General features: G+C 46.0%; 3 protein-coding genes across 18 annotated transcripts; all 3 read left to right on the top strand.

The window, feature by feature from the left end:
- The first annotated feature begins 10,333 nt into the window (after nucleotides 1–10,333).
- On the top strand, nucleotides 10,334–19,277 carry NEXMIF (neurite extension and migration factor). The gene is made up of 4 exons (XM_041484769.1): nucleotides 10,334–10,409; nucleotides 14,069–18,347; nucleotides 19,075–19,202; nucleotides 19,234–19,277. The coding sequence occupies exons 1-4, from the start codon at nucleotides 10,334–10,336 to the stop codon at nucleotides 19,275–19,277; spliced, it is 4,527 nt and encodes a 1,508-aa protein (XP_041340703.1).
- Nucleotides 19,278–33,395: 14,118 nt separating this feature from the next.
- Nucleotides 33,396–40,060, top strand: LOC121362777 (uracil phosphoribosyltransferase homolog). Of its 3 annotated transcripts, none has more exons than XM_041484576.1 (4): nucleotides 33,396–33,489; nucleotides 34,732–34,777; nucleotides 36,191–36,352; nucleotides 39,746–40,060. In XM_041484576.1, exons 1-4 carry the CDS (start codon nucleotides 33,463–33,465, stop codon nucleotides 39,841–39,843), a joined length of 333 nt encoding a protein of 110 aa, XP_041340510.1. In that variant the 5' UTR covers nucleotides 33,396–33,462; the 3' UTR covers nucleotides 39,844–40,060. The 3 variants fall into 3 exon arrangements, with proteins under 3 accessions (XP_041340510.1, XP_041340511.1, XP_041340512.1); XM_041484577.1 differs by lacking the exon at nucleotides 39,746–40,060 and adding an exon at nucleotides 36,458–36,672 and having other exon boundaries at nucleotides 33,398–33,489; XM_041484578.1 differs by having other exon boundaries at nucleotides 33,404–33,499; nucleotides 39,746–40,055.
- Nucleotides 40,061–40,062: 2 nt separating this feature from the next.
- On the top strand, nucleotides 40,063–54,270 carry RLIM (ring finger protein, LIM domain interacting). 14 transcript variants are annotated; one of them, XM_041484565.1, is made up of 5 exons: nucleotides 40,063–40,662; nucleotides 49,821–49,919; nucleotides 50,297–50,386; nucleotides 51,186–51,269; nucleotides 52,098–54,270. In XM_041484565.1, exons 1-5 carry the CDS (start codon nucleotides 40,374–40,376, stop codon nucleotides 53,624–53,626), a joined length of 2,091 nt encoding a protein of 696 aa, XP_041340499.1. In that variant the 5' UTR covers nucleotides 40,063–40,373; the 3' UTR covers nucleotides 53,627–54,270. The 14 variants fall into 14 exon arrangements, with proteins under 14 accessions (XP_041340499.1, XP_041340500.1, XP_041340508.1 ...); XM_041484563.1 differs by lacking the exon at nucleotides 40,063–40,662 and adding an exon at nucleotides 40,767–41,164; XM_041484561.1 differs by lacking the exon at nucleotides 40,063–40,662 and adding an exon at nucleotides 40,767–41,200.
- The last annotated feature ends 15,313 nt before the right edge of the window (nucleotides 54,271–69,583 follow it).

Here is a 69,583-nt window from a genome sequence, read left to right as displayed (position 1 = left end):
ATTATAGATGAAAGAAAGCTGATGAAGAGACCCTGCAGTGGCACAGAAAGGAATTAGCCATTGTCTAAAGCCGGGGCAGTACCGGAGCATTTGGATTTCACATCTGAGATTCACGGGTGAATAATTCAGCACTTGAAAAAACGCTTCAGCCTCAGTGTGACATCTCCACATCTTCTTTCAGTGATATCCAAGACTTTAACTAAACATTGCCTCCCAGGGAGCTGGGGCAGCTGTCCAGATATTTTTCCTCTTAAGTATCAGCATTCCAGATTGTTACCTGGATACAGATGGAGATTTGGACTGATATCTTAGGAGATGCAAGCTCTTCTAATGCGGGATTTTGCCTTCAGAAATCGCCTCCGACCTTCGGCGGAACCCAAAATCTTCCCAAGTAAAATTAAGAGACGTGGCTTTAGATTTAATTGCTGTTTCCATCTAATTGTGTGATCTGCTAAGGCCTGTGGAGTGGGGATGGGGTTGTTTGGTGTGGGGAATTTTGAATAAATGAAACAGTTCTCAAAGGGAAAATGTTGGTGGATTTCTTAAATGTGAATAGGAAAGTGGAGGAAAAGTAGGTTGTGTATAAAACAGCCTTGGAAAATGGCTTGATGTTTTCTACAGGGGCCCTGTAACCCTCAAACTAAATCCAGTGCTTTTAAATTGCTGCATTTGAGTGGAAAGGAAGAACCACCCAGGAATGTAAGTGTTAAAGTGTTCCTACAACCTCAGCTCCGCTTCCTCCAGCGTATACATTAGTATAAGTCTTTAAATAAATGATCACATATTATTCCTCAAATAATTCATCCATTTTCTGAATTATTAGCTAAAAATGGATGGTATCTTATAATTGTCATCAATTCCAACTCCTTATCGGGCCTAATAAGTTCTTTTCTCGGTGTGATAAGTGTTTTGATCATTTCCTTTTCCTACCTCCCCTGATTCCCTTTATAGTCAGAAGCATTGGCTCCTCGGGATGCACATCACAGAATGAGACTGGGAAGCTGTTTTACCTGGAAAATCTGTGGTCCAGCTGTGTCAGCTGCAGGAAACTACTCAGGAAAATAAACCCAAGTCAGTAGGTGCTGCATGTTTTCCCTAAGTGTGGCTCACTTTTAGGCTCACCTTGCCAGGCAGAGCTGCCGCACCAAGGTGGTCTCAGGGCAAAATGATGGTAATGGTGATGTGTTTAAGAGCTGTTACCTGCTTGTGCAATTAGAAGTTTTAAACCCAAATGAGGAGAAGTAACCCCAGCTTTGTGCTCTGGAGCTGAAAGCACAGGCACTCCTTTCCAAGCACAAGGAATATGCAGGAATTGCATGAAGTTGGAAGTTTAAAAAGGAAATCGGATGGAAGGGCCCATCTGCTATCAGTGCAATCATTTCTGTGTACATAGAAAGGAAAAATCCTTATGAAACTTGGGAGTTGTTCAGGAATATTCAAAGGATCTGGCTAGAAAGCTGGCTATAATGTCTAAGTGGATTTTGTCTTCCACATCCCTGTGGAACATCACCCTTTTTTGGGGGGATCTCTCACCGTTGCCTCTTTTGTGGCAATCTTTAGTTTATTGAAGGTGATGGCCTGGGATTTAGCACATGGCATGGCCCTGCTCATGGGAACAAGATGAGCTTTGAAGTCCCTTCCAACCCAAATAATTCTGGGATTCTGGGATTCCGTGTCCTGCAGTAAGGGAACAGCAGCTCCCTGAACCAGTTCTTTGTGTAAACCATGGGAGGAATGAGCCCTTCCTCCCTTGCTCCATCTTAATTCCTTCCTGTGCCAAGCACTCCACTGCTTGGTTTCCTATCTGTGCTTTTATGAAAATTATGTGTACTTTAGAAATTAACACTTTTTATCCGGAGTCCACGCTGGCTAATTGCTAATAAGAGACAAAAGAGATTCGTTAAAATTTCTTTTTCTCCTATAAAATTTCTAATTTGAAGATATTAGAAAAGAGAAATGTTTACCCCACTAGGGTTACTGCAAATATCCTGATGAGCTTTCACATCCTCCTCCGGCACCAGCCTAATTACCCTCCTTAGTCCAAACTTTAATATATTACAAATTCGTACAGAAAAAAAAAATTCCTCCTTTCCTCCTTCTTTTTTTAAACCTGGTGTTCTTTTTTTAACAGGGAAAATATGATAATATTTCTCATAGGGAAAGAGGCAATGGCAAAATTTAGGACTGAGACTTTTCTTCAGCGTATCCCTGTGAAATCCAACTCTGTGCTGTTGTGACTCTGCATTAATCCATATCTCTAAACAACATTTTACACACCCTTCTTCAGCTGAGTTATTTCATAAAAGCCAGTGTGTGAGGGACTCTGAAACATCCCCTTTCTTCATCAGCTTCTGTAATCTTAATGCACTTGACCTTGGCCTCTCCTGTTTCCTGATGAGGTTCACAGGAAGAGTTTGTTAAGCTTTTCAGACACTGCTTTGTCAATGGGTCCATAAATACAGCAGCAGAAAGGGAATCTGGGTAATAAGTGCATTTAAATGAAGCAATTCTGCCCATCAAGAAATCTCCATCCCAAACTATTCTTTATTGGTTTTTGTTATTTTAGAGCAGACTGATGTATAATTAGCTTTGGAGAGTCCTCGTGTTTTTGTGAGGTTAATACCCCACGATCCTGCTGAATTTTCAACCTTTGCAGATTTATGAGAGTTGGAAGTTCCAATCATTCCACTCTAATTTTCTCAGAAATCCAGGCCCTTAACATTTCTGATTTTATTTAACTTCATATCCAGAGATGGAGTGAAAACTACATGTTTGGAATACAGTTGCTTTTAAGGAGGAAAGGCAAAAAGCAACATCATGGGCTGTCTTTGGGCATCTTTGCTGCTTAAAGGGAGCTTTGAAAAAAGATGGAAACAGGCTTTCCAGGCAGGCAGACAGGACAAGGAGAGAGTAAACTGCCAGAGGGGAGATTTAGATTAGGAACTAAGAGGAAAAACTCCCCTGTGAGGGTGGGCAGCCCTGGCACAGGGTGCCCAGAGCAGCTGTGGCTGCCCTGGATCCCTGGCAGTGCCAGGGGCTTTGGACATTGGGGCTTGGAGCAGCCTGGGGCAGTGGAAGGTGTCCCTGCCCATGACAGGTGGTGGGATGGGCTTTAAGGTCCTTTCCAATCCAAGCCATTCTGTGATTCTATTAATTAGAAATGTTTTTACTTCTGGCCATCACAGCTAAACCAAAGTTTGTGTTCTTACTCATTTTCAGGAGATGAAAATCTCCCCCTCATTTGCCAGTGCTTTTCAAAACTATGCAGCTGCTGACACTAATTATTGCTTCATTTCCTTCCACTTCTATAAAATATGAGAGGATGACCAAAAAAAAAAAAAAAAAACCCAGCAACTCTTCTTAATCATCCTCTCTTGCTCTGGGTAGGCAGGAATTCTCTTTATGCTTCTTGTCCTCAAAATGGGGTGCACTCATTGAAACCCTCCTGGGGTCCACCTGGGCTCCTGCATTTCCTCACCCTCATTATTCCCAGCAGAATATTTACCCGGCCCCATGTGCAAATTCATCCCTCATTTGGTAAAAAGGGCTGTTTAATTCTTCCTTCCTTGAATCATCCTCAGGTTCTTGATCACTGTCTGTGGGACGTGGAGCTGTGCTCATCTGAGGCCACAACCTTTGTGGCCCTGGGCCATCCTTTTCCCTTCCATTTCCTCAGCTTCTCTGTTCTCCATTTCCCCATGAGCTTCCCCTGCTCTCCAGTGATTCTTCCCTGACTCTTCCCTTTCTTGCTTTGCATTTTGGAGCTCTCCTCTCTGGGGTTTGGCAGCTCTGCCTTCCCTAACCCAGGACAGTATTATGCTGAAGCCCTCCACGTTTCAGACGTTCCCTCATGCGTTTCAGCTGCTCCAGGATTTTAATTGCCACCTTTTTCCCTTTGTGATACGCTGCTGCTCTTGATGTCTGAGAATACATTTACAGAGAAAGCTCCTCTGGTATTTAACGTGTGCTTTGTCAGGAAGGCTGTAATTTTGTTCACTTCCTTCCTTTTGCCTTTAAGTTGTTTGTGACAGGTCTTGAAACACTCACACCTTATGTCCTCTCAGAGTAAGGTCAGAAACTGTCATTTATTTGAGAGCTGGCTTTAAATAGCCTGTTCTTAATATCATATCTGGGGGTCTGCTGGAGTTGGGGCTTGGGCTCTGCAGTAATTGTTGCATCTGCTTTCAGCTGGGGAAAAGTGGAGGCTTGCTATGAATATTAACAACTCATCCATCCTTTGCACCTTCTGGGAGCACACCAGTTCTGAAATTGTTTCCCCTTTTAATGGTTTTTGTGTTCTCCATTTTCTCTGCAACGTCCTTTTTCTTTAATCAACTTTATCTCCCTGCCCCCAGATTTATTCCTAATTGGAAGCTTTTATCTGTGTTTATACCTGAACCTATTCTCAGCTAATGTTGGCCCTGTCAGGCCTTACCTTCTTGCAGGGTTTTAGATGTCTCACTGCTGGGATTGACCCACAAACCCTTCTTTGTTTCCTGTTTCTTCTTCACGTGGGCTTTTCTCTGGTGTACTCACCATCAGTGATAGGAAAAGCCCAGGGAACTGCTGGGAGATGCAATTTCAATGTGAGATTTTTCTGGGAAAATAGCTTTGAAACCAGAACCCTCAAGTCCAACATCCCTTTGGTGCTGGAGCAGCACTTGGTGGTGGGCAGAGAGGGAGGATGGTTCCACACTGTGCCTTTCCTTAGGAATTTCACCTCTCTGGCCCTGTCAGATCTGGAAACCTCAGGACTCTGCATTTTTTCTTATTTCAGCAAAGATCAGAGACCCTTGGCCTAGGTAGAAATGTAAATTCATGGAAACAGAGCTTTATTCAGAGAGGTGCTGTTAGCATTAAAATGCACCCTCATTTCCTGGCAAGACAAATTTTGAGCACTTCATCCCCCAGTTGTGAAATTATAGTGAAAAAACAAGGACCAAATGGCATCCCTGGAATAAAAAGGATCAGGGGATTTCTGGTGGGAAAACAGCATCCTTCAGGGCAGGGAATGACCAGCCTGGCATTGCTGTGGCTTCTGGTGCTGCCTCACCACAATTTCTCCACGGGAAGTTCTGTCCTGTGTCCTGCTGTGGGACTAAAGAGGGGGGAAAAAACGGGGAAAAGAACCCAAGAAAAAACCAGCCAAGCAGAAAACCACCTGGCTTTTATCCTCTCCAGAGGTGCAGCTGCCCCTGTCAGCACGGGAGGCAGGGTGTGTGATGTCCTTGCTGCTCAGGGATGGGGCTGCAGGGGAGGGACAGACAGGTGCTCAGCATTTTGGGGAGAGCCTGGGTTCTGCTCCCAGCCAGTTCCTGGCCCTGGACTCTGCTCTGAGCTTCTGCAGCAGTTGCTGAGGTCCTGCAGGGGCAGGAGACGTGGTTAGGAGGAGCATGGTGTGTTCAGCATCCCCCATCCAGGGGAGAGCTGAATCCTCTCCTACTATTACTCCTCTGACTGTAAATATCTCGGAGACATTTACATGGTATTTCTTTTTAAGTATATAATGTTTTCATTCAAAAGTATCACAATTCTTAAAAGACCTGTCAGAGGCTCTGACATGTAATTAATTTCTCTAAAGCTCTTTTTTTGAAAGATACAACTGCATATATAGAACACCTGCACTTATTCACAATTCTGCAGGAAAAAAAGGTACAGATTCTTCTTCTTCTTCTTTGCTTTCTTCCCCCATTTCTCCATAAAAAGATTCTCCTTCACTTTGGATACTCCCTCTCCATTCCCCTCATGAGCTACAACACTCAGGATGTGGAAGCTGTGTGTAAATAGGAGCTGGCATGTTGGGTTTTGTCTGGGTGTGAGTGACTTTTTGTCTATTCAGCTTGAGGAGGAAACACTCTTGCAACTTTAATTCCAGAGCAGCCACCAGCAGCTCAGAACCATGTCCACCTCACAGAATTCCCACGAGTGCAGCTGGGCTTTCAGTCATGGGTTCATGAGCTGCTTCTTATTTTTACCTGGTGGATTTTTTTCCCTCCTCTGTCTGGGCAGAGCATTGAGCTCTCTGGTGTAAGGGTGATACCCAGGAAATATGAATGAGGTGGTGTTCAAGCATCAGTGGATAAATATTTGTATTTATAGATTCTATTGAGATGTAGATCTGTAGATTTAAGTGGCCAAGCACTGGATTCTGTGGCAATCATGACCAACTCGTTTGTTTTACCCCTCTGAGTGCATCCAGGGCATCACTGTGACCATCCCTGGTTCTGTTGGGAAATGCCATCAGCCAAATCACTGCTGCTTCCCAAGGAAGCGTCTGCAGGGAGTCCTGGGGGGAGGAAACCTCTCCAGCAGGTCCCTTGGCACAATTCCTCCTTGGGTTGGCATCTGTGGAGCTGGAGAGGCCGAAGGGGATGTCATCTCCCCAGGCACCTCTGACAGAGTGAAGTGGTGGACCTGTGTGCTTTGCAAACATCCATTCAGAAAAGCTGCAGCAGAAAATGGCATTTTCTGGCTGACAAAGAAGCAAAGCTACTTGTTGCTCTCTTTGTAGAGGGCAGCCATGGAGCAGATGCATTTTTTTGGTTGTATAAAAGGATGGCATTTCCCCTTTTGTCTTTGTTAACCGGAACATGCTTAAATCCTAAAGTTTGCGTGGGCTAAAGTGAGCAGCAGGTCCATCATTTATGTGACTGGAGGTGAGAGAGGGAACATGTCTTTTAGCTCTGCAATTTGGGTGTTTCCTTCCAGCCCTGATCATTCTGGGATTCTGCAATTCTAGGAACTTCTAGAACAAGAAATAATCCAGTTTTACTCCAAGGAACTGGGGAGGCGACATTCCCCCAGCACCTTGCTCTGTGTTGGGAGCAGAGGGAGCTGGTGGAGCCTCAGCTGGGACATCATTTTCCAACCACGTTTGCCTCCACTCCAGCAGCACCAACACCCATGAAACCTCCTCAGTGTCTCAGGAGGTTTTTTAAAAGAGGACAAAAGCATCTCTCGGGTTTCTTGGCCCCCTGGGCTGAAGGACCTGCTCGAAGGCAGGAGGAGATTTGTGGCAGAGGGTCCATGGTGCTGTGTTTTTGTGCACATGGGCTGGTCACTAACAGGTTTTGTATGGCCCTACTAGCACTAGAAATAGGAAAATTGACAGGAATTGTGAGGAATGGGGAATTTCCTCAGCTGTAATGCTGAGGGTTTTTAGAGGCATTTGCAGACTTTCACCTGACCTGAGCCATAGGGCTGAAAGGGGTTTCTCCAAGTCAATGAGCCCTGTGTATTGCTACCACAGCTCTGCATCCTGGCCTTCTGTCCATTAATTTGTCCATCTTGTGCTTAAAACGAGTTGGATTATTGTTCAGCTCCACTGCTTGCTTCCTATTGCTCCTTCCCCTCCATCTCCTTGCTAGCCAGTGACTCTCTGTGGTGCCAGCTGTGATCTTAGCAGGCCGATGCCCTGAAGTCCATGGTGCAATCAGCAAAAGTGCTTCTGAATCCTTCCCTGTGACTGAGCGTGCTGTGCCTGTCCTTGAAGCACAGCCAGCCCCCTGTGCTCCTGCCCTCCTCCCCCAGAGGCTGCAGTTCATCTGACCCCACGTCTTTGCCCCTCCCTTCCGCCCGCCATCCTCTTCCTCCATCCACTCTGCCTCCAGTCAAGTTCATCAGCTTGGAGCTGCTGCCTGATTTTCTTCCTGCCAGCTCTTCATAATATCGTGACCCCAGCAGTGCCTCTCTTCAGTGGCCTGACACCATCTAAAATCTATATTCTCTCCCTTTTATACCTCAGTCTGCAGATGACTCTTGTGTTCTGTGCTCTCCTGCTACCCAGTGTATTCCCTGCGCACTGCCCTTATCCCCTGGACCTCTCCTGCTTTCGTTTTTCTGCCTGGGACCAGCTGTTCTCTCTTTGTTATCCCCAGCCTTCTGTTCCTTCCTGCTCTGCATCACGTCCAGCCCCTTTGTCAGCTTTTCTTTCCCAGTTTCTGTTTCTCCCTGTCTCTTTTGGGGTCTCACCTTTCCTGGTCACACTGGTCACAAGGTCTCAGCAAACTTGGGTTGTCTGTCCCATCTGTACTTCATCTCTGTGTGACCCTGTGGGAAGTTGGCCCATCTGGACCCTTCTCAGTTCTTCCCAGGTGGTTTCTGGAGCTCAGCTCTGCTCTCTGGGGCACTCTGGGCAGTTGAGGAAAAGGCTTGTCCCCAAGCACATCCCCTTTGGTGCTGCGTTTCATTGCCTTCATTGTCTTCTCCAGCCTTTGGATCTCATCCACCAGGAATGGTGTGCACACATTCCTGGTGTGCTTCCCTCCCCCTTGTGCACAAACATCCCAAAAAATCATAATATTGTGAGATTAAGGGTCTGTAAACTCTCCCTTTGTGCCTGTTTGCTTGGCTGCCTGCGTGCTCATTGCTCGTCCCCGTCTGTTCCTGCTCTGTCCATGAAGGCTGGCCCTTGAGTACCCATCAGAATCAAGGAAAGATGGACCCCTTCCTCATGGATGGGGCTTGGAGCAGCCTGGGGTAGTGGCAGGTGTCCCTGCCCGTGGCAGGGGGTGGCACTGGATGGGCTTTAATGTCCCTTCCCACCCAAACCATTCTGTGACACCTCAGCCCCATCCCCAGCAGCCCCACTGGCCCACGTGTGGAGCCCTTGGTCTCCTGAGACCCCTCTGCTTCTCCCGAGGCTGAGGATATTTTATTAAAATTGTCATTAATAGATATTCTAAAAACTTCATTTATTAATACTTCTATTAATTAAGGCACATTTAACAGGCAGGAGATATTATCAAGGAGACACGAAGCTGTAGCCTGTCAATGGCAGATGCAGAGCACCTTCCATGCTCAGACATTAATCTCCTTCATGGAAAAATAACTCTGATCTCTGCTCTGGCTTTTGGAGCCCCTCCTGCTGCAGCATGTCAGCAATGAAAGGGCACAGAGGGAGCTCAGGCTGTGGGGAGGGTGCTGGCAGGAGAGGGGTCTTACCACAGCAAACAGGCTGGTGTTGGAGAGCTTTGAGATGGGGATTTGCATCAAAGGAAAACTCTCGGGGTTAGTTAAATATTCCTCTAAATATGCAAAGGAATGGAGTTACTGATGCTTGTTATTCTTATCTTCCTCTCGGTGTCACAACATCTTTAAGTTGGGTGAAGGTTTCACTTACTAAGGCGGTTGTAAAGATTTCACGTTAATTAAGAGGACTCCACTGCAAATCTGAATATGAATGAAGTTTGGCTGCTGAACCCCAGGGCAATGAGTGCTGTGGGAACAGCAGACACTGACAAATGTTGATGTGAAAAGTAAAAAGCCAAACAAAAAAAACCCCAAACCCAGAAAAACACCTAAACCAATGCTGCAATCTAGTACCTGTTCTGTGAGAGAGAAAAAAATGAACTTGAGTTGCCAGAAGGGCATAAAATAGATTTTGACTTGGATTTGCAGTCAAAGAGGTGAAATTCTGTCAATCAGGAGCACTGATGAGGGTTCTCCAGTGCCAGCCATGCCCCGGTTCCAGCCACATCACTCTGTTGCTCTGCAGGCAGGTGGTGGCTTTGAAGGGTGGGGGGCCCTCAGTGGAGGATTGAGAAGATCTGGGCTGGATCCTCAGCTCAGCTTCTTTGCTCTGGTGAAGCCCCACCAAGCCCAGCCAGCCTGGACTGCTCATCCCTCCCTGGAGCTGGAGCTTCACCCAGTGGGGGCAGTGGGGGGCAGTCTTAGGGGTCTGGGGGATGAGGCTTCCAAGGATGGGGCTCCTGTGGTGAGCAGTGAGACTGGATATTCTTTTCCACAACAAACTGCTTTTTGGGGAAGTTTTTCATACCTGCCAGTGCTTGGAAGGGCAGTGGTTGATGGTGTGGGAGAGCAGCTGTCACTCCACATCTGTGGTTTTTTCCAGCTCCATCACAGAGTTGCTGTTGATGAACTGGGATGAATCCTCTCCTTCATCTCTCCACTGATCCATCTGGAGACGGGTGGCCTTTCCTGGCTGGACATGACTAATGTGCCTTGGCACAGCAATTTTAGGTGACGTGGAGGGTCCTGCAGAGGTGCTGAGAGCACCTCTCCACCTCCCAGAGCAGGACTTTGGGGAAGGAAATGCTGATACACAACATTTTCACCTTGCTGAAAATACAGGGGACTTGGCTTTTGGACTGGAAAAGTGACAAGCTGAGAGCCTATATAAATTGGATTTGTCCTCTTAAGGAGGATGCAGGCAGCGTGTGAGGCTGTGTGGGGGTGTTTTATTGTTGTTATTTTTTATTCACGGTTCCTTGAGCTGATCCTGGGGATTGCACTGACTGTGGTTGTGTTTCTGGAAATGTGCAGGTTGGCCAGATGCAGTGGGGCATGGAGTGAACAGAAAGAGGTTAAATTGATGGATGACCAACAAGAGCAGGATTGTGCCTCAGAAGACCAAGAAACTATCCTGATTAATGGGGTGAAAGAAAATGGTAAGGAACTTAATTATGGTACATGAGGGAGCAGCGACAGCTTGGAAGCCAACTTATTTTCCTAATTCCTTTTGTGCATTTAATATTAGCAGCTTGTGGGTATCTCTGCAATGTGGAGCAGGGGAGTAAACGGGTGTTTTCTGCACAGGAATCATTCCAGCCATAAATCTACACCTTTTTAGGCCTCAACAAGAACTGCTTTTACCTGTGCATGGGTATGGCTGGAAATGTTTATGTGCACGGGCAGTTGGAATTAAAGATTTTAGTTTGGTTTCTTGGGGGAAAAAAGTCATCCAGGACTTCGTAGCCCCTCTTTCTGTTGGGAATCTTTCCCTCTCGTGGCATTACAATCCCATTAGCCAATATTAGCAAGATTTAGCTGAAGGCTACTTAGTCCCTACAAACTGGGGGAAAATTAGAGATCAGGTGGGAGAAAGGAACCAGGATTAGTGGGAAGGGAAGGTTGGATTTCTGAGCTCGTTCTTGCCTGTGTCCCATCACCCAGCACGTGGGATTCCCTATCCTGTAATCCCTTTTCTGCACAGACAGGTAGTGTTCCTGGGAGCCACCAACAGGGGTGGGGAAGGATCTGCCCCTTTCAGCAGCCTCCCAGAACACCCAACTTTGTATCTATTTCATTGATTCTATATTTGCTCTCAGAATAACTAATTAGGAGTACCAGTGCTCAGCTGTCTGAAACCCTGATTGCAATAAATAAACCTCCAAGCATTTTCTGAGGTCATTTGGACTGTAATCTCCGGCCACAGTAAATGCAGAGGGGAGGCAGAGCCTGATGCTTTCATCCTTCAATGTGTTTTATGTTTAATTTCATGGCTTTTTACATTTTGTATTGGCCCATAAATCTTGAGATAGATAGATAGATAGATAGATAGATAGATAGATATATTTTATTTATATATAAATTTGATCCTGTTAGATGTCAAGAACTTGGTCCTCTGACATGTTCAGATCTTTCTGTCAGCTCTAAACAAGGTGGTAGAGATAAATGTTCTTTGCCAAAACTTCGGAGCAGCTCCAGCCACGGGGGTGCCCATGAGGGCCCACAGCTCGTGCTGGTGGCAGGTGAGGCACATGCTCACACTTGCCCCTGGGATGTAATTTGGGAGCTGTCCCTGTCAGCCCATCCCCTTCCTGACTGTACAGGGTGAAGCTGCAGCTTCTGGAGCTGCAAAGGGATTTTGTAGCCATGGTTCCTTTGTCTGATCCAGTGGACAACAAAGTCAGTGCTGCCCTGATCAGTAAGGTTAGAACCTCACACCAATTCCATGGAATTCAATTAAACAGGGCTTAAAAAGTACTTTAATTAGACATAACACTGCTTTCGGTTAGAACAGACCTTAAAGCCCATCCAGTGCCACCCTCTGCCATGGGCAAGGATACTTTCCACTATTCCAGGTTGCTCCAAGCTCCATCCAACCTTGGGCACTGCCAGGGATCCAGGGGCAGCCACAGCTGCTCTGGGCACCCTGTGCCAGGGCCTGCCCGCCCTCAGAACTAAGAATTCCTTCCCCACATCCCATCCCAGCCTCCCCTCTGTCAGTTTAAACTTTCAGTTTGAGCACTGCTGTGTAGGAGTTGCTGCTGAATCCAAGGCCAGGAACCAGCACAGAGCTCTGGAGCTGCCACCTCCCCTTGCCCATGTGCTGTTGGGTGGATGCTGAGGGAAACTGGGAAAAGTGGTTTTGCTTCTCCAGCATTTTCTGTGTGAACTGTATTCCCTTGGAGCATCACTTGAACACGGGCCTGATTTTAGGCTGATATGGAGTCCCAGAAAATCAGGTTTTGGCATTTGTATTTCACAAGAGTTCAGTTCACTCACACAAGTATAAACCTAAAGAAATGCCCAGAGAGGGTTTATTTTATATAATAGCAGCTTTGCCTATTGAACGCAGCTTTTGAGATTGAATTTCAGCTTTCTGCCTCCCCCTTCTTTGAGTCTTACAGCATTCACAGACATTCTTCTTTTATCCTCAAATTTTCCATGCTTCCTGTTAGCTCCAAGCTGGTTTTTATTTTATTTTACTTCTGAAGTGGAACTGCACTGGTTAATTTGTTTTGGTGCTTAAGGAAAAAGATACCACCTCTGCATTTCTGATCTGAAGACTGGTGGGAGGGACTCAAAAATCAGCTTTTTTATTTATTTCCTTTTTTTAACCATTTTCAAGCAAGCCAGTCTGGCCTTTCCCAAGTCGTTCATGTTGAAGATGATGACAGGCATTGCATTGCACTTCTGGTTGGAGTTAAGGAGTCTTTGGGAAAAGGTTTAAAGTCCTGGGAGTGCTGCGAGGCTCTAGCTGCAGTTTGTGCTTTGTTCAAACTTCACTGATGGCTCCATCCCTAAGGCCCCTGTAGCACAAAACTTACAGGACTGAAATTAAGGGGGTTTTGACCTCCTGCTTGGCACAGGCAGGCACCCCACTCCTTCCATGGCATCCTGTTCCTTTCCATCCTCCCCACCTGGGGTTTTCCACTGTGCTGGTGGTACCTGCACCAGCACCAACCTCCCCTCCCCAGGCTGCCAAGGATGCAGGAGATTTACTTTCCTCTCAGTTTGGAATAAGAGCACTTGTGGAAGGTCACAGCAGCCAAATAAATCCCTTTGCATGCCCCATTTAATGCCACATCCTGGTGCTCCAGTTGTGTTTTAAAGCACTTGTCCCTCCTTGGAAAGCTTTGGCTCTCGCCCCTCTGCCTTCAGCGGAGCCACCAAAAAGGAAAGAGCTGAGCTGTGACAAAAGCACCAGGCTCCGAGTCGGCAGAGCTCTCTGGCTGGGATGAATGCACTCATTGGAATATTTTTTTTTTTAAAAACAGAGATATCAGAGTGTGTTCATGGATGAAAAGACATCGTATTTAAATTTCAAGGGTCATACCGTCCGTTGAGCCAGGAGTCAGATAAAAGTATATTCATAACTTTATTCTGCCATAAAAGAAGCGCAACGAGGTAAAACTAAAAAAATCCTTAGGTTAAAAAATCCTTACATTACTAAAAAGGCATTTTTAGTGATTAGGGAAGAATGGCAAACCCCCACAATAATTCTAACAATAATTACTTTAAACTCTGTGTTATCTTCTGCCTTCCCTTGGCATGGACAGTGACAAAAAGACTGCTGGGTTTTTAAAATCAGCCATCACTCCCTGACTCCCGAGCAGTGAAACAGCTCAGGTGTGTGCAAGCTCAGACCCCGCAGGGGGGGTGCTTTGTTTCTTTAAGAATCTCACTTTCCTGTTAATTTTTTCAATGTTAACGAGAACATTTTTATTAGGCTTGTTTTTTTTTTTTAATAACATTGTGAGGTTTGAGAGGCAGTTTCCAGGTAACCGTATGGATATGAGGAGGGAAGAGCGGATGTGTTGCGTGTTTTGAACGTGCTCTTGTACCTATTCCAGCTGGCTGCAGGGAGCAGCCTGTTTACCTCTGCCTTCCACGCACATCACCACGTTAACTGGATCCGGGAGGGAAGGATTGCTGGGAAGGGCTTCCCAAAGGAGCGCTTGGAAAAAGTCACTGGGAGAAGGGGAGCAGGGTGGCGAGCCTGAGACCTTTAAGGGTGGTAACCTTTGTAACCTTCTCTCTTTTTCTACCTCCAAGGGTGGTAACCCCTCTCTCTTTCTCCCCTTTTCCTCCATCCCCGCAGAGTCGCACGCCCTGGATGGTGATGAGAGGCCCTGCAGCGCCGCCGAGGCAGCGGCGCCATTCCCGGCGCTGAGCGCGGCTCCCAAGGAGGGCCCCGCGTGCCACCGTGCCCCAACGGCCAAGAAGCCCTGCCTGCTGAGCCCCCCGTCGCCACTGCGCCTCACCGATGTCCCCGAGCACGCCTCGGACGACTCCTCCGCCCACGCCATCTCCCTCACGTCCTGCGTGACCAAGGGCATGAGCTCCTGGTCGCTGCCGGGCGACTGCGAGAAGGCTCCTTTCACCATGATGGAGCCCGGGGGGATGTCGGCGCTGACGGGAGACTGCCTGATGCAGCCGAGCCGGACCTGTCTGGGCTGCTTTATTGAATCCAAGGACGGCATTGATGCGGAGCCGGGAATAAGCTTGAAAGTGGGGGATATAAATAGGGATTATGACACCTGTTCGGTCTCTGATATAGGGATTCACTGCATGAGCACAGGAGAAACCATGAGATATGGGGATCAACTGCTTTCAGACCAGCTTTTAAGCTTCCCTATGCATAAATCGAGGGCAGCGGACAAAAGAGATGCAGAGAAATCTGACAGTGATTCAGAGGACCCCACTCAGAAAAATTATTACGAGGGATTACTATTAGACAAATGCAATGGTGAGGAACCTTTACTAACAAATCCCAACCAGGAATGGGGCTATTTTGAATCTTTCATTAGTGAAAGTAAAATTGAGCTGCTTGACCTCTGCTCCAAAAATGAGCTTTCTGTAAATCTGTTTTCTGAGGAAGACGTGGACAATTACATGTTCGATGATGACGATTCCACCTTGGGAAGTGATGTCTGTTCCCTAAAGATTAGATACGAATCTTTCCAGGACAATGTGCGGGAGAAGACCACCACCCTACAAGAGGACGCCCAATTCAACTTCTTCCCCAGCGTGTTCAGCAACTGCACCAAAAGGGACAGCAGGAGCACCCTGAAAAGGGGGCCCAGCGGTGCCACCGACCCTTCTCAATTCAAATCCGAGGAAGGCATCATCTGGGGGGAGGAGGAGGAGGACGGCGAGGAAGAGGACGGTGAGGAGGAGGAGAAAGCTGCCTTAAATAAATCTTGCAACAGCACAGAGATGGTGCAGTACGTGGGCTCCAAGAGGAGCCACTTCTTGGACTCGGTGAATTCCACAGAGGACTCCGGGGAGTTCAGCGATGACAGCACTTGCACGGAGTCCTCCTACGACGTGCTGCGGGACATCAAGGACTGCAGCCGGTACCTGGCCCGGGACCACTCCGGCTCCTTCATCCAGCAGAACTACGGGCTGCGGGCAAAGAGGAAAGTGCGATACAGCGACGACTACCTGTACGATGTGGACTCCATCGAGAACGAGAAGATCCTGGACAAGAAGGAGTGGCTCCCGGACGGGCCCAAGGAGGAGGACGACGACGAGTGGTGCCCCAAGAAACGGCGAAAAGTCTCTCGCAAGGAGCCCCCCGTGATCATCAAGTACATCATCATTAACAGGTTTAAAGGGGAGAAGCATATGCTGGTGAAGCTCAGCAAAGTGGATGCCAACGAGACAACTGTTACTCTGAACGAGGAGCTGCTCAGCAAATACAAGAAGCTGGCCCCACTGAAGGGCTTCTGGCAGGAGAGGCAGCAGAGCCGGCTGGATTTGCTCAGATCGTCTCTCTACCACAAGCAGAATTTCTATCTTAACGGCTCAGATGCTTCATTCCTCCCTCACCCACGGAAGCGAAAATGCAAGCTAGCAAACAGGCACCGGATTCAAAGAATTAAAGCCATCGAGCAATCAGTGAACAAGCTGGGCTCTTGCTCCTCTGATCACAAGCAGCCTTGCAGCAGTAAGGAGGACGTGGGCCTGAAAGGGCTGCCAGCATTAGCCATTGCCACCCCCAGCTGTGCCAACGGATTACACGTCCACGACATCGCGGGCATCACCGTGAAGTGCAAACCGCAGGAGCGGGAGCACAAGGGGACAGAGCGGAAAGTGCTCCGCAGAATCAAATTCAAAAGTGAAGCCAGGTTGAAGTGCAAGAAGATTAAAGCTGCCACCAGTACAGCAGAGGACTCCCCAGCACTGGAAAACCAGGACTCCGCAGCGCATCTGAAGGACGAAAACAGTCCCTGTGCTTCAGACAGCTCCCATCTCCCAGAGTGCCACGAGGATAAGGTTGCTAAAAATTCTCCTTTCCTACCATCCACCTCCTCTTCAGACAAGCCTCTGCCATCTGCTAATATCACCACCAATGTACCCCTGATCCCTGGAGGGTATCTGCAGACGTTGTTAGATGCTTCAGATCTGTCGAGCAACACCAGTATCCCGTACTTTGCCCAGCACCCCTCCGAGCAGCAGCAGCAGCAGCAGCACCCGCTCCCCAGCATCGTCCCACCGGAAAAGCCCTTCCCGTCCCTGCAGCCGGCACAGAGCTGCGTGCTCTCTCCACCCTCCGAGTCGGAGCTGCAGCAGTCACCCGGCCACTTGGAGATGGAGCAGGGCGGCTTCGGCAGCATGTGGCCGGCCAGCAAGGGCAGCGAGCGCCAGGACTTCCCCGGGGACATGCCGGAGGCGGCCGGAATGCCGAGCGAGTTTGCCCCGGGCACAGACGGCCTCCCCGCCTCTGGATACACTCAAGTCAATCTGAATAGCGGCAAATTGCTATACCAAAAAAATTACATGCCGGATAGCCAACAAGTGCAGTCTGATGATTCTTATCAGTCATGTCATTTCAATAATGGAGAGGGGCGCTTTCATTTCCAACGAGGTACACTCAGTACAGATGATGGCAGGCTCATTAGTTTTGATTCAGTGGGTTCATTGTCAGTTAGTTCTAGCAATTACAGTTCTTTAAGTTTAAAGTCTTGTGAAAAGGATGGCGAGGATGATATTAATGATGATTTCTTGGCCCACTGCAGTCCCAAGCTAGTGATCCAGCAGAGCATAGATGAAATCACCCCTTTGAAGGAGTCCACGGACCTTTTAGACATTTCCAACTTCACGCCTGATAGGTTCCGCCAGTCGTCACTTTCGGAGATGTCCCCTCCAGACACTCCCAACCTGTCCCCACAGATAGCTGGCTCCGATGCCAAGCCTCTGGGCACCCTGAAGGGCTTTCAGGAGAGCCCCCAGGCCTCCCTCAACAGTTCTGAGAAGGTCAAGTGGAACTGTGGGGTCCTGCAGACCGAGGATCAGGCAGATAACGGGTTTGCTTTAAATAATCACCAGTTCCAGTTCCATATGTTCAATGATGAAGATTCTGTCAGCCTTCTCGAAAAGAGTCCATGCTTGTCAACATTTAATGAGCCATCTGGTCAAATTAGCACCAATAGCAAAGTGTCAAAATCGAAGAGGAAAAGTTCATCCAGCAAGAATGTGGGTACAAACCAAAGCTCTTCCCAGAAAGCCACCCGGAAAAAATCACCCAAAACCAACAAAGGAACCGATAAGCCGCAAGGGAAAAACTCTAGGCAGGCACCCAAATCCACCAGGAAAGGGAAAAATGCAGCAGGAGTCAATGGCGAGAAGGCTCCAGTTGTTGGCGGCAGGGTGGTCACTCAGCTGGGCACCGTGGCCACGGCCACCAAGGGCGTGGCCGAGGGCACTCAGCACTGTGGCCCGGCAGGGGTGAAGCTGGGCAAGCACAACGGGCTCTCTGGAGAGTGGGCACTGGGAAAAGACGGGGGCACGGGCTGGTCGGAAGCCAGCCTGGGCAACTCCACCAGCCTCCTGGACGACGACCAGAGGGAGTTCGAGGAACCTTCCAACATCCTGTCCAACATTGCGTCAGGAATGGCCGATGTCCAGAGGTTTATGATGGCCTCCATTGAGCCCTTGTGGGGGCCCGTCGGCCACAACAGCGTTCCAGACATATTCCGGTCACCGGAGTCCAACAGCCTGAAACTGAAAACTCTTAAAATTTTGGCAGGGACATCCCAAGAGTCAAAGAAGAAGGCGAACGGTGGCTCGCCTGGGGCGGCGAAGAACCACAAGTCAAACAACAAGGGCTCAAGCAAAAACAGCAAAGCTGTGACCTGCGACCCCGGTCGCCCCAACTGCTCCACCGGGTTCACCACGGACATTCACGCTCCCTTTTTTGATAAAAACTATAGTAACCTGAGCACTTTAGGCAATAATGGACCTACCCATAAAAAACTCTACCGTCATAAATCCAGTTCGAAATCACTGAGGGATGAGAACTGTAAAATCAAGCGGACGGACCGCGAACAGCCCCACAAGGACCCACCCGTGACAGCTGCTTTTGAGAAACTGAGGTAATGCTGCACCAAACTGGCTGGAATGCCCCTAACCTCCCTCCCACCTGCTAGGCCCGCTGTTCCTCAGTTTTTCCTTCCTGAAAGCAAAAGTTTGCATGAGAAAAAAAAAAAAAAAGACATTCCCCTTTTACAGTTTTGGTTGGTTTTGGTTTTGGGGTTGGTTTCTTTTTTTGTTTGTTTGGTTTTTTTAATTATTTTTAAATGCATGAAAATACTTATGACTTGCAAGCTACCTAAAAGAATGACCAATTTTCTGGCTTGGCTGGGGTTAAAAAAAACTAACAAGGCTACTCTTTTCTGCTGTTTGGCTTCTTCAGTTTTTAATTACTTATTTATTGGGGGAAAAACAAAAACAAAAACTGAAAAAAGAAAAAAAAAGATTACACGCTCTTTTTAATGATTTTGACAAGGAAAGACTTTTTTTTTTTTTTGGAACATTTTGTAAAAAATAAACCACAAAAAAAAAAAAAAGAGGTTCTGCATCCAAAAGCCAAGATCTCAAAACTTAAAGGCTCTTTACTTTGCAAATGAGAACTCGTTCCTAATTGAGCTTCACGTGGCAATTTTTGAGTGCTTTCTGGCCCCCTCTGCTGTTGTGTCTCCTAACCTGCATCATCTAAAGCTGCATCTTCTCTACCCGCCCGCCTTTAGCGCGTTCGCTCCGTCGTGGTGACTCCAGACGAGCTAACTAAGATGGCATCAAATGTTTGATTTTTTCCTGCAGGGAATCAGACTCCATTCTTCTTAAAGCAGAAACAGCATTTTTGGGTTTTCCTGTATTTGAAGAAAAGACTCCCTTTTCTAGAAAGACGGTTGATGTTTGGTTCTTTTCTTACCATTTTTTTTTTCCGGTTGTTTTTTCTTTTTTTTCCCCCATCGGTTCCTTTTCGAAATCTGCCTTGTGGTCTGTTGAAATGTAAGTGCTGAAATGGAGAGTTTGAAATTGTGGGAATTTTATTATTTGAAAGCAAACCTAATCTGGTATTCTCTGTGAAAGACTGTTTTAAAAGTCATACTGTTGTACAGTAGTTTATGCACTATTACCCACAACAACAAAAAATTGTGCCAAACTATGAACAAGTGACTGTATTGTATATATTTTTACTTCTCTATCAACATTGGGTTGTGAGTGTTTTCTGCAGCTATGCCTTTTGGTTTTACTAGAAACATTCCAGTTGTTAAGTACTAACCACCCCCCTTTGAAAGCACCTGTAACTCACGATGAAAAACGATATTGTTCACTGATACAACTTACCAAAAGTTTTATGGACATGACTAGAAGTGTGCCAAATTTACTTACCTCATTTCATGGATTCACCCTGTGGTTTAAAACTCATAAAGGGAAGAAAAAAAAAAAAAAGAAAAAAAAAAAAAAAAGGAAACAAAAAGGGGGAAAAAAAAAAGAAAAAAAGGAACTTTGAAACCGATGCTGGGAAATGGTAACGTCCTCTCTTTGAAACCATGAGCAGAAAAACTTAATGGTGAAATGTTGAGTTTCATTATAGGAGAGAGTTGCAATGGTGGAGGAGTTCAGAAAACCACTGACGGTAAGTTTGCCAGGAACTCAAGTGTCTGCATCCAGAGACTACAGAACAGCTGCTTTTCAAGTGTCTGTTTTCTTAAAGCAAAACCTGTAGCTGAAGATCATTTGAAATGCAAAGTTACATTGCTAATTCTTTGTATCTCAGTTTTATATATTTTATAAGAACCTGGGATAAATTCTGAAATAGGTATAAAAACAGAACTAATACATTTCATACATTGAGTGCTATTCACTTTTCCTTTAAATAGTTTCTTAAACATTTTCGATGCAGAGCCTGTCAAAAGCGCTCTCCCATCATAGCTTTGGTGTTTCCTCCATGTCTAACCTTGTGATGCCAATATAGTTTGAACTTTCAAAAGCAGAGTCATTAATTTAAAATACAACTCAGAACCTTTTCTTTGATTCAGTTCATGAAACAAATACAACCAGTGGAGCTATTTGTGATCTCACCGATCAGGGCCGGATCATGACTGGACTTTATTAAGACAGCGTTAAGTATTGAATGCTAAATGTATTCTCAAAAGGCCTTATTTGTAACCCTCCTCACCACACCTTCGCCCTCCACGAGAATAAGAAACCCAACAAAGATCTATTTTCCGTGTGCAACTGAGAGCCTGTGCGTTTTGCTGCTGATTTCTAATGAAAAACCTTGATATGCAAGAGCCCTGGGAGCGATTGGGAGCAGAGGGATGTGAGGCTTGGACACCTTATGCAATAGCAGGCGGTGAGGAAGAGGAGCCTTTCTAGCAGTGGACAGATCACGTTGCTGATACAGCCACAGGCGTAGATGTGGTGTCACACAGAGGGCAGGACTGGGCTCAGGTTTCCTCCCAAGTCAGTTTTTTTCCACCCACGTGCCAGACACAGCAGCAGAATTGGTTTAAGTTAATTTATCAGAAAAGCAGAGCGATCACTTAAAATCAAAGTGGAGATACAGAGTGTTAGTTTAGAATCGTGTTTTCAGCTCTTACAGATCTTGGGGTGCAGTTTAGCTCTGCTCTGCGATCCCAGAGAGAACAGCTCAGTAGTTGCATTGTGTTTTATTTAACAGATGAAAGGACAAACTCTGAAAAAAAAATTAGTAATTAAAAAACCATCCTGTAAGTTCATTTTTTCACGGAATAAATGCTGGTGTTGCCTGGAGTGAGTTGCTCTGGATGAGAGTGGTCCCTGGTGCCCCATGGCATGCAGCATCCCACCTCAGCTCTGGCTCCAGGAGGGAGATCCAGAAGATGCTCAGGATTTACTCTGGAGACAAGAGCTGTGGTAGTCCTCCATCCTTGGGCTCTGGGCTGGCCTGCAGCCACCACACTCCCTGCTTCCCCAGCAGCTCTCTTTTCTATTCACAGGCTCATCAAATACTACAAGCTCCAACCACTGCTGTGGTGTTGGCATATCCCAGTTTTTGAGCATTCCCCCCACATGCTGCAGGAGTGGGTCTGGCAGATCCCTTCTTTTGGGTGTTCTGGCTGCTGCTCTTACAAAGACAGGTCAGGCCCAGGGCTGGGATGTGGCACAGACCTTCCTTCTGACCCAGAACCATCAGTTGAAAGCACATTTCACCTGGCCTGCACTGTGCTCCTTATGCTTAATGTTATGAATATGGGACTCATAATAAAACTCCTTGTACTGGATGGGATAGCAATACTTACTGCATTTGAGGAATGTGCAATAGGGCATGAAGATCAGGCATGAAACAAATCGACTGTTTTATCCCTGAATACCCAGCTGGGTGTTTCAGAACAGTGTTAATCACAAATTCCAGATGCCTTGTTGTTCTTCTTCAGTTCCAGTTGCTGACAGCTTTGGTGGTCATCCCATGTCCTCCAAAAGTCTCTGCCGGGGAGATGTTAAAGAGCCTGGGTCCCTCATATGTGGAACTGGCCCTTCCCTGTGTCTGAAAAGGTCATCGCTCTGCTGCTTGACCCCAAAATTTAGAAATTCCCTTGAGCCAACCATTTGCCCTCCTCCCTTTTGATCTTTATAGAGTATTTGGGTGGGAAGGGACCTTTGAAGGCCATCTAGTCCAACTCCCCTGCAAAAATCAGGGACATCTACTAGACCCGGTTGCTTAGAGCCTGTCTGACCTGACCTTGAATGTTTCCAGGGAGGGGACAGCCACCACCTCTCTGGGCAACCTGAGCCAGCGTTTCACCACCCTCATCAAATATTTCTTCCTCAAGTCCTTGTCAGCAAGGCTGCTCCAAATCCCTTCATTCCCAGCCTGTGGATCCCAGGGATTTCCCCATCCCAGGTGTGGCACATGGCATTTGACCTTGTTGAACCTTATGAGGTTCCCCTGGGCCCACTTCTCGAGCTTGTCCCTGTCCCTGTAGATGTCACTCTGTCCCTCAGGCACGTTAACCTCACCATTCAGTTCAGCGTCATCTGCAAACCTGCTGAGGGGACTCGATCCCAGTGTCTACATCATTGGTGAAGATACTCCACATTGGTGGTCCGAGGACAGACCCCTGAGCGACAGCGCTCACCACTGATGTTCTCCTGGACAGTGAGCTGTTGACACTGCCCTCTGGATGTGACTGTCCAACCAGTTCCTCATCTGCTGAACACTCCATCTTTCAAATCCATCTCTCTTCAGTTTAGAAAGGTGGTGTGGGGGACTGTGTGAAAGGCTTTACAGAAGTCCAGACAAATGACACCTGGAGCCCTTCTCTTGTCCATGGATGCACTCACTCCATCCTAGAAGGCCACTGGGCTGGCCAGGCAGGACTTGTCCTTGGTGAAGCTGTGCTGGCTGTCCTGAGTCACCTCCCTGTCCTCCATAAGCCCCAGCAGAGTTTCAGGAGGGTCTGGTCCATGGTGTTCCCAGGCACTGAGGGGAGGCTGACAGGGCCGTGGTTCAATGGTTTAGTTTTCCCAGTCATCCAAGACTTCACCTGACTGCCAGGACTTTTCAGATACTGTGGAGAGTGACTTGGCAACTTCTTCAACCAATTCCCTCTGGGCTCTCGGATGTATCTCATAAGGTTCCATAGTCTTAGGTATATTCAGGTTCCTCAGATGGTCACAAACTTGATTTTCTCTTACAGTGGGAGGGACTTTGCTTCTCCAATCCCTGTCCTGTGGTTCCACCACTCATGGGAGATGGAAAGAGAGGTTTCCTTAACTTTCTCATCCATAGTTACCAGTCTGCCAATTGTGTCACACCTGCTTTGACCCTTCCTTTTCATGCTGACACACCTGTGGAAGCCCTTGTTACTCTTCATGTCTCTTGCCACATTCAGCTCCATCTGCACCTTGCTTTCCTCACCCTGTCCCTGAACAACCTGACAGTGTCCTAGTACTCTTCCCAGGATATCTGTCCCTGCTGCTGCTGCCTGTGCATCTTCTCTTGCCCTTCAGCCTGACCAGCAGGTCCCAACTCAGCCATGCCACTCTCTTGCCTTCCTTGCCTGATTTCATACACCTGGGGATTGAGAGTTCTTGCTTTCTATGAAAAGCATCCTGAAAGATCTGCCAGCTCTGTTGTGCTCCCTCGTCCCCGAGGGCAGTTTCCCAGGGGATCCTACTGATAACTCCCTGAAGAGCCGGCACTTCACTTTCCTGGGATTCATCTCCACCTGCCTATCACTACCTCAAGGTTTTCACTTCCCACCTTTGCCTCATCCCTCACCATACAAGATCTTGTTCTCCAATTGCATTTTTGTTTTTCATGGCACTGCTCGCAGCTGTGGGAGGACAGGGATGTGGGTCCCACTCATCCCTCCCTGCCCTGCTTGTGCTGGCTCCCACCTCGGCCCATCGTCTTGCCCAGTCCCAGTGCAACTTCCATCCTCCTCATGCATCTCCTCATTGGGCTCCAGGAGCTCGCTTGGCTCTTGGGAGCGATGAAGCCAAGCCACACAAAAGATGTTTATTCTGCAGCATCGCTTAAAATGTCTTTTCTGCTTCATCTCTTTTCACTCCTACTCAGGGGCAGGATGTGAGGACGGTGCCAGCAGTGCTGAGCCATGGTGTCACCATGGTCTGGGTGACCTAGAATTGGCACTGGCATTAAAAAGCAGGGATCAGGCACTTCCAAAGGTCGTAAAATCCATCTGAGAGGAGAATTCCACAGGGCAAGGTGGTACTCACCGCTCTGCCATAGGAGCATGGGTCTCCCATGGCACAGGAATAGGAGAGGTGTCCTACAGAAAGGAATCCTGCAGCAGGAGCCAACCCAGCCCACAGCCATCGACTGCATTTAGAGGTTTTGTAAATAGAAAAATATCAGTGATGGGGATCCAATAAAAACCTTTTGGGTTTTTATTACAAAATACATCTTAACAGGTTGCTTTTATTTTCTTTTTTTCTTTCTTTTTTTTTTTTTTTTTTTTTGAGCACGGGAGGTTGGATGTTTTTAAAAAATATCTTGAAAATAATGACTTGTGAACCAGAGGTAGCCAGGCATTTTGGGAGGAGGAGGAAGAGGAGCAAGAGGAGGGCAGGGGCAGCCACAGGACTGTCCTTGCCATGCTGTGCTGTCCTTCTGAGGCTGGGTCAGCTTGGAGAGGAGAAGCCAAGGCTGGCTGGTGATTGCTTGGAGAAACCATTGCTGCACCGTTTGCTCTTTCAAAAAATCAGGATCGCTGTTAATTTTTTCAGCATTATGGGCCAAACAAGCCAGGAACCAAAATAAAGATGTTTTAAGCATTGTCATCCTTTAGCTGCTGGACCATGTTCTTTCTCTAAGCTCCCGATCTAGCAAAGCACTTAGGTGGGAGCTCACTCCTGGGGGCTCCTGTGCCCCAAGTGCTTTCCCAGCCAGTGATGTCAAGTCCCAAGAGAAACTCCCCTGAAGTCAGTGTAAGTGGGAAGAGGACTTGGGTTGGTGCAGGATCAGGCCCTCGGTCTTTACTTTCTCAACTCAGTGTGTTGGACTTTGCCTGTGCAGCTCCCAGGGTGTCCAGTGGAGGTTGCATGGTTCAAACTACTGACATCTATTGGAGAATGTGCCTCTTTATCTCTTCAGCATGTGAAATAATGCAAAAAAAAAAAAGAAAAAAAAAAGAAAAAAAATAAACCAAGTACAATGTCTGTGGTAGAAGCAAGGCTTTTCAAATCTGTTTCTCAGGTAAACAAGTGACACTAATGACAGTGGAGTAACAGCCATCTAAGGGAATTGGGATCTGAAGCAGGAGGATTCCCTCCATCTCGCAGGACGCTTGGGTTGCCAGACACGTTTACTGAGCCTTTAAACACTTGGTGCAAAAGGAAACGAGAAATAAAATCAGTCTTTTCACTACCCTTCGCTAGCTAGACAGACAGACAGACAGACGTCCATTTCTAAAGCACAAAGGGAAGACTTAAACCTAGACTAAACCACACACACACAAAACAAGGTACCAGTGAAACTCCTTTTGTCTCTTACTCCCAGTGGGAAGCAGGGTAGAAATCCAAGGAGCTGCTCTGTTCCGCTGCCCCGGCGCCGGCCGGGCGCTTCAACTGCTGCCTCCAGAGATGTGAATGTACTGCTCCTTGAGTTCCCTTCCATAGAACTAGAGGCACCTCGTTAGGAAGTTGCTCCTGTTTTATGGTGCTAAAGAAAACTTTTATTCCCCCCCTTGAGCATTTAAGAACTATTAAATGGCCCTTTTTATGAATGTAACATATCCATTTCTGTTCCACATTTTACACTGCAATTTTAACATGTTTGGAAATGATTTGCCTTTTTTCTTTTAGAATAAGCTTTATAAATATTCTGTAGAGTCAATTGAAGTATAATTCTTAAGGATCACTCTAAGACGCCTACAAAATCTTGTATATTTTTAAGTGTGCCAATTTGTAAAATATTTTGTAAGTGTATATTTTTCTTAGAAAAGTGCTGTGAAGTGTTTGTATGTGTGAGGTTTCCCTTTTTTTGCACCTTCGGGTGTTAATAAAAGGATGTATACTTAAGAGTTTCTGGTTTTAAAAACCAAAATACAAAGAAAAAAATTAAACTTTTGTTGGGAATTTTGTAATAAAAAGAAATGTTGTGAAAGAGTGTAGTGATATTGTGTAAAGGAAACTGGAAAATTTGTGAGCGCTTTGCTGTTTTATAGATCCTCTTGTAAATTATTCTTGTAATATTTTGGGTTTTGTTGTTCTTGTTGCAAAAGTTTTAAATATTTGTGACTGACTCTGTATGGTGAAAACGTCATATTGTTAACTTGCTGAGTTTTGTTATATTGTTTATGGAATAAATAAAAAAATTTAAAATCTCATTTTAAGATCATGTATGAAGAAGAAATTAAAACTGCCATTTATTGAATATTAGGAATCGTTTCTTTAACCTAATCGCTGCAATAGATGAGGATGTGTCTGGCTGCCCCCTCCCATGGCACTCCTAATTGGGCTGATGCTCGTTAGTGGGAAGCACATCAGGGAGGGAGGTGCGGCTGTGGGTGGGGAAAAAGGATTGGATCACTTCTGCTGTAAAATGGGGCTGCTTTAACTGAGAAATGGAAACTTCAGCAAGGCTACACAGAGTTCAGGCTTTGCCTTCCGCGGGTGCAGAGCTGGGGCTGGGCTTTCCCGAAGGGAGAGGAGCCTCTTCCCAGCCCGCTGTCCCTGGGCGGGGTCCCTGTCCCGGTACTGTCCCAGCACACCCACACTGACCTTTTCCTGGGAAGGAGCAGCTGTGTGCACTGAAATGTCACTGTCTTCAATTTCTTGTGGAAAAGGAATAAAATTTCTTAAAAACGACAACTCCTTTTATTAGCACTTGCTAGGAGTAATGAAGGAGCGGTGCATTAATTCAGGCTGGGTCATTCCCAGCCCTGCCAGCAGAAAGCAGGACATGAACACTGTGTTCTGCAACTGGATCCCTTGGCAGGGGGCTGGGAAATAATCCCCAAAAGCAGGGCTGCTAGCTCTACAAGCTGCCTGTGCTCACAGAGGGGTTTCAGATGAGTAAAACGGGACCCAGGAGGGATTTCAGTGCTCCAGTGGCCGTGTGGATCCTGGTGCCAGGAGCCCAGGGCAGGGAAGGGCTGGAGTGGGGCCATGATCCAGGGAAGCCCATCAGCAGCTCAGCTTTGAGAGGGGCTGAGCTTCATCCAGCATTAGAAGCTCTCCAATAAACAAAACACACAGAGGGCTGGGCCAGGCCCACGGCCACCAAAACCATCAGGTGTGTCCTATGTGGAATCAATCCTGGGATCCACGGGCTGAAAATATTTCCAGCTCATTAGTGCAAGTCTTGGGGAGAAACTTTTCAGCAGGGGGGCTGGGGCATGGTTTTAAATGAAAAAAGGTAGACTCAGACTAAATGTAGGGAAGAAATTTTTTATACTGAGGGTGGCGAGGCCCTGGCACTCGTTTGCCCAGAGAAGCTGTGGCTGCCCCATCCCTGGAAGTGTTCAAGGCCAGGTTGATTTGGGCTTGGAACAAACAGGAAGGCTGCTGTTTCTCTGAGCTATTATTGCATATTTTCTCCGTAATCAGGGTTAAGTTGCTCAAAAACTAATTTTGGGGACCCTGTTCAATCTCGTGCTTTCTCAAGTGCTGACACAACCCCACTGTATCAGCTGGCTGGTCCACCAGAGCCTTCATCCACCAGAGCAATGCTACAGAAAGGACATGTTAAATGGGGTTGTGTTTCTCCACTGTATTTATATTATATAAAAGCACATATAATTAAAACACTTGTAACTTCTAGATGAACCATCATCCATGTCTGTGCAAGGCCCAGTGGCTTCTCCTTGTGAGTGAAGGCAGAGTGGGATTTTAATTGAGATGTAATTTAATATCACCAGCTTCTCTGTCCTGCCAGTGGGAGCAGCTGCCTCTGGGGAGAGTTTGGATGGGGACATACCTGCCCTGGGTGACACCAGCATTTCCACAGTGTCTCTGGGGTTGATTAGTGGCCTTCACCACCTCCCAAAGTAGCAAAAGAATTTTGCAGGCAAAATTCCACAGGATAGTTTGGAACACTCTGGCAGGCTGGAGGCCTCTAGAAGGCGTCAGGTAATGACTTAAATTGAAGATGAATTTGTGTCTCTTCATGCAAGGACGTCAGCAGGGGAAAAAATGGGAACTTCTTTGTCTGGGATATTCATAAGTGCTTATCTTAAAAATATTTCAAACACAGAAATATATTTAACTTCCTTGAAGTCAACACAGAGCCCAAACCTGCCCAAAATCTCAGCCATGTGGACCCCAGCACAGTTCAGCTCCTGCACAGCTGATCCACCGGCAACATCCCATCCCAGAGGTTTCTTACACTTCCCAACACTCCAGGTGTGAGCTGTCAGGAGAGGTGCCGTGTGGTTTATGTTGATAAATGCCCACAGCCTCCCCCATCCCCCAGTTTTTATGGAATTACACCTATAGGAGTAGCTTTTGCTTGGCAAATGTACTTTGTGTAGCAGCAAAAGTACTGGTTCAATAAAGCACTTAAACATACACTTTATCTTGAGCATATTGGAGATTATATCCCTCTTTAGCAAAGCATTTAAGTATGTGCTTAATTTAAGGATTTAATTAAGGATTTTAATTGTAGACTTCAGTATGTGCTTACCTGCTTGGCTGAATGTGGGTGAGATTACTACAAGCTGAAGATTTCGACATAAAGTCAGTGACTAATTCTGTCTGAATGAAGGTGTTACATTATTCTCACACAATGCAGTTAAAATATAAATAGGAAAAAGGCAAGAGGCAGTTAACTCAATTCTTTCAGCTGAAAGCAGCATCCACGACCAAATCTGAGTTGATGAAAATCTAATATTATTAGTTAGAATCTCTAAAGTGGCATTACAGATCAATAGAAAGGAGCACCTTAGAAATGAGTCTGCAGCTCATGAGCTTTAATTATGAGAAAGGAAGGATTCAGCCATCGTCTCCCTCTCATCAGTGACATCGACCTTGGAATGTAAGTGGCCACCAACTAATGGGCTGTGGCATCATTTCTCCAGTCATTAGGGGATTTAAGTTGATTTGCTAAGAAAAGAGTTTCTACAATTGCATCACCAGCCTGTCTTTTGGACCATTTCCATAACTTTTGAACTCTGTGACAAATTTCATCTAATTGAGAAGGGAAAAAAATATTCCAAAAATGTCAAGTTCTGACAAGTTGAATGCAAAACATGTGACTGGGTTTCTGGGGTTTCTGTTTCTCCAGTAGCATTTGCTGTCAGTGAAGAGCCTTCCCCATTCCAGGACTGGGATACTGTGCTGGTTTTGAGTGGGATGGAGTTCATTTTCTTGACAGTGCTACATCGGAATGGTTTTATCTTTTTGTGTCATACCACAAGGTTTCACAGCTCCTAACTGGATTTTTCTTTTAAAATTTATATATTGAGCCATCTTAAAATGCAGAAGGGGAAGTGGTTGTTATCCAGAGAGACCAGCCAGCTGACACACCTACAGGGCATCCATCTGAGAGCATTTCCTGCAGATGAGTCGCCCAGGGAGATAACCCAGGCAGCCAAATGACAGTGCAGGCACTCACTGATCCCTTTAACAAACACAGGTGAGTTTCTGTGGAATTTTACATCTTGTATCTCTTTGTTTTCCATGAGAAGCACAAGAGACGTTTCTGCTTCTTGCCTATACCTGCACCTCTTTTTTCTTTACCCTCAGATTTCATTTTGAGATCTCAGACTACATGATTATGCAGTATTAGGCTTCCAACCTTTTAATGGAAATAACAATGGGGGTGAGTGGCGATAAAGGCAGTTCCAGACAGCAAATCCACTCGCTGAGAGAAAAGTACTTAACGCTCTCAGGAGCAAGAGGCATCTTACAGCTCAGGTGTGTGGCAGACATGCCTCAAGAGGGTGGCTGGAAGCTGGGATGCGGATATCAAGGAAAACAGGGAACACAGAGCCACAGTGCCTGTTCAGCCTGGCAGTGACTGTTTGTGTGAGCCCAGTTTGCCTCCCAGTATCAGCACTTCAGGGAGGCGCCCAGCATCAGGACCTCAGTGCACATCACACCTCTTCTCATAGGGCAGGGGAAAGAGAAATCTGTGGCATTTAAAGAGTGGGAATGGGAAAAATGTCCTCAGCTGTGATGCCAAGGCTGTGGTGACCAGGATCCTTCGTGGCTTGCGCTGGGCAGTGTGGTGTGAGCACAGACACCTCTGTGTGCAAGGCAGGGCTGGGACTGACATACTCCTGTCTCAGCGCAGAGAGAAGCAAAGCTCTGCCAGTTCTGAGCTGTAGAAGGTACATGACCTGCAGATGAGTCAATCTAATTTTATCCTGTAGTGAGCACTGGCGCACCTGTATAATGAATAGCACATTATCACATCTTTGCTTGACTATCTCAATATAATATATTAATATAGTCTTCATAGCCTTCGGTAATCGTGTTATTTAATCTTTAATCTAATGTATTTGGAGCAACTGGCTAGTGAGATGCAGCCCTCTTTATCCTTCTAAGGATAACAATAGCAGGAATAAATGTTAAACTAAAGGAAGGAATGAAAAAAAAAATAGCAGCTTTATTTGTGCTATGTTGAGATGCATTTCTTGGCAGCCCCAGAGATTCAACAGTCTGGTATTTATCACGACAAAACGCAGAAATGTCTGATGATTACATGAAGGGAAATAAAGAGACTGAGCCTAAACTGCAGTCTGAGAGATAAGGGCACATTTTTACAGCAGGCAGCTGCTAAAACAGGGCTATGTGACACCAGCTCCCGCTGCAGCAGAGGAGGGGACACAGGCCAGGGCAGGGACAGGGGCAGAGTTGCAGCCAGGAATAAACAGGGCAGTTTAATACTGAGGGGGAGAATTAGGCAGCCTGCTTAATCACATCATTTACCACCAGGAGGATTATTTTTAAGGAATGTATCCTTCCTTCATCTCCCATCAGATAGCACTGCAAAATACTGGCATGGGCTGTGGAGACTATTTAGGATCTTTCTTGCTGCAATGAGCCCCTGGTGTAGTGTTCAGTGAGGGAAACCTGTCCAGCAGTGCCCAGAGGGATTTAGCATCACCCCAAGTCCCTTGAAGACATGGTCTGGATCCGTGCTTGAGGCACCTGCTCTGCCCTGGCTCTGTTCCAAGGTGGGTGCCTGGCAGGACCCCTCTGTGATGCTTCCAGTCTCTGCTGGGGTTATGATACCAAGATGATGGGAACCAGGAGCTGAAAAGTCACTCTTCTTACTGAATCCAAGAGCTCCATGCAGCTCCTGGTGTGAGTGAGACAGTCACTGCACAGCTCTGGCCAAGGCTGTTTGACATTAGGGCTGGGATTTGAGAACAGAAAGGTGCAGATCTCTCAATTATTGCCAAGTGTGTGAAGTCTGCAATCCTACAGGGAACATGCTGAGATGGAGACTTGTGTTGCTTAAGGAGAACAGTGGCTGGGTGGCCAAGCTGGGAGCAATCACCAGTTTAATTTTAGGGCTACAGTTATGAATTAGGTCATGATTCCAACACAGAAATGTGCCATTGCCTGAACTGCCCTGGACATCACAGAGGCCACATTCTTGGTTAAAGGATGGTGCTGAAATTCATTATTCTGTACAGAGGGACAGAAGCTCCTGGGTTTTAGCAGTTGAATCCCAGTGGTGGAAGTCCTTTATTTCCCTGGCATGAGCACAGAGCAAAGTAACACATGATCCCTGTGGTTTGGCTTCGTTTCATCTTTTTGCAGCATGTCATATTTGATGCAGGACTCGAGGGAAAGATGAATTGCACTCTAAGAGCAATTCAATGAAAACATATGGACATGCTGTATATGATACAGATCTTGTAGTCTTTGTAGGGTTAATATAGGGTTGTACCGTGAATCTCTGTGTGGAAAACTCTTCTGATGGATATTTTCCTCATCCTTTCTGCCCCAAATAAAACCACCAGTTTTTTAGGATCAATTACCTCCTCCTGTGGAGATGAGAACATTGCTGAGTTCCCCCAGCAGCCTCCAAGGATGGAGAGCAGATCCTGTCCCTCAACAGTGCTAAAGGCATCAGAAGCAGTTAAAGAAAAATAAGAGTTGATTTGAAGAATGTAATGTTCATTCATCTAGCTGCAGAAAAAATAGGGGTTTATCACTGAAATATTAGAAAGACTAGCATTTATACTCTGATAAGTCTTGTGGTGCTGCAAACTGTGGGGAATTGTGAAGGAATTCCGAATCGGTTAGAGACGGGACTTCTGAGTTTTTTTAGATAATGTTATTTGTTTTTCTTATCTTCTACATAGGTAGGAAGGGTGAGGTTGGCTCACATTTTTACTGCATGGTTCAAAAGGTCACAAGACCTCTAATTACAAGACCTTTTAAGGATTTGTTAACTAATTAACACTGCTAACAAGGACATTTATGTTTTTAACCTAATCCTTAAATATTTTGTCTTATGGACTCATGCTACAGTGTAAACTCTTAGCCAACCTACGTACTGTACTCTAAGACTCTAAACTTTTTTTCTACTTAGCTTAACATGACTCTGCTTTAAACTATAAATCCACATTCTCACTTCTAGTACCTAAGTTTGGAAGCTTTTTCCAAGGTCTCAGATCAAATACTATGTTTAATTTTAAGCTTTAGCTTACGAGCCCGAAGTTCTGAGATTTCTCTACATTTCAGATTCTAACAGCAAATTATTTAATTTTAGGTCAAGAAAGCAATAATGTAGCAAATCAATGCAAGAATCTACGGCTGCTCCAAGTGGGCAGGGAGAGACTTTCTGACTCCGGTCTTGGCCCAAAGGAAGAAGCCAGGTATCTCCCTGGCCCCCATGCCTGCTTTTCCACAGCAATTTTGCCTCCCAGCATATCATGCTCAGCTCCCTCTGTAACCATTCCTCCAGCTCCTGTTGGATGTTCACCCTTCATGGTTCTCATGTGTCCTGTCCTGTTGAGGCAGATGAGCTCATTGCAGGGTAAACTTAAATGAGGATGGTGATCTCGAGGTGCAGAAGATAGAAAATCAAAGGTGTGTAACAAAACAAGGTGTTTTTGAGGGAGAAGCTGAAAATTGCCATAGCCTGTAATTGTCTCTGCTCATGCTTTGGTGGCTGCCCTTGGACAGACAATTTTGTCACTCTGCTCAGCTTCTTGTTGCTCTAACAAGGGACAAGGAGCTCCACTGATCTTTGAAAAGCCTTCAGTAAGTGCCATGTTTTTCTTTCATGTTCTGGATGTCCCTGCTACAGCACACATACATCAAACCTTGTTCATAAAGGAGTAATTAAATGGCACTGCTAAAGGGATGTCTTAGGATGGGCCTGATTACAGCTCACCCAGAAATGTCTTCCCAAGTCCCAGCCTCTTTGACGTGATTCTCCCCCCTTTCTCTGAATTTCTTCCACCATTAATTTCAGCCAGTCCTGGGATTATTTGAAAAAGGGCCTTGGGGGACTTGTTCAAAGGCACTGCCACCACGGACGACGTTGCTTTCTGAACTGAAGCATTTCACTCCTATCTGTCTGGACATATGAGCTGCTCAGCACTGCTTCATTAGGCAAGTTATTTTTAAATTCCCAGAAAGAGCAAAACATTGAGAGAGGAATTAGCATTTGCTGTTGAAACAGCTGCCAAAGAGAAGAGGCAGAAGGCACTCCGGGTCCCCCCTGCTATCCCTGGGATTAACCAGGCACCAGTACCCAGTCACTGACACACTCTCAGACTGCACATGAGACATCAGAAATCATGCCCCAAGATAAGGATGGGTAAGTGACCATCAGAATTTTCTGTATGTAAGTAATTTTCTGTATGTAAGTTCTGGATGTAAGTAAGAAAGTGACCATCAACACTGAATAAGAAAAAAATCTTGGAAATCTTTCTCTTCCTCCAGCCCCATTCTGTGTTTTTCTTTCCCGAATTTTTCACTTAAAGGACTTTAACTCTATTCTGGTTTCTCCAGACAAATGAATGAAGCAATAAAGCCTGCCCAGAGTCTTTGCTTCCCCTAAACAAGACCCAGTGGGCACCCAACACTTTCCAAATGCCAAGGGACTGCAATAAAGCTGATGCTGTTTGATTGCATTCTCTCTCTGTAATGAGTTTAAGTTTCCCAGTGGCTGATGGTGCTCTTACAGGCCAGAGTTAAAGCAAAAGGCTTCACAATGAATTGTCTGAGGCACATTTTGGTCGCTGTTCACAAATGCTGATTGCCCCGTGGTTGGTGCTGCTGAGGGCAGCCAGGATTCCCACTGATAATATTAATAATGCAAAAAAAAGTGTTGAATATGGGAAGGGGAGATAGATTAGGTAAAAATAGCCTTTTCACCTCTCTGGGAGCACACAGGCAGCACAGCCAAGGCAGTGTGCAGGTTGTGCTGCCTGGTTCACCCCTCCCTTCACCCCTGCCTGCAGCCACAGGGTTTCTGTATTTATCCAGAACAAATCTAGCAGGAGCTGTTCTCATAACCTGCTCCCAATTCCTGCCTAATGAAGGCCGCTGGATTCCTCTGAATTACTGCTTCTTCAAACCAGAATGTTTCCTTTGGAAAAAAAATGATCTCATTAAGTATTTCCAGTGATTCTTCAGTGACAGGCACTCTGCCACGGTAGGCAAACTGTATGTGGATTGTTCCAGTGGACAGCTTTCCCCAGTCCTAAAAATGCACAGCAACCTGTACTGATGTCCAGCTGCCAAAAACCACTCTGCCAGATAAATCATGAAGAATGATTTGGGTTGGAATGGACCTTAAAGATCATCCCCATTCCACCCCCTGCCAAGGCAGGGACACCTTGAACCACCCCAGGCTGCTTCAAGCCCCATCCAACCTGGCCCTGAACAATTCCAGTGATGGAGCAGCACAGCCTCTCAGGCAGTGCCAGGGCCTCACCACCCTTTAGGGTTAAATCTGTCATGTGCCTTCTCAGAGACTGCATTTAAAATGTCCCTTCACCTTTTATCTCTTAGTAAACTGTGTTCCTTGGGTGTTGTCTTACCCAGGTGCGTTTTCCAGCCCTCAAGAAGACTTCCTGGAGCCCACACAGAGGTAATAAAACCCCTCTTGTCTTCCTTGGTGCCTTGCTTTGTGGTTCCTTGGAAGCATTAGCTCCTCTTGGCAGAGCATCTCATTAGGAGCTCATCTTCAGCTGATAATTCCTCTTCTGAGTCACTGCTTTCCATGACTTTGTCACCCACCCCTTAGTCCAGCTGCTGCTCTATTCTTAGGCTAACAACTTTACATCTGGTGGCACGAAAAACATGTTGTTTATTTAAACTGAGCTCATTAAGTGATCCAGATTAGGTTTGGTATTGGCGACCTGCCCCAACTTCTGTGCAGCTGCAGATCACCAGTAATGATTTGGCATTTTCTCACAGGTCAGCGATCACACGTTAAGTGGTGCAGGGTCAAGATCGGGCAGGAAGGGAGCTCTGCCTGTTCAGTGCTCTACTTAGAATTACACTTAGAGACCTATCAGTTAGTTTTCAATCCAATTAATATTTGTCATATTGACACATTGTTCCTCTTTCTCAATCAAAGTACAGTGAAAGACAAGATCTGGTCTCTGGCTGAAGGTTTCTTCTAACAGCTCTACTACTGTAAACTATGACATTAAGGAAAATACCTGGTTAACAGGACAAAGCCTCCTTTTCATAATGCTACAGTATCTCCTTGAAATTATTTATCAGCTTATTATTTGTTATTTTTTTCTTAGGTATCCTTGATAAGAGAATGTCCAGGAATATCTCCCATTAACCTTTAAGGAGACAAATGGCTGGCACAGATCTCCTGTGGCCCCTTCCCTGGCAGCTGTTCCCTGTGAGGGGCCAAGTGCCTTCCCCTGTTTCCCTCTTGTGCCCAGAGCCAGGGCCCCACCCCAGCCACGCTCGGTGGGGGCAGAGTCCCTGTCAGTGCCCAGTGCTGGGCAAACCTTTGGATCTGTGCTGGCAAAGCCAGCTCTGGCCCCACACTCTGCCCCACCCTCTGTCACCGGGATGTCCCCAAACCCCACCCGCCCCTTCTGACCTTTCCAGCTCTGTCCTGGGAGAGCTCAGCACAGCTGGGAGCACCAAACCCAGGGCTCGGGAACACCGAGGAGACTCGGTTTGCTGGAAACAGGGGAAAAAGGGGAAGGGCTTCAGGTGTTTTAATGCTCAGAACTGTCCACCAGCACGGGGGGCTGTCCCTCTGGGACTGTCCATTTGGGGACTGACCTTTTGGAGACTGTCCCTTTGGGACTGTTTCTTTGGGACTGTCTCTTTGGGGACTGTTTCTTTGGGACTGTCCCTTTTGGACTCTAATTTTGGGGACTGTTCCTTTGGGACTGTTCTTTTGGGACCGTCCCTTTCGGACTCTAATTTTGGGGACTGTTTCTTTGGGACTGTCCTGTCCCTGCAGCCCCTTGCCCCGAGCCCTTTCCCAGTGTCACCATCTGCTGCTGTGTCTGTGCTGGCCCTGCAGGGGAGGCGATGGAGCAGGGCCTGCGGGACTGCTGCCGCTCCATCCGCATCGGGAAAATCCTGATCCAGAGCGACGAGGAGACCCAGCGAGCCAAGGTGTACTACGCCAAGTTCCCCCCAGACATCTACAGGAGGAAAGTGCTGCTCATGTACCCGATCCTCAGTGAGTGTCCAGCACGGACAGCCGGGCTCCTCTGAGCGCTGAGCGCGGCACTGATTGAAAAATTCCACATTCTGGGGCTCTGATTGGGATTTCTGCTTGGTTTAGGTGACAGGAGGGAAGTGATCAGGCTGTGCCAGGACACACATTACTCAGCTGCACCAGTGTGAATGCAGAGCAAATCGTTTGGGCATGGCTGCATTTGGGAGAAAGGCTGAGATTAGGACATAATATAAATTTAATTTTTTAAGTTTTGCCATGAGAAAAGACTCAAACAGTGTTTTTCTCACACTACTAAAAGCTGGTTTTTGACCAATGTTATGATCCTAGAAGCAAATTACTTTAAAATTAAATAAAACTAATGCTGACCAAAAATAAATTAATCTGGTAAGCATGGTAAGGAGTTAATCAAGATGGGGTAACTTTTCCAGTCTAGATTTTATTCTGTCCTACCTATGGAGCTTTTAATTTCCATTTGACTATTTTAGATGAGCTTTCCTGCCTCAGGGTTTTAATAAAATCAACGAACTTCTGTGCTTAAAACCTGGCAGAGTTGGCTTTTTCAGAATAGAAATAAAGTTCTTTCACCAGGAGACAAGTTTTCTTAAATTAATATCTGCAAAGGTAAGTTTTCCAGAGAGAAAGGACAAAATGGTCCTCGGATATTCTTGGATGGCCTGGGACAATTTTGTCAACCAGAAGGAAAAATAAAACCTCGCTTTTTCCCACTTGACTTTGGTTAGTTCTGGCCTGAACCGTGCTCAGGTGCAGTGACAAAGCACTCTGGTGACATGAGCAAGCACCTCCATGTTGGGGTTGTATAAATTGCCATACTCTGCTTTACTACTTCATCTTCTGTAGCCTGAATTTTTTAGGTACAACTGGATTTACAGCACCTAACTAGGTGTCAGTAAACAGCAGAGAAATCCTTTGGGATTAAGTGAATTCAGAAGCAGAAGTTCACACATCCTGCATTTGTCACAGACTTTGTGTGTAACTTTCTGCCAGAAGCTACAGAAAGACAAAGTCAATCTAAAAAGTAAACAGCAGCCCAGATTTAAGCCCAGGTAGCTGGAGAAAATCAGAATTGCTGCATTTACACCGCCCAGCTGGCTTCAGCTCCCTGCTCAGCTCCTGGCTCTGCCTCTACTTGCAGTACACAAACATCTGAGTTTGGTAGGTCTGGTATTTTTAATTTTTTTTGCTCAGGTTTAGAAGCTCCCAAGAGATTCAGATTTCCTCACCTCACTGCATTTGGATTATTACTTAGCTATATGGAGAATAAGTTATTTTAATATCTTTTTAGAAAAAAAAATAAGCCAACAATTTTTTCATCTATCACTGCATACCTAATAAGCAGTTTTTAAAACCCTGGGGAATTTAAAGCAAATTTATTTACACTCATTGAAGGAAACGACATTAAACTTACCATGGAGAAGTGTTACAATTCTCTTTTGCTATACACACAGTAGCAAACTGAAAACACTTAAGTAGGAATTACACCATGATTTTCCTGTAGATTTTGGATTTTTCCCTATACTGCAAAGTTCTCTATGCAAATATATTTTCCCCTGCAAGCTTTTTGAAATATGCTGCTACACTGCTCCTAGTTTTGTCAAAGCTGTTAAGGAGATGTGTGTGCACAGGTCATTAATTGTTATTAATGTCAAGTGGATACTGAAATCCATTAAGTGGTTTTGAAAAATCAGAGCTTATTCTGTACCTGATCGACTCTGTGAGGGCATTTGCAAATAAATCCACCAAATCACACCGAGGGAGAGACTTTTCCTCAGCTGTGTGCCCTGGACCTCAGCTCCAAGTTTTTACTGCTAAGGAAGGTGTGAATCAGCAGGATCCAGCTGCTGTCTCTGCTCCTCACGGGTGCTCATCTCCCTGCAAACTGGCAAATGTCTGCCTCAGGAGTTGGAGCTCACCCACAGACCTGAAGAAGAATGTTTTATTCCTCTGTTGCTTTGCCATTTGATGATTTTCAAGACCTTTGGTAAGGTTAATCAAGTAAATGTATTCTGTTGAGGGAGAAAGAGACAAACAAAATGATGTGTCAGACGTCAGAAGGCTGTTCCAGGAGCATAAACCATCATCTTATCCCTCCGTCCAAACAGAACACGCTCCACCTCCTTTTGCTCAATATTCCCTAATATTTTGCTGCTCAGGTTACTGATGTCTAAACAAAGCCACTTTTATCCTGCTCTGACCTCCCCTGGTATTCAGAAAAGGTGGGGAGAAAAGGCAGGATTCACTTTCATGCATGAGCAGCCCGTGGCAGTGCCCTCAGCTCCGCTTCCCTTCGAGGTGAGGCTCAGGGCTGTCCTGCTGCTGTGCTGATTGCCAGCACTCACACTCATGGCTGCCTTACCAATGGTGGGCTCAAGGCTTCCCATGAGAAACTGGATCAATTGTGTGCCCATCACCTGCTCCCTGAATTATCCACCTTTGGCAATGGAATGGATTTTTTGCCAGTTTCAAAGGTGCCTGTTGAATATAAAGGAGTGCCCACACGCTCAGCCACAGGGTCTCTGTTTGGGGGTACAGTTTCTCCAGTCACTGGAATTTGTAGGGGTTGGAGCACTGCCTACATAAAACATCCATTTGTCATGGGTCAGGAGCAAGACAACTCTTCCCAGTGACAAATATTTTGGTGCATTAAAACCACAAAATTGCTTTGACATTAAATTTACTTTTTTTTTTCATTTATTTTTAAATTTTACTCACATTTAACAGTAAAAGCAGAGCTGTTAGGTCATGGTTTGACCCTGCAGTAAATCTAACTGTAATTTCAGCAATGATGCAGAGGACTGATCTGATGTAAACTCACTCTCCCAACCCCAATTTACTTTAAAAATCATAAAAAGTGAACATTCTGCAAGCAAGTTTTATGCTTTATTAGGTATCACCTCTCCATCACTCCAGCTACGTGGTGTAGCAATACTCAATTGCTTCATGTACTGGTTATTTCAACAAAAATATTGGGAACCTACACCTGCTCCAGATGAAAGTGGGACTCCTTCCTGCTCTCCATTACTAAGGATTCTGGCGTCTTCCTTTCCTGGTCACAGGCTGTGGCAAGTAAAACTGACGAGAAATATGCCCTGTACCTGTCCCTTCCCTCTTCTTGCCCAGACGCTGTGGCTGCCTTTGAGTTCTCAAGTCTGCTGGGGGAAATTTAAAGTGTGAAGATATAAAAACACTTAATTTACATTAGAAGTTGGGCTTGTATTGTTGAGTAGAAACTCAACAGTTTCCACAACCTTAAAATGCAACACCCCCCTCAACCTGACAGTGCTGTTTTTATAAAGAACCACCAAAAGGAGAAACAAAGGCTCTCGTGGGCTTCCTGAAATGGTGTAAATCCTCAGCAATATGTTTTTCCTCTAGGTATTGGATATTATGAAGATGACTTCCTTGCAAGACCGTCGCAAGACATGACTTTTCGGGCATTAAAACAGGATCTTTCAAACCTCAGCTGCTCTTGATAATGTCAGCAGTGAGGGGGAAACTGCAGAAATGCTTAACCCTCCATAACATGGGAAGTCTGGTATTCAATTAATTAAGGCTCACATCGGAAAACAGGAACATCTTAGTTTTCATAGGGCTGTATGTAGTACACAACACCAGGTGAGAGGGGAAACCTGCCATAGAAACGTCCATGGTTCGAGGTGGAGGAATGCCCATGTATAGAGGGGAAGGAATATATAGAAGGGAGAGCAGGGTGAATATCCGCACCGACAGGCACCAGTGCTGCCAGTATTTGTTTTTTTGGCACCATCGACGTTGCACGGAGTCCCCTCTACCCAGCGCGCACACACCTGAGGCGACATGAAACGGCCCCACACTCAGGGGACCGCGGGGGCATAGACCCTCCTGCTGCACCGCACCACGGGCGGGCACCGCTGACCCCCGGTCCCCTCCACGTTCCCTGGGAGCACCGAGCCGAGGAGCGGCCCGAGCAGCCAGAGCATCACCGCCCCACCCTGCCCCACCCTCAGCCTTTGCCCGCACCAAAATGGCGGCGGCCCCTGAGGGCCGGGGCCGCGCGCGCTGGGCGGGGCTGCCCTCCCGGGCCGCGCCTGCGCGGGGCCGCGCGCGCCTCCACTTCCGGCTACCGGCGGCCGCTTCCGGCCCCCCGTTCCTTGGTAACAATGGAGCAGAAAATGGCCGCCTGAGCGGGCAGGAGGCGGCGCGGCGGCGGAGCGACACGGGCGGAGCGCGGATAGCCGGCACCCAGCCCCGAGCGGCGCGGGCAGCGGCGCACCCACAGCCCGGGGGGCGGCGGCGGGCGGCGGCGGCGGGCGGTGAGCACCGGGGCGGGGGCGGGCTCTCAAAATGGCCCGGGGAAGGGAGAGGCCCAGGCCCGGGGGAGGCGGCGGCGGCCTCCGCCCGGAGCGGGAGGTGGGAGCGGGGGCCCTCAGTCCCCGCTCGGGGCCGGCGGGGCGGCTCGGCGGGGCGCGGGAGGCTCCATCCGCGGTGCCGTGAGGGAGCGGGGGGCGGTGATGGCGGTCCGAGCGCGGGTGTGCCCGGATGGGCCGCGCTCCGTCACCCCGGGCGTTCTCCTGCCGGGGCCGCCCGCCCCGACCCTCATCCTGCGCTGGGCGCTGGAGCTGCGTTTGCGCTGCCGCGGGGAGGGCAGGCGGGCCCGGCACCGTCCGGCTGGGCGGAGGAGGAATTGGAAGAAGCTCCTTGTGGGAGCGGTGGGGGAGGGGGTGGTTGGGGCTGCTGTCCTGGGCCTCGTCCACAGTTCAGTGTCTGCTGGAGGAACCGCCGCTCTTCACGGCCGTGCTTCAGGCCGTGCTTCCCGTGAGTTGAGGCGAGAAGCCTTGTTGTGGAAGACAGGCGAGAAGAACTCTTCCTCTCCCGCTGTGCAGAGCTCTGGATCAGCCTGTGACCTGTTCAGACCTGTGGTGTTTGCTATTCCTGTGCTGAGTTTCTCCCCAGCTAAGCACGTCATCTTTGCTCTGTCACCTTAGCTTCCTGTGCAAGTTTTTCCCTGCCCCTTTTAATGGCATTTAAGGTTTCTGTTTCTCTTGTTTCAAAACCCTTGTCAAGTCCAGCTGCATGTATGTGTTTATCTTGAGTGGTCTGCTTTAACTGAGGAGCAATATCAGGTTGTGTATAGTAGTGTGTATGTTTATAATGTAGGGGCGATTAAGGTTTGTTAATAAAATGTATTATGTGTCTTGATTTTAGTGGGCAGTAGAAGTCTGACAAAAGGTTTCACAGCAAAAAAAAAAAAAAAACCCTGAATTTTTAAAATAATAGTAGTATTTTGCTGTTTCTCAGGAAGGTGGAGCCTTGGTACAGAGCAGCTCCTAAACAAGAATACAAACTTGATAATACCCAATAGTACCATCACACATCACTTTTATTTTCCTGTCCATGTTGGCAGTATTGGGTAATTTCAACTTGGAAATACTTGTCAAATGTTCAAAAGAACTTCTGACGCTAATTTGTCACTGAGTTTTAATTGCAGTGACTTGTCAAGTCTTTCTAAAACAAATAAACAGTTGGCTGCTTCTTGGACAGTTAATTATCTTAATTGAGGGTCAGATATTTAGTTTTGTTGTGGTGGTCACCTAGCACTCTGTTCCCTCTACAGGTTTACCATTTTGGAATTAAAATAATGATAGCTTGGAATTATGTCCTGGGAAGGGAAAACACACCACACATTATAAAATTAAGGGTTTCTTGTTATGTTAGACCACTAAGGCACAACAACTGCAGTGTACCCTTCATCAACTGGGTAAATGTTTGTCACTGAAATAACCACACACCAGTATTTTTTGAGCTGTAGTGGTTGCCATCTGTATCATATTTATTTTCCATATTACTGAATTCCTGGACAAGAGTGCTGCAAGTGTCTGCTCTCCAGTATGTGTAGTTGGTTTTTTTTAGAGGAATGGCTGATCCTTAGATGGAAATGTTTTCAAAACACCTCTACATCAATACACCTGCCATGCTTTTTCCTTTATTCCTCTTCCCCGTGGGAATGTATCAAAATAAATCCCTTGATCTTAGCAGAGTCATTCCAGTTGCAGTGGAGGTGTTGTACATTTTTTTAACAATCATAGCATAATGTTCTGACTCCATATACTTGAGTCTAAAGATTGTATTTAAGTCCAGCCTAATGTAGCTTAACACATTACTGGAGTGTCCTAAATTCTTTTTTTTGTAGAGAACTTCAGTTTCCATGTGTTAAAACACTTGAATCCAGACACGATCATTGGGTGTTTATCCGAGGTTTTGTGGTTTAATCTCAGTCTTGGTGAAAACTTATCAGCTGCTGAGCTTGCAAAAATTATTCGTGAAGGGATGAAACCAAATGTGAACATTTCCGTCTTCAGGATGCTTTTATGAGAGTCTTGTGCTTCTCAAAACCAAAACTTCTAAAGAGTGTAGCAGTGTCATAACTTAGTCAGGAACTTTGTGTGCTGAGTAGGGATAGCCAGGAGCATCCCAGGGACTGGTTTTGCCTTTGCACAGGTTCTGGCTGCAGGTAAGATCGTAAACACAAGGCTGTGTCTCCTTCAGACTGCTCAGGTTTGTATTAACAATGTGCTTGGTAGGAGCTTTTGGCTGCTCTGCAGTGTTGAGGCTCAGCTTTTGACTCAGGGAGGTCTGCTGGGTTGGATGGTCTCGTAAAACCACTTGATGATTATGGAACACAGGAAAAGCCAGCACATATTTTATCTTAGTTCAGTATTTAAAATCATCTTATGCTCACAGCACTCTGGGTTTTGATGTGCAAGGTGTATGTGCACAGAGTCCTGTTAAAATGCTGCAGCTTCCCTGCCTTGGGATGACATCAGAAATTGAATTCTCATGGTACAGATGTCTATTTGAATTCAGATAAATTTGCCTTCTTTTTATTTCCCACTTCTGTGTTCTGGGCAGCGGATATCAACAAGAACAGGAACGCACGGATCGGAATTCCTCTGTGGCTTGTGGTTGCAGTGATTGTTGTTCTTCTACTGTTAGCAGTGCTTGCATATAGCAGCAGTTGTGTGGAGACAGGAAGATTCAGCAGTTCAAAATTTAAAGATGGCTTTTTCTTTTTTAGTTGAAAGTCACTGAGTGTTGATTGGCTTGGTGTTTTCACTAACCACAGCTTGTGTTTCTTCAGGAATCAAAACTATGTGTCGTTGGATGTCAGTCCTGTTCCTGTGCTGTCTCTCAGGGTCAACACTGGTTACTTGGGTGCAGCTTTACTTCTTTTGAGTGCAGAGTGGGCCCTCTGCTACTGACCCAGCAGGAAGCTCATTTCTGGGCAAAAAGAGCATCATTTCATGAGCCTGCAGTGCTGAAAACTTGCTGCACCTCATATACACCAGGCTTTCGCTTCTGTGTAATCTGAATTTGATGGCAGAGGCAGTGCTATCTTAATTTTATTTTCCACTTGTATGTGAAAAGTGTTGTTGTAGTAAGTGTAGATGATAAAAGGCAAAGCCCAGCATTTTGGCAGTTGTTACTGCATTTTATTTTCAGAGCTCCATCTTGGTTCCGCATGCTCTCAGTGTTCTGGAATTGCTAAGCTCTGCCCTGATTTCCTCACTTCTTTCTGACTTATCAGGAGTTAGTGTTTCTCTTCTTTATCTCAGCAGTTGGTTCAGCTGAAGTGTTTTTGCTCTCTGGTCTGTTGGGTTTTTTTATTCTGTGGAACTTTCTGCCACTGTTCTGCAAAAGTATTCATTTGCTTTCTGTTGTTTGAAATGAATGTTCAGAATGACATCTTGTTTGAGGGCCTTTGCTTTGAAACACACTGGGGTAGTGAAAAAGCTGAATCGATGTTTAACATTCCTTGTTAAAATGGCATTTAAATTTTACAGGACTTTCACAGAACACTTCCATAGAATACAAAACGTTCTTCCAGATTTGCAAGAGTGGTGCATGTTTCAGGATAACTTTTGAGTTAAAGAGGACAGGGAGTTCTTGATTTTAAAACTTATGGTAGATTTATTAAAAAGCTAATAAGAACCTAAATGTGCTGTTCATGACAGTGGAAATAAAAAGCCACAATAGCAGGGAAACAAATTCCAAATGTCATTATGCCACTTTGAAAACTAGAAAAGTTTGTTCCTTTTTACTGTTTCTAAGATGGAGATGAGTGCATTGGACCTGTGGTATCAAAGCCTTTGGTGTGATCACAAAAGGAAGCTTGTGCACCTGCACAAAAAGAGAAAGCCAACAAACTTGACATAATGAAGCTCCATGTATAATGCAAATAGATGACTTTCATTTCAGTGTCTTAGGGTGTCTTTTTCCTTTAATGATGGGATTCACTGACAGGTTTTCTTCTGCTTTTGAGCTTGCAAACTTGAGTGATGAAATATTTAAGATGAAAATGTAGTTTCTGTTATGCTTTACTTCCAGCTAGTTTTGAGTATGGAGAAATTGGATACTGACTGGCATGGAAACTGTTTTTCAACTTTGAATTCTTCTAGGAAAATGAGGTGGAGTGGGTTGGATGAGTGCTGTGTGTGAAGTGGGTTCAGTTTGTGCTTGAAGGAGCTGGGGTAAGAGGACTGCCTGTTCTAGCTGCTGTTCCTGTGTCATTTGAGACATGGAATTGGAGCGAGGCTGGCTGCGGCCGTGCTGCCATGGCACGTCAGAGCTGCTGAAGTCACAGTTCGTGGAAAGCGCTTGGACACGCAGCTGTGCTTTGCTTCTCTCGAGCTGGAGTGTCTTTGAGGCATGTTCACTGCAGCCTGGGCAGGGAACATAGCCTCTAACGACCCAAAGCAAATAAATCAGTGCTTCTGGCTTCCATCCTGAGTCACTCCTTTAGTCCAAGGGTTTGATCAGTTCTGTAGACTGCAAGTAGGCAAGGTGCTCTACCGGTTGGAGTAGCTAATTAAGATGAGGGTATGAATCATAAATGAGAAGTTGGCCTTCTGCTGAGGACATCTCTGGAACACCCACACTGCCATCCTCTTTTTTTTTGTTTATCCAGAGGTATTAACTGTGTTGCTGGGACGTGAGGTAACTCAGGAAACATTCCTGCCACGCAGGGCACAAGAGATTCTCAGGTGAAGTTGAAATACCGGTAACACCGACATGGAGGGAGTTCTAGAGGAACTTCTTCTTGCACACCTGACTCATGAGCAGCTGAGTTGTTTCTTCAGTTTAATTAAATTCCATGCCTTGTCCTGTAAAAATTTGAGGCTTGCCCCATAAATATATGAAAATTTGAATTTTAAGGTGTTGCTTTTTCATTTGACCCTGCCAATTAGTGATTTCAGGGTTTGTTGGATTTTCTAAGTTCTGCCTAGCTGGTTTAATGAGAGCTCTAATGTTTCATGGGATTTCTTTCAAATGTAAAAAAACCAGGAATGCAGGCAAAGGTAGTGTCTTGGTGTTGAATTCAGGCAACTAATGTCAGGAGATACTACACATTATTGAAGGAGGAAGAGCTAGAGATTTATTACTGTGCATTATGGTCCATTAATGCTTTTTCTGGGAAGAATCCTGTGGTCCACAAGTGCTGTGGAATATGGAGATAGGCTGTGTTACTGTTGAAGGTAAATGGATGACACACATATTATCCCTGCTTGCTGTCCCTCTAGATTTGAGGCAGTAGCACATTCCTGACTGGATTTAGTCTACAAACAACCTGGCATGAAAGAAAACAAAATAATTCTTACACTGTAAGAATGATAACTTTGTATTATTGAGGGAATATCCAGTACTCTTAAATTGTCCCTATCAAAAAACCCATAGTATTACTTCCTCTTGAATTAAAGGAATGTAACAAACAATAGCTTTTGTGGGCTTATTGCAGTCTGGAGCAGCAGTGGGGAGACAGGCAGTCATTTGTGCTTGGAAATCTCTGAGGTTGTTGAAGCGTAACTGCAGGGAAGATACTTTTCTGATTTGTGGCAGGATGGGAACACCAATTAAGAATTCACTGTAGTTACTCTTGTCTGGATATTCATCTGTTGAAGAATTTATTTTTTTTTTTTTCAAGGAGAAAGTTGTTTATCCTATCTCTGATCCTCTTGCTTTGTGCAGTCCTTAGGTGGTCACCCTCTCACTTACCCGTGAAGAGATTTTCATACCTGGGTATCTCAGCTGAAGTTGGCAGTAACCAGCAGGTCTGAACTTCCTGCTCGTAGCTGTGACCTTCCCCACCCTGTGTCAACTCAGTGCTGACAGGGAAGGACACTAAAGGAGGAAATTCTGAATCTTTTAGCTTGGATAAGAACAAAGTCTTACACTGGAAGAAAGAAAAGCACAGTTGAACTGTACTTGCTTATTAGATAGCCAAATGTTGGTTATTTTGTTGTAAGCTAATAGTACACCTGTTGGTTTTCCCTCATCAGGCTTCCCTGTATTACTGGCTTCCTTCAGCCAGTCTTAACTGTCTGCAGGGTGTGAGCTGAGAGCAGCATCCGGAGGGGCAGATTTTCAAGTTCTTTCTGCCTCTCTGTGCAGGGCCATAGTAACTCCCACCGTGGAAGTCCTGCTGTCCAGGCAGATGGGCTCTGTGGAGTCTGCTGAGGTAGGAGCAGTTTAAACATTCCAGTAGGTTCAGTCTGGCCATGGGGAGCTCTGCAGCGGGCTGGGAGGTGAGGCTTACGTTGGACAACGTGCACAATGAGCTGAGTGCACAGGGAGGAGATGGAAACTAGAAGAAGCCTTAGGGTAGAAATCCTGGTTTTCGTTTGCTGGTTTTAATATCAGAGCTCTGGTTTGAAGAGTATCATCCTATTTGCTGTCAGCAGTCATGTAGGGAGAATGTGTTGTTGCTGCTGTGTTTCTGTGCCATCTGTATTTCCATCAGTGTAAACATCCCAGAGAGATGCACAGCATTTCTGGATCCTGAAATCGGGATATGGGGGACTGGTGTAACCTGTTAGTAGCTTGCAATAGGAAAATACAGCAATTTGTCACTAGCAGAAGAGTCTTTATGTAGATTAAATTCTTGATTCATCCCACCTCTGAGGCTTTTTTCTCAGCAGTAAACTATTCAGCCTTGACCATTAACTGGTTTTATGGTTTAAGAGGGAAGATAAGAGATGGTGAAGGAGAAAAGAGGAGCAAATCTAAAAATAAGTAGTACTGACTTATTCCAAGCATTTCCTAAAGAATCGCCCATTGAACTGTTGGTGGAGAAGAGATTTTTAAATTCCTCCCCCCTCCATATGACTTGTTTTGACTCTCCCTTTTTCCCTGACCAAGAATGGTGCACCTTCGTTTTCTGAAAGGGAATAGGCAAGTATCTTTGAATCACGTAGGCATTAGATAGCCAAGGTGCCTGCAAGCATTTTCAGTTAAAAGGAAAGTAGTAAATAAGTAGTAAACAAATGTTATGTTTTGTATGTGTAGTGCATCTTTCTGTTTTAAGAGCTGTTGAAGAATTGGTCTTATGCTTATGAAGGTGTTAATATTGCCATCTTTCTGAAGACATTCCACGTGTTTCCAGGTTTGATGTGTATTCCCAAAGAACTGATGCATTTCAAGGTTTTATTTTGGATGGAAGTCTCTTGTTCTACTTGAGACTTTTATTCAGATATTACCAGAACCAGTAAGAGCTGCTTTTAAAAGTATCTTCTCCAGCATGTCTTTAAATAATGTCACTTGGAGTAATAATTCTGCTGCAGAAAGCTTGTAAAAAAAGTTGACTGGAGCTGTGTTCTCACTAGAAATACGTGCCTAGCATGTGAAGGGCACAGGGATTTCCTAAATGAGCCGGGTCAGAGCTGAACACACCTGCAGAAACTATTGCACAACTGTCCTGTGAATGGGGTCGTTTATCGGTGTTTAACAGCACGTCGCAGCACACAACACTCACATGTCACATGCCAGTCTGCAGTCTTTAGATTGCTCCAGGGATTTAGAAACGCAGAGAAAGCTGATAGGCTCCCATTTGACTCTGGAGTGACTGGTAATTGCTGCTGCTTCCCGATTCCTGAAAAAAGGGTGTAATTGCTTTGGTAAAGTGGCAGAACGTCACAGAACCAAACAGCACCAGTAGCCCCGAGTGGCAATAAGTTAATATCACTTACTTAAAATCAAGTTCTGCTGCATCAGAACTGAAGACAAAGAGGGTCAGAACAGCAGTTTCCTAATTTTCAAGTCTGCCATAATGGGATGTCCTATCCTGTGGCATTTTTCTGGTGCTGCACACTGAGGTCATTGGTGCAGTTTAATTTTCACCATAGCAGCTGAAATAAAGTGCCCATGGAGATCATGCAGTGCTGCTCTTCTGGAGAAGCACTAATGTAAACTGTGGGCAGTCTTGACGTGACAGCTGTGCTGACAAACCAAAAAAAGATGCTTTTTGCACTAGACAGATGTCTAAGTGTTGGAAATTTTCCAGTGAGAAGCAGAAAAGCTTTATTCTTCCAGTATTTCTATGTCACTTGAAGTATGGTTTAAATGAAAGGAATGTTTTCTGATGGGGAATGTTATTGCAGAGCTTTTTAGCATGCAGAGGATTAGCTTCTTAATCACCTCTGAGTAACTAGATTCTACCAGTTGTACAGGAAAATTCTTGGTGCTGTGAATAGTGAGGCAGAGTGATCAAGGAAACTGCTTATTTTATCTTCATTTGATGTATTTGCATGGCACAGCCAGTGCCAGAATGTCTCCTGCATTTGCATGTGTTCCTTATAATATTTATCAGATACAGACACGGCATTCATCGATTATTTTCCTTGAAAGAGAGACATTGTCAAGTATTTAATCCAAATGAGAAACAATATGAGAAGGTTATATTTAAAAATATGCAGCCTAGAAGACAGCTCTTTAAAGCAGTGGTGTACCTCGTATATGCTGGAGTTTTGTCTTGGAAATTTGCTCATCAACATCAGTAGTTCAGTAAAAGCTGAAACTTGAAAGCAAACTCCTGTCTTGATGTAATACTATAAAGCTGATTTTACAAACTCTTTTTGTTTTTTGAGGGAATGAGAACCTCTCCCTTTTTTTTGTGCACAGAGTTTGACAGCATCTTCTTCATTTGAGTTCTTCATAACCACTTCATTCTGTTAAAATTCACTAGTATGGTGAAGAGGGTGTTTCTGTAGCAGGCAGGAAAAGGTAGGGAACACATAATCCTCTGCTCAGAGAGCACAATCAAGGATGGCTTATGCCTTGTACTACTACTTATTCTCTAAGGCTGCTTGGAGAAGCAGTTGTGATATTAGGAATATTTTATGCAAAAAGCAGATAATCATGGTCACCTACTATGTGAATTCAAAGATGGGCTATAAGGCTTATGGCAGATGGTATTCTTTGTTCAGCTTGCTGCTTTGATGAGTATTTGGGCATCAGTTTTGTTTGTACTTCTTGAGGAGGTTCATGCTTTGTTTGTGATCCCTGTGGTGATGAGCCTGATCCTAACTAAAGCTTCATTAGCAAACTGCTTTAACTGTACTTCAGTGTCCATTGCAAGCACGCATAAATTCCATGCTGTATTTCACTGCTCTCATGAAGGGTTTGTTCTCTCCTTTTTTAGGTACTCTTCTACTCATCAAGATGGAAAGCTCAGATTCTAGTGATAAAGGAAGTATTGATCAATCAGAAGCCCAACGTCAGAGCCAGCTGGATCGGTTAGATCGAGAAGAAGCTTTCTATCAGTTTGTGAACAACCTGAGTGAAGAGGACTACAGGCTTATGAGAGATAACAATTTGCTAGGAACACCAGGTAGGTCATGCTTGCCTATGTCCATCCTGGTAGAGTTGCTTGTAAGCAATTTGTGTCATTTTCTGTTCCCCTGAAGCCCTTTCACCCATCTGTGTGCTGCAGCAGTGTTCCGTGGTAGGAAGTAGCCTCTTGCTAATTTGTGCACATTTAAATTCAAGTGGTCCCTTGACTTGTGGAGACATAGGATGGTGTGGATTCATCAGATACAGAAGTCTGGTGTTTGCACGGGAACACCCAGTTCCAGTTTGACCCAGTAGCCCAACGTCAGAGCCAGCTGGATCGGTTAGATCGAGAAGAAGCTTTCTATCAGTTTGTGAACAACCTGAGTGAAGAGGACTACAGGCTTATGAGAGATAACAATTTGCTAGGAACACCAGGTAGGTCATGCTTGCCTATGTCCATCCTGGTAGAGTTGCTTGTAAGCAATTTGTGTCATTTTCTGTTCCCCTGAAGCCCTTTCACCCATCTGTGTGCTGCAGCAGTGTTCCGTGGTAGGAAGTAGCCTCTTGCTAATTTGTGCACATTTAAATTCAAGTGGTCCCTTGACTTGTGGAGACATAGGATGGTGTAGATTCATCAGATACAGAAATCTGGTGTTTGCACAGGAACACCCAGATTTGATCCAGTTATGACCCCTTAGATGGACAGAAAAATCTCCTTTAAGCCTCTGTGTGCAGATTTTGTGCTGGTGAGGTTAGGAATTTGTAACCAGGGTAAGTAGTATGGTATGAGATTCTGCATGGGCATTTTGATGTCAGCTTTCAATCAACTTGGTGGATTTCCTCTTCATAGGTTGATACCTAATTCAAAACATGACTAGTAATTTAAACCTGCTTGTGGAAATGTTAACCTCAAATATTTCACGCTGGACACCCTAATGGGTGTAGGATGACAAAAATTGCTGCTCAGTTGTCGAGGTTACAGAGCCAGAGAGCACATCTCTCTTGAATAGGATGGAACTGTTGGGTATTTCAGCTTCAGGAAAACTTACTTGGGACAACAGTGCTAAAGTGTCTGAACTTCCCCTTAGCAACGTGCTTGGCAGTGCCATTATGGCAGGATTTAATTAGACAGAACACAAGCAGTGGCTTGTACCTTCTTTAGAAGCTTTTGATAATGCTTGCCATACATATATGATTTGGAAATATTTTTGGAAAATTTTGCTTATTTTCTAAGGTGAAATTACTGAAGAAGAGTTGCTGAGAAGGCTACACCAAGTTAAAGAAGGTCCGCCACAGCAAAACAGTGATGAGAATAGAGGTATATACAGTATTTGTGAAAACTCTTAACTTTAGCACCCCATACGGACCTTAACTTGAGTGCAGGAGTGGAACAAGTTAAGCCTAGGCAGGTGCAAGGTGAGCTTGGTTTCAAAACTCAGTGAACCTTATGTCTGATGTCTGCTGCAGAGGTCAGTTTGGGACAGATTTCATTCATAACACATCTCTTACTTCTATCAAAATAAAGTTTTGCTTAGGTTTATTTCTTTTTTTATTTCATTTTTTTTAAGATTGCCTTTCTGCCTGCTCCCTCCTGGGATGCTTTTTGGTGATCCCTGTTTTTTAATTATTCCCTTCCAAAGATGCTGCATTGCTTTTGTTGTCACCCTTCTGTAGAGATTGGTGGGGGATGCTCGGAGGTGACCACGGGGGTTCATTCTTCACTGAGACAGATTTGCTATAAAGCTCTGCAGGTGAAGGTTCAGGACAAACTTAATTCTCTGTTTCACGGTCAATAGATCACTTAATTGTTTGGAAAGGAAAACACAGAATATTGATGTGTTATGACACCTGACATGTGACTTTCCATTTACTTATGATAGAAAATACATGTTCTTTTGATGACTTGTTTGCTCTGTGATGGCTGCAGCCTATCTGTGCATTTTAGAGCCATATCCACTCCTGCTCCCTTAGAAGAGCTCTGGTAGTTACAGAATTGTCGCACTGCCTGTGAAACCACAGTAGCACTCTGTAGGATTCAGCACTTCTAAATTGTCACTTGTTAAGCTAAGCAATTATGTTCTTGGAAAAGATGGCTCCAAAATTAGCTCAGTACTCTAATTTTGGTAGTTCCCTGTCTTTTTCACAGGTGCAGAGTCCGCAGAAGATGTTTCAAATGGAGATTCTATAATAGACTGGCTTAATTCAGTCCGACAGACTGGAAATACAACACGAAGTGGGCAGCGAGGAAACCAGTCCTGGAGAGCAGTGAGCCGGACTAACCCAAATAGCGGCGACTTCAGATTCAGTTTGGAAATAAATGTCAACCGTAATAATGGGAACACGAATCCAGAAACTGAGAATGAGCCATCTGTAGAGCCTTCCAATGGGGAGGATTTGGAAAACAGCCAAAGTGACTCTGAAATTCCAAGGTCTGAATCACCATCTGTAAGGCAGCCTGGATCAGAAAGGAGCAGTGCGGAGGAGCTGACAGCTGAGGAGGCTTCCCCTCCTAGAGGGCAGAGGAGAGCCAGGAGTAGGAGTCCAGAACAGCGGCGGACGCGGGCTAGGACTGATAGAAGTAGGTCACCTATTAATGCAGTGAGTGAGGCCCCTCGCAGGTCTCATCACAACACATCATCTCAAACACTTGACCACTCCTCAGCGAGCGAGGCTGAGGGCAGCTCTAGAACCAGGCAGCACGTGACGTTAAGGCAGCACACAGTGGGGACTGAGGTGCCAAGTGAAAATGCAGTTCTGTTTTCCCCCCCTGAAACGAGGCCTGCTCCTCAAGCAGCAGGTTCTTCAGAAACCACCGGCACCAGTGAGTCCACGGCTCCTGGGCAGAGGCCTCCCACCATAGTGCTTGACCTGCAGGTGAGAAGAGTTCGCCCGGGCGAGTACCGGCAGAGGGACAGCATAGCCAACAGGACCCGCTCCCGGTCCCAGACCCCCAACAACACGGTCACCTACGAGAGCGAGCGCGGAGGCTTCCGGCGCACCTTCTCCCGCTCGGAGCGGGCTGGGGTGAGAACTTACGTCAGCACCATTAGGATTCCCATCCGCAGGATCTTAAACACGGGCCTGAGCGAGACCACGTCGGTCGCCATCCAGACCATGCTGAGGCAGATCATGACAGGCTTCGGGGAGCTCAGCTACTTCATGTACAGCGATAGCGATGCAGATTCCAGTGGGTCAACTCCCAGTCACAACGTGGAGACTTCTGAGCCGCAGAGCGGGGGCGCCTCGGGCAATGAGAATGCAGATGTTAGCTCAGGGGAGGTGTACGAGGGTGGGCACGAGGCTAGCTCAACATCTGGTGCCAGGCGGGAAGGCCGGAATATGAGGGGATCGGTCACTTTTGAAGAAAGTGGTTCTCTACCATTCCTTAGCCTTGCACAATTTTTCCTACTCAACGAAGATGACGATGACCAACCAAGAGGACTCACCAAAGAACAAATTGACAACCTAGCCATGAGGAATTTTGGTGAGAGCGACGCTCTGAAAACCTGCAGCGTGTGCATCACAGAGTACACGGAGGGCAACAAGCTCCGCAAGCTGCCGTGCTCGCACGAGTACCACGTGCACTGCATCGACCGCTGGCTGTCGGAGAACTCCACCTGCCCCATCTGCCGCAGGGCAGTCCTTGCCTCTGGGAACAGAGAGAGCGTGGTCTAAAGCAGAGCTGAGTCAATGGCCAGGCAGCTGGTGTGATAGTGATGGGCAAAGAAGTCACTTCCTTTATGGCCACTTTTTGAGTGGTACCTCAGTGTATAGTAATGACTCGGAGTGAATCTTCCCTCATGAAAGCATTTTCTCTGGATTCAAGATTTGGGAATTGGAAAATTTCTTTAATTAGGTTTTTCGAGTTCTAGTCGGTTTGGGTGTTCAATTTCACTTGTCCAAAGACATCTCCCCATTTCAAAATATTTTTTTCTTTGTGAAGATATTAAGTTCTTTCTCCTTCCCAGCCCTTGGCATCCCAGTCCAATAAACAATTTGTCCTCAAGATTGTGCTTCTGAGGAGTTATTTGAGAAGTTATCCCAGCTCAGTGTCCATGAGTCAGAGGAATTTTTGCAAGAAATCCAACTCTCTGAAAAAATAATATTAATTTAATTGCACATTTGAGCATACTTTTAATTTTCCTCCTGGGTTAATATTGGACATGTCTGTGTAAATAACACTAATGTTAGCCCTTTCCCCATCACTATGGCACGCTGTAGGATGAGCTGTTAGCGTAATTGGGATATTTATCTTGTTGTGGAAATATAAGAATTGCCTATGCTTGTTTAAATAAAGGAAAAAAAAATCTGTTTTAAAATTGTAAAGCTTTTTTGTAGAAGCTCAGTACTTTTCCAATGCACTGTTGTACTAACGCATTAAGAATTAAAATTGTACCATGCTTAGAAATCAAGAACGCTTTTCATACAAACCCCACTACACAGAGAGCAAACTGAACACGAGAGAGCTGCTTTTGTGACTGTGTACCTGTCAAGAGCAGTGCATATCTGTACTATTCATGTGAACAGCTACTGTAACATAAAAACAGTTGGATTAGACATTTAATTGCATTTAAAAAATCGGAAATTAAATGTTATAGTTGCAGTGTTTTGGCGCAGTAATGCCACCAAAAAAAAAAAAAGATGATAAAAATTAGAAACTGTTCTAATGGCTGGTTATTTCTTGATATGGTTGCAAATATGGAATAATACAAACCTGTGTGTACTGGCTTGTTCACTGAGGTTTGTGCCCAATTTTTCTATCAGCTTTTCCTCTCAATTTTTGAGGCAATGTTGTAACTTCAGCAAACAAGTATGGAGAGGTTGGTTTTTAGTTCTTCACAAGCTTCAGCTGTACTGGTAACCTCTGGACGTGTTGAGTGGTGTGGTGTTGGTAGCCTGTGGTGCAAGTGCCTCAGGGAATAACTGGAAAGCACATCATTAGTATTGGGTTACATTTTAAAATGAGCGCACTTAAATGTGTAGGAGATTCTTGTGACTAACAGTAAAAACCCAACAGACTCTTTATATTCCTCTTGGACAGAATGAAAATGAATTGACTTTGAAAATTATGTACATTACCTGTTGGAGTTCAGAATTGGAGAATGTACCTCAACTCCCATCAGAGTGTATGTGTGGGGAAACATCCTTCACCCTCACTGACCCCCTTCTTTGTTTTATTCTCTAAGGTTTTAGCTTTTTCCTAGCTTACATGTGCAGTGGGAAAGTGGTTTTTATTTATTTCCACTCAAGGGCAGTAGTCTGAAGGGATATGAGCTGCTCTTGCTGGCTGGGTGGGAAATATTGCTTGTTCCTCAGATGACAAAACCAAAGCTGGCCTATCTCTTTTTTCCTAATTAAAACACATTTTTGGTGTTTTATAGTGGTGGGTGCATAAACTATAATTGCTGCTCTAAGCCATTTTAACATCTCATCAGCTGGTTCAGGATTCCACAGCATCCCAAAATTTTGGGTTATTTTACTCCATGTGCATTTTGTGCTGTTGTTTCAGTGGGAAGCCCTGACTGGCTGTTGAGCTCCTTTCCTCCTGGTGGGACACACCATCGTGGCAGAGGGAACACGAGGGTTCTTTGGGAACAGAACAATCAGCTCACGGGTTTGGCTTTTTCCTTGGACACACATCACTGTGAAATTGGAGTTGGCTGTGGATTCTGGGTGCTGGCTTCTCTGTGCCAAAATTTCACAGCAAAATAACACTTCTGAATTTCACAGAGCAAATACTCACTCTCAGTTGCGGTTTCCAGAATTATAGAGTGTAGAATTAGAAGGAAAAAAAACCCTCTCTACATGAGTACCATGTTAGATGTTGGAAATCAGAGATGTTAATCTCAGACTAGAGCTGGTGACCACCAGGAGGGGAGCCCATTTTCCCAAACCCACACAAAGCATGGCTGTGGTACCTGTCGCCCCACCTTTTCCATGGAATTTCCACCTTGGTAGAAGTGCCCCAAAACAACAGTTTTTGTTATAGCTTATGGCATGTCTTTACATTTTATCTTTCTGTAACAAAAGCAACTAATAAAATCTTGGAGGTTTCCCAAACGGTACCAAGAACAAATAATTTAATCTCAGTTTAAGAGACGTTGATCGTTCTCCATGGTTCCTCTGCCTTTGGCAGCGCTGTGTGTGCTAAAGGGGCTGGGGGCTCATTGTCTGCAGCAAAAACTTCTTTATGTAGCTCTGTTAATTAGGGTAATTAAATTTCTATTTATCTAAATTTAGATTGGAGTTAGGAAAAGCCAATATTAACATTTCAGTTACTTACAAAATGTGAAACACTTTCATAATTAAGACTAATTTACATTTCATGAATTATTTTGATAGTGAACATGTGTATTTAGCTCTTCGCTTAGTTTTTGGGGTTTTTTTTTGTATTTCTGGAGAGACAGCATTTTCACTCGTGCCTGGAGGGGTATGAAGGGTTAAAAGGGCGATTTTTGGCACGTTCCTAGGGCTGATTTGTAGGAATGGTGGCTTTGGAGAGGCAGAGCCATGTGCGCTGTGGCCTGGGTCACAGTGCCACCGTGTGGGATCTGCCTTCAGCACCAGCGGGATTCCTTGCAGGATCAGCAGCTTTTATTTTGATTCCTAAGGATTCTCCTTGTCATAGCGACTCAGTGCTTACCATGGGGTTTTTTCCCAAATGTCCAAACTCCTGCTGGGAATACCTGGTGCGTGAGCTTCATTCCTGTCTGCCAGGACAGATCCCTGCCCACAGCAGTGCAGTGGTCACCGGGCCAAAGCCTTGTGACAAACACGGTTTTAATAATTACATTAGTTACGAGTTGCTGTTGGTTCGTATTTTAATTCACATTGTGAACAAACACAAATTTGGGAGTGCTCACTTTAATTTTTTTTTTTTTTTGGGTGGGGGGGCTTTATCTGTGAAAAGTCTGAATTCCTGGTGCTGATTGGACTTCCCTTTCACGTGCATATTTTTTATGTCTTCAGACAAGTTGGGTTTTTTGCAGAGAACTTGGAGGCAGTTGAGTTGTTTTAAAACCGGTTTGATTGTGTAGGTACTTGGTGCATAGAAATCAGGGAGTTTTAAGGGCCTTTTGTAGGAAGCGCTGCCGTGCAGGCACAGCAGCTGCAGGACACGACACCCACCCTGATTGTCCATTGTGTCGCCTTGCAGACGGAGGGCTTTCCCACCAGAGCTGGCACAATGGCTCATAATGAGTGTCATCCCCGTTTCCTGTCACTTGGCTGAGTTATGCAAATGTGGGACTCCAAAGGCCCCTTTCCCGGGTGGACCCAGGCTGGATAAACCACAACCCAGTGGTCTCACCACAACAACGAGGGGATGGATGATGCAGGGTGAGGAGAGGTGCAGGTGAGGCAGAGGGGGTTCTGAGCCTCCACACCGCAGTAGGAGCCTCCCATCATTGTCTCACCCTTCTTTGGGATCCGTGTGTCCCTGGAGGCGGTGTCCTGCTTTGGGAAGGGGTCTGGGGAGCCCAGGAGCAGCCCAGCTGTCGGAAATGTCTGCCTGCTCCTCTGCCTTCTCCCAGGAGGAGGAGCTTTGGATGAAGGTTGGCTTGGAGCCACATGGAGGAATTTATAACAACTTCAGAAATATTTGCAGCCCTTATGTACAGTAGGCTTTTTGTTTGTCCCCAGCTCGGGGGGGAAGCAGGAGGCTGAAGAGACACAATTAATGGTAACGTACCCAAAGTACTAATAAGTGGTGGTGTGTTAAAAAAAGAGATTTGCATCTGTTATACCAGGGCTTCCCAACCTCTCAGATCAACTGTATCTCTTTTGTCTTATGGGGAAACATAACATGGAATTTATTTGATTTATATCTGATTTTATTCCCTTTAGCTACAATATTTGAGCCCCTTTCTGAATTTCACTCTGCTGGGAAGGCTGTTGGTTGGGAAGCCCTGAATTCCACTGTGAATGTAACACTTTTCTTATTTTTTCCTTTCTTTTTTTTTTTTTTTTTTTTTTTAAAGTGCTTTACATTTGTTTATACTGGACTTGTTTAATACAAACTGGTACTCAGAGGTTGTTGGACACAGTTTGACCAGGTTTGCCAGCTAACACTTAGGAGGAGTTTGTTCCCTATGTAAGGTGTTATAATGCAAATCTAAATAGACTCAATAAAATGCATGAAGTGTTCATTTTGTGCTGGATCATCACTCCTTGGGTTTATTCTTACGGTGGGAAAGCATTGGAGTACACAGTGATGGATGTGGCAGGAATTTATTTCCTCCATACACCTTTCCCCTTGAGGCAGAAAGGAAGGAGCTGGAATGGTACAGAATTAACTCCTCAGAAGAATTTATTGCATTAGGACATAAAACCAAAGAAATAAATACCTCTGTGTCCCAGACTTTGTCAATCTGGCAGTGGATAGATAATGTAGGATACAAAAGCAGCATCTCCAAGTTGTCTTCCAAGGAAAAGCTGGGCCCCGTGCAGGGCTGGCAGGGCTGAGTCTCCCTGCAATGCAGCCAGGATTCAGGGAGAGTCTCACATGTGGCTTAAAGCTCTGTCCTAAAACTAGCAGCTGAGGTACATGAATGGGAAAGAAGCTTTTTAGGGTGTGGGAAGCTGTATTTATTATCTGTGCTTCCCTCACCTCAATCCCATTCCTGGGTAGGAAGCGGGAGCCACTTGCTGAGAGCAGCGCAGTGGCATCGGTGCAAGAGGGGACAGGAAGGTGTTGTGTCCCTGAAAAAGGACATTTTGGGTGCCAGGGCAGGGGCTCAGTGCCACAGCTGGGCTGATGCTCCTCAGCACTGCCAGTGATGCTCTTCTCCAGCAAGGAGAAGTTGTGGGCTGCTCCAGGGACACATGGAGTTGGGATTCTGCTCCAGCTTCACTCTCCAGAGGGAGAGCTGTTGGATAAAAGGGTTTTTTCTCATTTCCACGTGCTTCCTGCTCTTTGAGTTCAGTTCAGTCTGAAACCGGGTGTTTAACAGAGGTGTAGCTTTGATTTCAGTGACTTTTCATGAAGTGACTCCCACACTTTGTGTGTCAGGAGCTCTTTGCCTGGTAGCTGTCTCCAACCCCTCATCTCCCTGTAGGGTCTCTTTCAGTTTGGGTAACCCTGGATTTAATCCTCAAAAACTCTCAATCAACCCCCAAATTGTTTAAAGAGCCCAAGCCAGCCTTGGCGCTCATGGGTGGCTGACTTCATCCCTCTGTTTATTTTCTTTAATATATTTGAGGTCTTTGTCCTGACCTGTAAAACTTTATATAACCTTGTTCCTCCCTCTTGGTGGTTAAACTCTGTAACCTTTTACATTGTCTTACTCCTCCCTTCAGGATATATTTCCATGGCACATCCAGACCTTCTCAGGGGAATGTGTTTGGCTGCTTTGCTGGTCCTGCTGCTGGGTGGGAGGACAAAGATTGTGTCTGGTGACCTTGTGCATCCCAGAGCGATGAGGGGGCAGGAATAGCCATCCTTTTGGGGGCTTCTCCCTTTTCTGACCCCTCCTCAGTGGGATGGAGTGTTTGGAAAGAGAAGGGGGAGAGTAGCACAGGCTAGCTGCTCCTCCCTGCCCTTCCCAGCTATTTCAAGTGTGATTGAACCTCTTCTGGGTCTTTTAACACAAAAAATCCAAACTCAGCTGTGTTGTGGGTCCCTAAACTCTTACAACAAATTTATATAGGGAAAATTGACCCTACTTTTCAGTCTTAGACTGGCTGGGCATTGTGGCACTAACGAGTTGCTGCTACATGCTCCAGCTGTTCCCCTGAGTAAATCCCCTGCTAAGCCGAGTTTGTGAAAATCCAGGCGTCAGGTCCCCTCAACAATGATTACTTCATCCCATTTTGTGCAGCGTTCTGGGATTCCAGTGAAAGGGGCTGCAAGGAGGTCCCCTTGTGCTGGTGTTGGGGGTGCTGGGCTGCAGCACGTTCCCTGTGACCCTGGCACAGCCAGGACAGGAGCCAGCCAGGCTCCTGGTGCCCAGCAGGGATGTCTTCACACTGGTTTCATGTCTCAGGATGCGTTTGCAGAATGTGATTTCTCCAGGCTGAAAGTTTGAGGCCAGTGGATTTTAGCTTTGCTTGTCGTTTCCTGTAGAAAATGCCATGAAGGACAAAGTGCCTGGTTTGGTTTCTTGGCTTTAATACCTTCTTTACTCTTTCCTTTCACAGCATTGAAACAGCTCTGGCACCTCTCCAAACCCAAACCCCAGGGTTTGCCCTGTGTCTGCACAGCCAGACCTTGGCTGGCCAGTGGGTTTGGAGGTACCAGAGGGTTTTAGGGGTAAAAACTCGAAATAACTTCATTTCAGGAGCCCATAAGGTTCCTCTCCAGAGCAGGGATTTGTGAAATGGAGGTGGGACCAGTGTGTGCCTGCCCTAAGCATCATTCTCTTCTCACCATGCAGGTGAAGGGCTGGAAAAGATGCAGTGGAAGAAATAGGTTAATGTCTCTGGGTACTGCTAAACTAAACTAAATACATCCTAAATAAACTTGGAAATGGCTCAGCCTTTGCTATTGGCACCTTTGGGATGGTTGTGTGTTAATTTGTAAAGATGCACCTAAATAAATTGAAATATTTATGGGATGGAAGAGAGTGAGAAATGCCCTGAGGGCCACTTGCTGCCAGCTGGTTGCCCATCTTCCCTAAAAACGTGACACAGCCAGGAGGGAAAGGTGAGGGTGGAAAAGATGGAAAAGGATGAAGGACAGAGGATGGGAAGGAAAATAGGAGGGGAATTAAACCCAAGGAATACTAAAGGGTGAAAAAAAAAGCCTTTTGAACTGTGCTTGTCTGAGTGGGATTAAACATCAACACAGCTGGAAGAAGAGAATGGGTGAGAGCCAAGCCATGGAGAGATGCCAGTGGTTGTGAGGGTGCAGAGCAGGTCCAGGAGGACTGGGGGGCACAGCCTGGGTCAGTGGGGCCCAGCAGGAGGGTGGCAGGAGCTGCTGGGGCCAGGCGGTGTCAGCCACCGGGGCGGGCTGGCCTGAGCCATGCTCCAGGTGAGCCCAGAACAGATTATAAACATCTGGTAATAAATATAAAATATATTAAAATATATAATATAATATAAAATATATAATATAATAATATAATATAATATAGTTATAATATAAAGAATACAATAGAAAATATGTCACTTATTTTATAATTATTTAATATTATTTATTATAATTATTATAAATATATTTTATATATAAGAATATAAAATATATATGAAATAAATAGATAAATGAATAAATAAATAAAATAATTAATATATAAGTAAAATATAAAATATAAGCACCAAATCACGATGCTGGACGGGACAGGAGCGTTCCAGAACAACAGCTGGAACCTGCCAGGGCAGCAGGGGGGACAGGGGGCCGGAAGAGAATTTCGGCACCACACTGCCCAAAAACCCTGGACTCTGCTTGTGCCTCCAGTGCAGGCTGCAGGTGATGGGGAGGGACTGGTTCAGTAGAGCAGCTGCTATGCCAAAACAGAGAGCACAGCACAGCCCCGAGCCTGGCATTCACATTCTCTGAAAAATCCCTTCACCAGGATTCTTCTCCTGGGAAGCTGAGAAGCCTCAGAGAAAAGGAAAACAATTCTTATCTCATGTGCTTCTCCTGTGCTTTGCTCCTTTGGAATGTGTTTGGAGATTGTTTCCCCACAGGTGATTGTTTCGTTGGGTTTCTGGCCAATCAGGGCCAAGCTGTGTCGGACTCTGGAGAGAGTCACGAGTTTCATTATTATCTTTTTAGCATTCAGTAAGTATCCTTTCTGTGTTCTTTAGTGTAGCATAGTATTCTTTAATATAATATAGTGTCATAAAATAATAAATGAGCCTTCGGAGAATATGGAGTCAGATTCATCATTCCTTCCTGCCACGAGGGTCCATGCAAATACAATAAATGCTCACACTCCAAAGGCAATCCTTGCATCCCAAGGGATTTCTGCTCCCGCTCTAGGACCATCTCGGGCTGCCCCCACACCGGGGGGGGGGGGGGGGGGGATTGTTTTAAAATATTCAATCTTATTTTAAAATATTAAATCTTATTTTAAAGCAAGATTTTAAAGAATAGTAGTTGTGAGTAAAAACTTTGGGGTAAAAACTAATTAAACTATTTAGTAATTGAATTTTTTTTACTTTCTTTTTAGGATTGAGATTTTTTAATATTGTAGCGTTTTTTTAAATATTTGAAAGTGGTTGTAGACAGGATTATGAGTTTGGATTTGGACACTGAGTGTGAAGGTGGAGGAAGTGTAGTTGAATGAAAGATTGATTACTTAGTATGACATTTAAAGAAAGAAGTTAATGTTATATTTGGATTTTTTTGTTGGCGTGTTTTTGTAATAATAATTGAAGGAAGTTATGATTAGTAGTTTGGATAAAAGAAATGTATAAGTAGTTAGAAAATAAAAAGTAGGAATTTGAAGAGATATGTGTTTTGTAGGTGATTATATAAAGAGATGGTAAAACATATGAAGGTTGGGTGTAATGCTTTGTAATTTTGCTGGGGCTGGGTTGACTCGATGGTCTCAAAGGTCTCTTCCAACCCGGTGATTCTGTGAATTCTGTGATGCTAATGCTGGTTGCTGATGCTTTGGGTCTCTCTCCCGGCTCTCCATCCCCCTCTCCCGTGCCTTGTTTCCCGCAGATCTCCCCCGTACCTGCTTTTCCTGGCTCTGCCCCGCTGCCAGGGACCAGTGCTTTCTCCCTGGCGTTCCAAACCCCGGTCCCAGGGCTGCCGAGCAGCCTCGGCAAGGATCTTTCCCAAACCATTCCTTTGGATAACGACAGCGAAGCAATGGCTCTAGGAAAGATTTGCATTTCAACACGGGGATGAATAAAAAAAATCTCCTGCCACTCCTCAGTGCATCCTTCAAGTCCTTCAAAGGCGCTTGCAAATGGGGGCTTTGCCTTTGTCTTTTTTTTTTTCCTCTTTTTTATTTATTTATTTTCCCTGAAGGATTATAATATTTAAGTCCTGCAAAAAGAAAAAAGATGGAGAAGAAGACAATGAAAGAAAACAAACCCAGCCCAGAGCCTGCAGGGAGAGGAGCAGTGGCTGGACACAGCAGTGCCCAGCTTGTGTACACATTGCACATCCACAAATAGATATATTTGTGTCTCAATCTATGTGCAAACCTAAAAAAAATCAATAGATGGATAGATGCTGTTTGCACATATTGGCCTAAATCATATGTAATTTGAAACTATTAAATTAATACAAAATATTGACATGTGGCTCATATTTGATCTAGAAAACATACTTGTCATTATGTATATTTAATATGTAAAACACACATGTGTTTTGTAGCACAAATATCAGCTATTACATCTAATTAACTTGGTTTAATCCATGATATTTCAATGTTAATGTGCAAATAGATATCTACATACTGAACCACTGAGTTATAGTAATGAAAACACCCTTGTGTTTTGTTGTGGTTTGGTTTGGTTTTTTCTCATTCACAGCCTTTTTGTGAAAAAATTCAGGGTTTTGTCTGATGCAATATATTTTCCCTCTCATTTTTTCTGTAAATTAGGGCAGATCCAGCAGGCTGGCAGAGCAGGAGGAGGTGGCTGGTGCTCCCTGCCCTGTGCTCAGCCAGGCTGAGAGGGGATTTCCAGGGGCCCATGCACAAACACTCCTTTGGAGATGCACACACACATATGTATATATATACACATAGACGTGTATGTATATATCTTTATTTCTGTGGAATTTGTGGGGATGGGCTGTGATGAGCTGCTGCTCCTGGGGGTGCTGGAGCAGCAGGGCAGGGTGTCCCCTCCGTCACCTCTCTGGGTGTCCCCATGGATGCCCTGCCCACTTTTACCCCAGCACCTTCCCAATTGCCCCACAACTTTCCAGCCATCCCAAGCAGACAATTTTGATATCAAGCTAAAATTGCCACTTTTTCTGCTGCCTGTAAGTGAAGGGCTGTGCTTCCTTCTCTCAGGAATGGGATGCAGCATTCCCTCTCCTTGCTCTGTCCCTGCATGCACAGCACAGAGTCCTCTGAGGAGCTCACTGCTGTACTCTCATTCCCTTTGAATCTCTGTTTACCATCTCTTATCTCCTGATGGGGTTTTTTAAAACACTATTTGCAGTAAATATACCCAACTTGAAAAGGAGTTGAGGTGCACATTAAAAAAAAAAAAGCCCAAGTTATATAAAATTGATGCACGTGTCAGCTTTCATCTAATGGCAATTAAAGCACCTCATATAAACAAATCATTAATAGAAAACCCTGGATGAAAGCCGTGCTTTCAGTATCTCACAGCTTCTGTAACCTCACTCATGAATTATCACCCCTGATCTTTCCCAACCTTCCCATATCTTCTCTTATAGACAAAAATGATTAATTGTCTTGTGACCAGGAGGTACCTCAAAGGCCTCATCGTGCCCCTCACCCACTGCCAAGTGGAAGAAATAATATTAATGATATTTAAAAACAGCCCTGGTGCTGTGGCTGTGTGAGAGCCCCCACAGGGTGAAGAGGCTGCAGCCCCTGGAGGTGCTGGGGGTAAAATCCAGACCCAAAGCTGCCCCCAGGGGAATGGGAAACACCCAGGGGGCTCCAGGCTCATCCTGGGCACGCTCTGGGCACACGGCTGCTCTCGGGGTGGATTTTAAAATCATTTTTAGTTCTAAATGCCTCAGTGGGACAAGGACCATCCCCTTCCAGCAGTCACCCCTCACCAGCTCATGGGAATATCTCCCCCACTGGGTTCCAGCACCTCGGCTCAGCCTTTCCTCAAGGTGCATCAAACACTCAATAAAAATAAGTCCCAGGATAAACCCTTGCCTCTCCAGCCCCTCTGGACAGCTGGCAGCATCTGGAAAAGCTGCTGAGAACCATGAGCAGCCATGAGGAGACACCTGGCAAAACACAGGAACAAATCCCTTTTCTTTTTAAACTGGTTTATTCTACACAAATCTTTTAAACAACATTCATAAAACATTAACTACAAACATGTGCTAATATGGGGTAGTTTTCTTTCTTTTTATTTTTTGTTATTCCAACAATCAGAAATTCACATTTTGAAAGGATAGGCATACTTTTAAGAGACACATTCACTTAACTTCCAGATACAAAATTTTGAGGGATTATAAATCACTTACAAGGAGCAGATGTAAAAAAAAAAAAAAAAAAAAAGTAATAATTTTAAGCTTCAGGATCTGATTTCAGCATTGAATTAAACAGCTGCTTTTGGACCACTGGCTCTGCTGCTCTGCCCAGGGTGCCCAGCAGGCCTGGGTACCTCCCAGGACCAATTTCAGAGCCACACACAGCTCTGAGTGGAGAGCCTGGAGCACAGCAGAAAAAAATAGGATTGCAAAGCTACCACCAGTGCTGCAGCCTTTTATTGAATCTTTCTAGTGCGTACAGACACGGAGAGGGTGCATCCCACCCCAAAAACCCATGGGCAGACTGTTTTCCATCAACAATGGAGCAAATGCCAGCTGTGACAGGGCCTGGCTTTGGAATCTGCTGAGCAGGGTGATGGCAGCAAGCTTGGAGGTCCTGCTTCAAAAACAATTACCCAAAACGGCCAAAATTCAAGCCTCCGCCCCGGTGCTCTTATGTGGAGCCAGCTCCAAAATCCACCCATCCGAAAGCAAATATTTGGCTTCATCCTGCTGGATCTCAGGGCAGGGGAGGGGGAGCAGGGTAATTTCCTAATTGCCCTCAGTCTCCCCAGAAAAATCCTGCCTCTGGCTCTAACGGGTTTAAATGGCTGAAACAGGATATGCTGGGAAAGTTCAGGCCTGGGGAAGAGGAGCTCTTTCCCGAAAGGATCGGGCTGAAGGCGCTCGGCAGCCAAACCCAGCCGGGCTCAGGCAGCTTGGCCAGGACCCACCTGAGGGGGAGCATCACCTCAGCGCAGGAACCTGCTCCAGTAAACAACTCGTCTTACACACCACGATAAAAATCTACAAAAAGGACAAAAAAAGAGCTGCAATCCTTGGTAACAGCCCCTGAGTCTTGTCTCTAAAGCTGCAGGAGGGGCTGTGTTTGCAGGGCGGGCTGGGGGGGTGCAGGGAGAGCCTTGGGGAGTAGGGTACAAAACGAGGAGAAACTTTGGAGGTGCAAAGCCTCCTCCAGAGCCACGTTTTGCAGGAAACAGGAGGGATTTTGTGTTATTCCTCTGGGCTGGGAAGGCGGATCCCAGCCCTGCACCTGTAGGGTTTCATCACCGAGGGTCACGGGCAGAGGGGACGCGGGGACACTCGCAGGGTCTGGCCTTGAGGGGAGCACTGAGGGCACGGCAAAATACTTGCAAAAATAAAACTACAAAGCCCCCCCGAGAGGGGCTGTGCCAGTGGTCCCACCAAAGCCCAGTGATAACCTCCCTGTCACCAGGGCTTAAGTTCACAGAGTGGCCGTGCCAGGCAGATAAAGGACCTGGAGCAATGGCACAGGCTCACCCCTGAAGGACAAAGCCCTTTCAGAGCTCCATCCACCTCTGTGTTCGCTTTCCTGCCCAGGGCTCTCAAAAAGAAAGGAAACACCTTTCTTTTGGTTGTTACTTGCCCATGGAGCCCCTCTCTGTGCCAGTTCCTTGTCTGATGTTACTCAGAGCACCCTGGAGTAGGATTTAAGGAGCACTTGTCAACCCCATCATTGTCCCCAGAGGTTACAAGGGTGCTTGTAAGCACCCAAAAGAGCTCGAGTCCACTTTTGATGGCATAAAGGTGGAGGGAGGGAGCTGCTCTGCTTGCCTTGGCTTTCAAAGTCATTCCAATTTTCTGCTTCCAGCTGGAAAAGGAGAAGCAGACTCTGCCAGCTTGGAAATAATTGAAGGTAAAATAATCAAAGTGACCCCAAACAAAACTGTGGTGTGCAGGAGCACACAAAAGCCAGGAATGGTTTGCAGTGAAGAATGGAGAGATGGCAAAAGTCTCGGCTGGATCTGTCCCCCTGCATTCAGAGGATTTGATCCGAGTTCACCTTTACCCAGGTGAGGATTACGTGGCCACTTATAGATGCAAGTGTCAGCCAGGGTTCAAATTAGGAGCAGGTGAGATCCTCAGCACCAAATCAGGCTGCCCAGAGCAAATTGCTCTTGGCACCCACGTACCAAAGAGAGCCTCTGCTGCCATGCAGAACGTTCCCATGGCACTGCCAGGGAAGGAAGGGCAGGAATGTCCTTGCCCAGCTGCTGGCCACCACCCTGCTGGCTCTTCCAGGCAGCTTAGCCCGGGGGGTGATGAAGCTCCTTGAGTGGCAGCCCCAAAGCACCACCATGGTGGGAGGCAGAGCCAAAACCTCCTGAAATTGGGGGTCTCCAAACCCCACGGTACCACAGCAGACCTGCAAAAGCCCTCTGCTTGGCTGGCAATTAGGATGTGGCCTTCCCACAGCTCCCACAGCAGAGAAATGTTAGGAAACCTCAACCCCAGCTGGAGAGAGGCCAGAATTTGATAAATTTAAGCTCTGTGACTTCGAAACTTGTGTTTGCTTGGCTGCAGGACCTCGGGGCAGGGCAAGCTGCAGTGAAGCAGCTCCTGCATATTGTTCCAAAACTGAAAAAAGCACTAAGCCATGAATCATGGCACGTCCCAGACAGCTCCCAAAGCCCTGCTCCCCTTCCCATCACAAACACAGCCATCCCAGGAGCCCTTCCAGCTCAGCTGTCCCCCTCCATCCCTGAGCCAGAGCCAGAGGAGTTAAACCCGATGCCTCACTCTGCAGTAGAACAATAATAAAAGAAAAAAGTAAAGAAAAAAAAAAAAAAGAAGAAGACAAGACAACAAGTTGGTTTTGAACACCCTTAAGGTAAAGATTTAAGAGGCAGCCCCAGCCCAGCCCTGAGCAGGAGCTGCTGGGACATGTCCTGCGCTCACTGCACGCTTACATAAGGCTCTGCAGCTCTGCAAACACCACGGGCTGAAGTGGGGCCCTGCCCGCTCCCTTCCACCCCGAGGCTCAGCCCACTCCCCTTTCCTTGCTGGCTCCCAAAGCTGGCCGAGCCTGAGTGCTGGGCTCCCCCTTCCCTTCCCAGAGCAGGGAGAGGGGCAGGACTCACAGCCTGGCACTCGCAGGGGAGGGAGAAGGTTGGGTTTTTTGCCAGAAAACTGAGTAAAAGGCAGCCCCAAAGGGGATGGGGGTGTTCTGGGCTAGGACAAGATGACCCTGATGGGACAGGGGGAGCTTTGGGATGAAGCTTTTTGCTGCAGATAGGGACCCATTGGCATCACACCACCAGACCACCAGAGGCTGAGCAGAGGTTTTGAGAGCAGAGCAACCCCTCTCTGCTCACAATCCCACCTCTCACGGGCAGAAATTCTTGCAAACTGCCTGGTGTTCAAAAGGGCCAAACTAGACCCACAGCAGCAGCAGCAATCTGACAAACAAGCCCCAAATACTCCCCGTATGTTGACACTGCTCCAACCTTTGCCCTTCCCATTCCCATCTGTGTTTGCTGATGAGGAGACCTTTCATGGCTGCTGTCCAAACCTGCAGAATTTGTCCTTGCGTCCACCAAGGGCAGGATTTTGACCAGACAAAGACACTGAGTGTGGTTTTGGGAAGCTGGTACCAGACATGGGTCTGGGACAGGATGAGGGGTGGCTTCCTCTGACCAGGCTGGGGTAGCCAAGAGAGCACCTCATCACTCCAAATCTCCTAGAGGGTCAATAATAAAAGCCATGGGGAAAGATCAAAATGTAGGGGGGTGCAGATGTGGGTACCAGCACCCCTCCTGGGCTGACACAGCTGCTCTGATGCCACTGCAGGGCTAAGCACCCCTTGCACTGAATGCAGGCTGCTCCCAGTGCCTTTGCAGGCGTATGGAGCAGTTAAGGCAAGTGGAATTCTGTAGGAATTTGGGATTTGAACGATAAATCACCTTAGGAGAGAGGGAGGCTTTGCCACACAAAGTCTGGGTTCAGTCATCAGTGGGCTCTGCTGTGCAGGCACTCCCTCAGCCCAGATGGGGTTTGGAGACAGCTCTGCTCATGCTCTGCTTGCTCTGAAGAAGCTACTTCTGGAATTTAAACCTCTCACAATCTCTCCTTTGGGGGGCATTAAGGTCCAAAGTATGATTTAATGAACTTCATCAAACTCCAATGTGAATCAATGCCCCAAAACTCACAGAAGGAGTTACAATGAGGAGTTCTTTATTTCCTTCAGCTGTCAGAGGGCTTTGAAGCTGCCCCACTTCCAAGGCTCCCACCCAAAAAGCACCAGATTAACGACCTGCCCTAGGCTAAGTCTGGCAGATCCCAGCTGGAGCCGGGTTAGGTGGTTCAAGCCCTGCCTCCTCCTGCAGCTTCATCTGCCTCCCGTGGCTCCCCAAACTCAGGGATGGCTCAGCAGAGCCACAGCAGAGGATGCAATACAGGCCATGAAGGGTGAGAACAGTCATGGAAAAGTGTATCCAAGAAAGAGACAAGTAGACATCATTTTATATCATAAACAGACACGTCACAACACACCAGGTAATTTTCCAGCTCGTACAGGGACAGAAGGGCCACGAGACCACAAGACCTTACAATGCATCAGCCAAGAGGGGTTAAAAACAGGGCCAGAGGGACATGCAGGGTCCTGAGCCTATTATGTACAAAAGTCCCACTGCTGCCTGTGGGAGGGGCCTCCACTGAGCCCAGATTTCCACAGCAAAGACATGTCCTGGTGTTACAAACCCCCACACTCGCCCGGA

Source organism: Pyrgilauda ruficollis, unplaced genomic scaffold (assembly GCF_017590135.1).
Source record: "Pyrgilauda ruficollis isolate IOZ18807 unplaced genomic scaffold, ASM1759013v1 scaffold67, whole genome shotgun sequence".
Lineage (NCBI taxonomy): Eukaryota > Metazoa > Chordata > Aves > Passeriformes > Passeridae > Pyrgilauda > Pyrgilauda ruficollis.
Note: the sequence above shows the minus strand (reverse complement) of the source record. Positions and strands in the feature narration are given on the sequence as shown.

What these genes read in the sequence shown, in the direction of transcription:
- NEXMIF (XM_041484769.1), top strand. Translation starts at nt 10,334, where the DNA reads ATGGATGACCAACAAGAGCAGGATTGTGCCTCAGAAGACCAAGAAACT. An exon ending in TAATGGGGTGAAAGAAAATG is followed by an intron (nt 10,410 to 14,068) that starts GTAAGGAACTTA and finishes CCATCCCCGCAG; the next exon opens with AGTCGCACGCCCTGGATGGT. An exon ending in TTACCATTTTTTTTTTCCGG is followed by an intron (nt 19,203 to 19,233) that starts TTGTTTTTTCTT and finishes CCCCATCGGTTC; the next exon opens with CTTTTCGAAATCTGCCTTGT.
- LOC121362777 (XM_041484576.1), top strand. Translation starts at nt 33,463, where the DNA reads ATGAGACATCAGAAATCATGCCCCAAG. An exon ending in ATCAGAAATCATGCCCCAAG is followed by an intron (nt 33,490 to 34,731) that starts ATAAGGATGGGT and finishes TGTCTTACCCAG; the next exon opens with GTGCGTTTTCCAGCCCTCAA. An exon ending in TTCCTGGAGCCCACACAGAG is followed by an intron (nt 34,778 to 36,190) that starts GTAATAAAACCC and finishes CTGGCCCTGCAG; the next exon opens with GGGAGGCGATGGAGCAGGGC.
- RLIM (XM_041484561.1), top strand. Translation starts at nt 40,861, where the DNA reads ATGGCGGTCCGAGCGCGGGTGTGCCCGGATGGGCCGCGCTCCGTCACC. An exon ending in AGCCTTGTTGTGGAAGACAG is followed by an intron (nt 41,201 to 49,820) that starts GCGAGAAGAACT and finishes CTCCTTTTTTAG; the next exon opens with GTACTCTTCTACTCATCAAG. An exon ending in CAATTTGCTAGGAACACCAG is followed by an intron (nt 50,387 to 51,185) that starts GTAGGTCATGCT and finishes TTATTTTCTAAG; the next exon opens with GTGAAATTACTGAAGAAGAG.